General features: G+C 40.4%; 1 protein-coding gene and 1 long non-coding RNA gene across 8 annotated transcripts; one reads left to right on the top strand and one right to left on the bottom strand.

The window, feature by feature from the left end:
- Positions 1 to 2,848: 2,848 nt before the first annotated feature.
- Positions 2,849 to 11,167, bottom strand: LOC137848429 (uncharacterized). The gene is made up of 3 exons (XR_011091347.1): positions 10,898 to 11,167; positions 10,113 to 10,221; positions 2,849 to 4,737 (listed from the first exon to the last, which is right to left on the bottom strand). It is a non-coding gene; the product is annotated as an uncharacterized lncRNA (long non-coding RNA).
- Positions 11,168 to 13,527: 2,360 nt separating this feature from the next.
- Positions 13,528 to 69,901, top strand: PCGF3 (polycomb group ring finger 3). Of its 7 annotated transcripts, none has more exons than XM_068666296.1 (10): positions 13,537 to 13,960; positions 38,908 to 38,950; positions 45,675 to 45,792; positions 48,805 to 48,901; positions 56,478 to 56,533; positions 57,518 to 57,628; positions 58,083 to 58,171; positions 59,427 to 59,564; positions 62,624 to 62,704; positions 64,472 to 69,901. In XM_068666296.1, exons 3-10 carry the CDS (start codon positions 45,684 to 45,686, stop codon positions 64,517 to 64,519), a joined length of 729 nt encoding a protein of 242 aa, XP_068522397.1. In that variant the 5' UTR covers positions 13,537 to 13,960; positions 38,908 to 38,950; positions 45,675 to 45,683; the 3' UTR covers positions 64,520 to 69,901. The 7 variants fall into 7 exon arrangements, with proteins under 7 accessions (XP_068522403.1, XP_068522397.1, XP_068522398.1 ...); XM_068666303.1 differs by lacking the exon at positions 38,908 to 38,950 and adding an exon at positions 14,444 to 14,599 and having other exon boundaries at positions 13,724 to 13,960; XM_068666298.1 differs by lacking the exons at positions 13,537 to 13,960; positions 38,908 to 38,950 and adding exons at positions 24,838 to 24,873; positions 25,466 to 25,624.
- The last annotated feature ends 1,797 nt before the right edge of the window (positions 69,902 to 71,698 follow it).

The following is a 71,698-nucleotide window of genomic DNA, read 5'->3' as shown; positions in this document are numbered from 1 at the left end:
AGGTGAGTGCCGCAGGAGGGCAGGAGGTGCTGCAGGCAGGCAGGCAGCAGCAGTTCCCCTGCGGGCTGTGCAGGGAGAGGCCCCTGGTGGAGCAGGCTGTCCCCCTGCAGCCCATGGGTCCCCCATGGAGCAGATCTCCACGCTGCAGCCCCCCCATGGGTGGAGGAGCCCCCGCTGGAGCAGGTGGATGTGGCCTGGAGGAGGCTGCGGCCCATGGAGAGCCCCCGCAGGAGCAGGCCCAGGGCCGGAGCTGCAGCCCGTGGAGAGGAGCCCACGTGGAGCAGGGAAAAATGCGAGGAGGAGGGAGCTCATCACTGGCATTTCACTTTCCCCAGCTCCACTGTCAGCTGTCCCCAGTCCTGTTTTTTTCCTTCACCGTAGCTGTGCTCCCCACTTTCCTCAGCACTATTCCTTCCCGTGACCCCTGTACTTTCTGCCACTGTACTGCCTGATGGCTGAGTTTCTGTTTGGGCTGTGGCACCTCACCACAGTGCCATTCTAACCACCTGGATACGTCTGTATGTGGACTCTCTCCCACTGTTAGTTCTCTGCCTTAGCACATCCAGGAAACAGCTGCTTTACGAAATACGTTTTGAACTTCACCTTTGCCTCCTCTCTTCCTTTGACACAACAAACTCCCCCTACACTTCCCCTCTCTGCTTACCGTCTACTCCTTGCAATCCCATGTTCACAACTCCTGCTTAACTTGCTCCTGCTCCCCTGGACAGCTTACCGTGCCCAGGGACACTAACAAACGAGCACAAAGGAAAAGGCATCACAGCCTTTTTCCTGGCCACTAGAGGAGGTGGCATATATGGAAAACCCTGGTTGATACTGACTGCTCTGTCTGGAGAAAGTAATTATGGGCAAGCTGACAGCACCCTGGGATGATAGTCTCATTCTGGTCATGACTAGGCTGGATTACCTTAGGGAAAGGGGTGAAACTGTCAATCTTCTGCCTTGTCTATACCACAGATATATTTAATGGTTCTTTAGCATCAGCGAGGTGACCTAGCTCTACGCCAGCCTCTAGGGCAAAGAGTTATCACAGCACATCCACACTACAAACAAGGAAAAACAAATATTCTAGGCAAAAGAAACTTGGTTTTCTCATCCCTGAAAACAAGCTTGTTGCTTTGAACTCCTGTCTTGTGAGTTCTGCACGCGTTCGCTTGGCTAGTCCCTTGGTGCCATTACAGAACACAAGGCAATGCATCAAGGTCTATGCTGAAATGAAACATTGCACCAATTAGCTTGCCTTGCTGGGGAGAGGCAAGACTCCTTACAGCATCTTTCTAGCCAAAATGATTTTGATGCCAGGAAAAGTGGCATGAAGACACTGAGATTCTGTTTTGGAGGAGGAAGGGAAGTTCAATGCAGTAAAAGAGAATTTGGGCATTGCGTCTTGTTTGGTGCAGACCCGATTCCGAGAGCTCACTTGGCCACAGGTGATGAAAAGTTCTTGCTGTGTATTCTGTTCAGTGGTTGCCAAACCCTTGAACATAATGATCTGTGAGTCTTTTCCACAGCCTATCTTCCACCTTGTTAAGCAGATTGAATGTCTGTTCTTAGGCTGTAGTTTATATGCTAGCTTCCAGAACTCCAGTTTCCAGATCTGTTTTTTGAGACAGGGGGATGTCAGCTGAGGCTGTTAGTGGCTCAGAATCCATTTTCAGACAGTTTCTGTTCCCTCTCAACCCTCTGCCTGGTTTGGCAGCGGGCTTTGTGGACTTCAGCCTCCCCGAAAAGCTCCTCATGGGTGTCAGTGGAAACCGATGCTTGTCTGCATAGTCATTAATAAATAATCTGTCACTGAAGCACAAGTCTTGTGGTTGTGCCAGCTTGTCCAGGTTGCCTAGGGTATGCAGTGGATGGGTCTGGATAAATTTCTTCAGCAACTTGAAGGTTTGGAGATACATATATTAACAGGTACACCTCTTGCTGATCAGCCTTGGGTCTCTCCCCTCTCATCTGGGGAAATATTTAGTGTTTTACGTAATGTAATATCTCACAGTTGAGGCATTACAAATTATTTAGATTTCTCTCCATGTCCTAAGGACGATAACCCATCCAGTTCTAAAGGGAAGCCCACCTACAGTCTCCAAGACAGTCCTTTTCTGTTCAGCCAGAACAGCAATTCCATTTGCAGTACTGCAAAGCCTGGTCTGGGGTCTTGAAGCACAAAACCTCACAAAAATGGACCTGCTTGTTCAACCTGAAATGTATTAATTGAAAGAGATCTGTCCCTCAAAGACAATGAAAAAGAACAACTTATGATCTGGTCAGGAATATTTCAGAAAGATTTCATGAAAGATGCCAATAACATATAGCATCTGACTGGTGACCTAACATGTCTGCAAACTATTATGCTCACATTCAAGAGCAGCAAGTGCTGGCTCTGAACTACTGCTTTTAAGCCTGAAGTTGAAGCACACTTGAGGAGCATATATGTCGGATAGAGTACATGTGGGTGCAGTGGTTTGGGAGGCAGGAAAAAAAAAATAATCTTGCAAGGCTGAGAATAGTGGCAGTTTAATGAAAGCGAAAAAGATGAATAAAATAAAATCAACCAACCAACCACACAAACACATGCACAAACACACGCACAAACACACGCACACATCAGATAGATAGATAGAAAGAAAAAGGAAGGAAGGAAGGAAGGAAGGAAGGAAGGAAGGAAGGAAGGAAGGAAGGAAGGAAGGAAGGAAGGAAGGAAGGAAGGAAGGAAGGAAGGAAGGAAGGAAGGAAGGAAGGAAGGAAGGAAGGAAGGAAGGAAGGAAGGAAGGAAGGAAGGAAGGAAGGAAGATTAAAAAAATAAAATATCTGAATTCTCTGAATTCTCCTTTGGGTACCATGACACCACCGAGCTCACTTTTCAAGGCCCGAGATGGCATTTCAGGCAGTTGCATCGTCTACCAGGTATGTTTCCAGCCACATGGTGAAGATTGTACTCACACAGCTTTTTTGACTGCAGCATGTTTTATGTTCATGGATGACCTGTGTCATGGTCTGAACTGTCAGGTCCACTACTTGATCATGAGTTCACCCCTATATTGCATCTCACCCTGGATGTCCTGATGTTCTGTGGGCCTATCAAGCAACAAACACCTCACCCTGACCTTCCCAGGAGAGGCCCACCCGAGCCATTTCAAGTTTTGCATCCTGATCTATCTGCTCATTGGTCTCATGAGAAATGTTTGATATGAGTTTGAAGAAGCTAAGTGTGGTGTTTTTTTCAAGGTGTGTATTACCTAACAGGGTGCTTGGCCTGGTTTATAACATTGCCTTTTTGTGTTCAGCAAGTGCAGGCCACCTGTCCACGACTTCGGTGTGGGAACCTCTACTTCCAGCAGTGCAGACAGAAAATGTACTCAATAATTCATTTAAACATGCTCAATAATTTAAACACAAAACCTGCAAAGATTTTCGTTGCCTTGAGTGGTATCTCTGCAGGGCTGACATGAACAAGCAAACAGCACAGATGGCTCTGCCTAGGGCAAGATTCTGCAAGCGGTGGCAAACGTGTGGGTGTCCGGCCATGGGTGTACGCGGAGGAAATGGTGGCCACCCCCGCCTTCCAGGTGACTGCTGCGCTGCTCTAGCAGAGGTGATTTCCTCCTCAGCTAGGGTGGCCGAGCGAGAAGCCTGCAGTTTCTGACTGTACTAACCTCAAGTAGAAAGCTGTTTAGTAGGTGGGCCATGTGCACTGCTCCCACAAGTTGTGAGTAGGTACCTATGCGTAGTACAGTTGGAGCCCTCTGTTGGGAGAACAACAATTTTTTTAAAAACTTTTGTGTGGTTATGCATAACCTTGAGCCATCCTTGTTTCCTAGATACAGACAGAAATGTTATTTTTCGTTATGTACTTAAATGTTTGAAGTAATACTGTTAAGTAAAGAGTTCAGCGGGTATAAAAAGGAGCTAAAATGGTACCATCTTGAAAATCAGACTACTGTATCTAAAATATATTTTAAAAACAATTCTTAAAAACAACTAACTTTTATTCTCTTTTTATTCTTCGCTTCTGTTTTTTTTTTTTTTTTTTGGTAGATTAGGTAGTAGATGGGATTGTCAATATGTGGTATTCCTTGTGGCAGTCAGCTGTTTTCTGCTTTTCCATGTTTTTCACAGGGAGAAGCACTTTCTGACTTATGAGAAAATTGAAGTCACTTCCTGGTCTGTCAAATGTTAAGCTGGTGCAATTTCTACCTCTTGTCTGAGCTCAGAAAGAAATAATTTTTGATGCTCCTGCCAACCATTCTTCGTCTTAGAGGGGCAATTATTCATGACAATGTTTTGAAGGCATAGCTGGAATCCTGGCTCCCACTTATCTGCCCAACAACCTTGCAAAATCTGAAGAATGGTCAGACACCATGGCCCTTAGTTTTCTAAACTTCGCTGAGTCATAAAAATTGAAGCACCTTCAAAATATTTCCTAGGACAAAAAATGGCGTGCTAGAGAGTGATGCTGATTTGACTGGCAGGGCTCAATGTGGAGGTGGGATATTCTATTTAATGGCAAACCATTTCAGTGCAGTACTCTGCCCCAACAGTCTGCAGCCTTCTCCCTCGTGCTGTTTCACTCATACCTCAGGAAAGCTTGGAAAACTGTGATCAGATCAACATGGACCCCTCAGGCAGGCTGAATGAAGGATCAGTCATTCTTCCTTCCCATGATCTGGCTGGGAGGCAGAGGCACCGAAGAAGCAGTATATCCAGAATGACACAGGAGATCTGTGGAAACATTGAGATTTCAGTTTGGGTGTGCCTTAATTGCTGATCTATTGTTTCTTTCGCTGCCAGAGATTGTCCTCTTCCTGCTGGGTACATGGCAGCTGGACTCTACTTGACTCAGCAACCGCAGGCTCCCAAACATAAGAGCTGTCTCATCTCTGAAGACAAAACAACAAAACAGTGCCGACTTCTCCCTGCTTGTGCTGGGGGTGACGGTTTCCTCTTTCTCCCTGCCTTCCTTGCCAAGTCCCCGAAGCCCATAAATGATTGGGGAAGGCTCAAACTCTGCAGGACCATATGTTGCAAATATGATCATGGGATGACTGGATCCTGTCCTTAATTACCTCCCACTTGTCCCTGTGTTTTCAGTTAATATTTTTCTTAAAGAAAAAGTGAAAAATGCCGTTTCCATCTGCCACACAGTAGCAGATGATGGGGAGGTGGGGGAACCAGGTGAAGACTTGTGACTAGGTTCTGTGGTAACAAAGAGTAGTACGATCCAGACACCCTCAGTGTGAGTATCTACAAGAGATCTTCCTTGCCCTGAGATGTCTAAAATTGCCTTTGACTGTTCTCCTGTAGAAATACTGGCTTCAAAACATCAACATCCGTCAACAAAGAAATAGCCTCTTTGAGGGCTTATATTCACCTTTATATGTATCTGCTTTCATCTGGTCTCCATCTCTCTCTCTTTCTCAGGTAAAACAGTAAGCACAAACTATTCCAATCTAAACACTCCAGAGGCAGGGAGTGCACTTCAGTTTCCCTGTGATATGGGACCACCAAGATAAAACAGACAGAAATTGCCTTGCAACAAGCTGTAGTGCTTTGTCTTCACTGAGGGAAGGCAGAGCTATTTTTCACAGAGGTACATTAGTTAACCTGAGGTAAAACATAAAACATAAAAAAGGTTAAAAGATGCTTGCTAGAAGTGGGTACTTGATAAGTCCAGGTGACTAACAAACTGGTTTTAGACATCCTGTTTTTCCTCCAAATACAGCCTGCTGCTGTAACAGGCTGAGAAATAAGCATGACTGCCACCTCAATATGATGAATTCTTGAGGTCCATTGGTGGTGGCAACTGTCTCTCCTTGAGCTTCCTTTTCTCCCTCTGCGTCTCTGCTGATTCCTAGAACACCATGCTTCGCCTCAAAGACTGCAGCAGCACTTGAAACACTTCCCTTCTTGTACCTCAGCAGAAACTTTTCTGCTATTGACATTAATTCCGATAAGCTTTAGGATGTCATCAGGATGTCCCCACATTCCTTCTGCCACAACAAAGCTGGTCCTAAATCACTTGTTTGCAAATCCTGACTGCATGGCCAGCTCAGCCTGGGTGAGTTATCAGGACAGTTTACTTACTAGGGAGGATGCTTTGAGATTGCATACAGGGCATTGGCTGGATACTTGCAAGACAATAGATAAATCTCTTGTAATACCATCGTGAAAAATACTGCAGGGAAACCTTGCAGAGAAACTGAAAGCTCAGTGAAAGTGTAAGGACGCTCAGCAAAAGCCTAAAAAGGAGCCTTCCAAGGGGCCACTGGAAGCCCCCATCCATGCTGGAGATCACTGCATGAGCTATAGGCATCTTTCCATGGAAGGCAGCATGTGCCCACAAGACAATAGATGATATAAAGCAAGTATTCTCTAGTTAATGTGGAGAAAATTGATTGAAACTTGGGGATACAGACCCTGTGTTAGTGGGACTATTATAGGAAGCAGCAAAAATGTTTTGGGCTGACTGAGCCAATGTAATAAGAGAAAAGCCATTCTGATCTGAAAACTGTACATTAAAAGACTGTATTAAGAAACTGAAACAAGTTTGTCTATATAAATGGAGTACCATCCAGAAGATAAAGAATACAGTAAGAAGGTACAACTGGAATTAGATAATCAGATGAATGCAGAATGAGAGAAAGAAAAACTGTAAAAGAAAAGCAGAGGAGCACTATACATGCTAATCCCTCTACAGTGCAGTGATTCACCCCGGAGCAAGGAAAATTCCAGTGGGACCTGATCACACTAAATATGAAGCTAAAATTAGACACTTGCAAAAGTAAATCAGAATGCAAAAATCAAACATAGCTGCCGCATTTTCAGGAAGAAATGGACTTGATTGGGAGCTTCTAGAGATTATGTCTGTGGTTTACTAAGAAGTATCTGCAGGCTAACTGGTTTGAATGGTTCACTGAAATTATTTTAATTCCAGGAGTGAAGGCTATGGTTACTGTAAAAATATAGCTCCATATGTTTGCTAAACAGTTCCTGTATTGGAAATCTATACAGAAGCAACTGGTGGTTACATGAAGTTCACTTAAGATGAAGTCTTGTTGAAGGCCCTTTTGAATCAGGACAGTTTCTTACAGGATGTGCTGGAAGGTAGTTTCTCGGAAATAAAAGTAAAAAAAAAAAAAGAAAAAAAAAGAAAAATAATAATAATTAAAAAAGAGAGTCAAAGAAATTGCAAGGAGGCTTTCTAGTTGTTTTTGTTGTTGTTGTTGCTGCTGCTGTTTGTTTGTCTTCTTGCTTGGCTGGTTTGCTTGCTTGCTTGTTTGTTTGTTCCTTCCCTCACACCGTGCACCCGTCCAAGACAGATTCAGCTGGATTTATGGATGTGTTTGTTGTGAACCTTCAGTCCCTGGTAGATGCTTGCCTAGCCTCTTCTTAGTCTTCCACGATAGATAATCTGTGGTGATTATATCCCACAGATATATATCCACGTTGGACACTGGAAAAATATCCACCCAAATACCTCAAAACTTTAATCTATTTCTGATGTTTCTCCCTCATTTAGACTAAACTCAAGCTCCCCATGTCATTTTAGGTCCTATTTTCTAGAACTGTTTATTCTCCTGCACTTCCTCTTGTTTCTTTTTTCTAGTATGACACTTGATCAATAGTCTTAACAATGTGGAAAACCTGTAACACCGACTCACAGGTGATACCCCTTTTATACACTGTGAAATGAGTTTTATACTTTTTGTCAGGTCCCAGGGACTTGTGCACCTTCAGGTTCCATAGGTGGTCTCAGACCTGATCTTCTCCTACACTGGCCAGTTCGTCATTCTCCCAGTCCTTGTCGTTGCCTTCTGGTGCCTGGGCTGTAGGGTTAGAGCTCTTGCCAGTGGAGACTGAGGCAAAAAAAGTCACTGAGTACCTCAGCCTTCTCCATATCCCAGGTGACCATGTCTCCCATTTCTTTCTGGAGAGGGCCCACAGTTTCTCTTATCTTCCTTTTATCACCAATGTACCTATAGAACCCTCTCTTGTTGCTCTTGATGTCCCTGGCCAAATGTAATTCTAATAAAGCTTTAGCTTTATTATTTGTTTCCACCCTCTTAGACCTCCTTTTTCTGTTTGAGTTTTGCAGGAGCTCCATGCAGGCCTCCTGGTGTTTTTGCCTGAATTCCTCTTTGCTGGGACGCATTGCTCCTGAGTTTGAATGATGTGATCCTTGAATATTAACCAGCTTTCCCGGGCCCTTCTTCCCACCAGAGCTTTGACACATGGTACTCAACCCCTGAAGAAGACAAAGCAGATCCCTGAAGAGGGCAAAGCCTGCTCTCCCAAAGTCCAGGGTAGGTAGCCTGCCGTGCTCCCTCCCTCCTTGTCGGTGAAAATGAGTTCCAGCACAGCATCTCTTCTTGTTGGCTTCTCTGTCACTTGGAGAAGGAAGCTGTCATCAGTGCATTCCAGGAACCTCCTTTGTTCCAGGAACCAGCCTATGCCCTGCTGTGCTGTCCCTCCTACAGACATCAGGGTGGTTGAAATCCCTCGTGAAGACCAGGGCTTGTGAACATGAGTCTGCTTGTGTCTGTCTATAGAGGGCCTCATCCACTCAGTCTTCTTGGTTGGGTGGCCTGCAGCAGCCCCACACTGTAACCTCACCTGCCTCTGCCTTTAATAAAATAAAATAAAATGATTTTTTTTTTTTTTTTTTAACAAAAGGAGCCCATAAGCTCATCACCCATCCTCAGGCAGAGCTCCATGCACTCCAGCTGCTCACTGGCATAGAGGGCGATGCCTCCCCCTCATCTCCCCTGCCTGTCCTTCCTAAAGAGCCTGTACCCTTCCATTCCAACGCTCCAGTCACAGGAGCCATCCCACCACACCTCTGCAATGCCAGCGAGGTCATAGCCCTGAAGGTGTGCGTACATCTCTAACGCCTCTTGTTTATTCCCCATGCTACCTGCATCAGCACTGAGACATTTCATACAGACTTCAGACAGCCCAGACACTCATTTGCCCTACAGACAGCTCCTGGAGCTCATCAAGGCTCCCGAAGAGAGGCTCAGCCTGAAATGCAAACGGGCAGGATCAACACTCCCAGATGAGTCACCTGTGCGTACACCTGTTCTCCCTTCCTCCCTCCCTCCCTCCCTCTCTTCCTGTCTGATCTTTGTTGGCCAACGATGGTAGGTATTCAATCACTTGGGAAATTCCCATATGACATTCAGACTGATGTACTGCCTTCTCCTGCACTTAGGGTGGTGCATTCCAGCTGAAGAGCGCTGTCTGAACTGTCCTCTCCTGTACATGACCCTACTGAAACACACCATGCACTGCGTGCCTGCTTGCACTATGCCTGATCTCCAAAGGGAAACATGAACAGGATCCCCGATACACCATCCTGGGAAACAAGTGTGCTACAGGGGAGAACCAGGTATCTGAGTGTGTCTCTTGCCTCTCCTACCCTTCTTAGACAATGCAACTCTTTTAGGAACTGATGCCTGAAATTTCAGTCAGGAAACATAGAGGTGTTAAAGATGAGTGAACAAGAAGTGACTGGTGAGAATGCCTGACTTAAATCAGTGGTTTACTATAAAACCCTAAGTGTAAGTACTTTTAGTATAAACATACAGCTTACATGGAACACTTTGTGTAAAGGAACATTTTGTCTATTACAACATGTATACAGCAGGAAAAAAAAAAAATCTTAAAAATATATGAAGGCTGTATGCCTGAGTTGGAAGATAAATGAACCTCCTTCTTTCCTTGGATGGTCTTAGGAAAAAAAATGCAAATATTGGAAATAGGTGAAGCCCTATGCTAGGTTGGTTTTGGTCAGCAGTGGATAGCCAATATATGAGATAGACTCCTGCTTTCTCCGTTTGGCAGAACTAGGGTGAGAACTGATCATATTCAGAAAACGACTTGGGGTAGCAGGTGGACCATGAATTGCACACTGGTCTAAATTCAGTACTGTGACTGGCAACACGTGTGGATGGTTCAAGCTATGTATGGGACAATACAACAGGTCAATTTCAGCAGGGTGGAAACACAGCTGACGCAGAGCTGCATCCCCGTGCAGGTTTATACACTGGTCTCACAGCAAAAGGTTGGAAAAAGAAGTGAGGAGCTCTTGTGGTTACCTGAAGAGATGGGAGCCTGTGGAGGTTTTACTAGGCTGGGCAGCTGAACTCCACGGCAACTGCTCTGTCACTCCCCCTCCAAAGGAAAAGAGGGGGAGAAGAAAGTATGCTGGAAAGAGAAAACAAACAAACAAAACACTTGTTGCGATAAAGATAATTTAAATAGAGGGAAAAGGAAGAGGAAAAAAATAAGTAAAGGCTATGTGGAAGCACAGAGAGTGAGGAAAAAAAAAAAAATATTCTCTACTTGCCATCAGAAAGTGATGTTTGGCCACATCCTGGGAAGCAGGGCTTCAATACACGTAGTGGTTATCTGGGAGGGCAGATGTCTTGATGAGGAGAGCCCTCCCTTCTTCTTCCCCTTTCCCAGCTTTTATTGCTGAGTGTGACACCACACTGTATGGAATATCCCCTTGGTTTGTTTAGGTCAGCTGCCCTGGTGCTGTGCCAGCACTGCTCAGTGATAGACAGCACACTGGTGTGATACCACTGCTGTTCTAGCTACAGGTGCAGAGCACAGCACTGTATGGACCGCTGCAAAGTAAGTTATCTCCATCCCAGCCAGACCCAGCACAGAGCCATCATGCCTTGTGCAGAGGGTTCCTTGGCTAATCAAAGGGAATAGATGGCATTCTGCAAAGTTTCACTGTAATATCATCACACTTTGCATCTCAGCTTCCTATCAAGGCTGCAACTTAGATTAAAAGAAATAAGTCCCCAAGGGAAAGGACATCGTGGTACTGCATTCTAACAGCCTGGAGCCTATATGCTTAAGAAACCCTTACCCCTGCAATTCACAGCAGCAGCAGTTAAGCTCATAATAGAAGAAGTTTTTTCCAAACATCCATGTTCCCCTGTAGCCTGCTTCTCTCTCCAGTATTTACCTCGGATCTTTCCACCTCTGCTTTTGATTTCACGTAGGTTGTCTGGGAATGTACCTGAAACTGAATTGCTGAAATTAAAGTTGTTATACTAGTGGTTTCCACATGTGTAAGTAATCAGGAATCTTACCAGTGTTCTGTATATGTGTAGTCTGGTATGTTAGCAGCCAAATGATAATTGATGGTCATAAAAAAATGCAACCCCTCTGCTGAATTGCACCAGCCAGGGAGGTAACTTAACTAAGGTGAGAGTTGAAGGTCAGCACACTGCCCTGCACAACGCAGATTGTTGCAGAAAGCCTCCCTCTTACTGGGGCAGCTACCGGTGCTACGAGGGGAACAGCCCAGATGCAGAACTCCCAGGAACTGTGCATGACTTGTTGTTGTTGCTGGTTGCTTGTTTGTTTGTTTTTCATCGTAAATTTCCTCATTTAACAGTAGGGATATGGGTAGGTCTTTTTGTATTTAAAGAACAATCCCCTGAAGGGAACTGAGCTATGTTTATGTAGGTAGCTAGACATAGCAGGGAGGCTGGCCTGCATGATGTCCAGAGGTCTCTTCTATCCTCAACCAGTCTGTGAATATCAATAAATGCTCATCACCTGTCCTTTATTGTTAAGAGATTTCTCCAGTCATCAGCAGAAAATTGGAGGTTTTGGGGCTGAAAGCACCCCCAAATTCACCACAAATTCGGTGAGAAATGCCAGTGGTGTCTTCCCAAGTTTTTTAAAAATCATGATTCTATTTCCAAAATATCATGACTGACTTAGTGCTAAAACAGCACTTGTACAATTCTGGTGTTGTTAAAACACTTGAAGTACACTCAGATTTCCTCAGCATTTCTCTAAAGTAAGTTTGTAAAATAACTAGATTTTCTTGCATGTACAAGAACTTGCATCTTGCATCTCCAGGAACAAAACTTGAGTTAAAATGCCTGTCAGCTTTGCAAAAGTCGGTATAAGGAATTTTTTTATACTCTTGATATGCATCTTCAGAGAAGGCTGTGGAGAAGAAACATGATAATATGAGTGGAAAAAGTGTAAAAGAGATGTCAAAATACATTTTACGTATATACATACTATATGTAAAGTCCCATATACATGTGGTATAAATATATATATATGTCAGCCAAGGTGAAAGGCGAAGCATGGAAAAAGCAGCCAACAGCTCGTTGCAAAATTAGTCACCTAGACCAACGTATTCACACATGGTCTAAAAGGCAATGTTGCTCTTCAGCAGATCGAGGAAGTTGCTGTCTTCCCAGGGTGATTTAGCCAACTGAGATACTGTTAATCTGAATTTGCCTGGCCTTTTTTGATTTCTCTGCTTGACAATTAATCCCTGGATTACAGAAACATTCAAGTGGAAAGGGACACCCTGAGGTACAACCTCTACCTTTAAGCAGGGCTTTGTCTAGGCTGATCTTCAACATCTCCTAAAATGCATAGTGTACAGCCTGTCTGGGAAACCTCTTCCAAAGTTTAAATATCCTCAGAGATCTCTTTATTTATTTTTTCCTTTCTGTCCCATCACAATGTCCCCCTACTATGCTGGAGGTGTTTTTGCTGGATTTACACAAGTTTATCAATAACTTTCTCATATCGATACACCCAAAACTGAAGGCTGTATGCCAGGCTTGTTGTAACAAGTGCCAATTTAAAGGAACAATGATGTTCCCCCAGTGCACTGGTCTGGTTGGATCACAAGATTTGGATGTTTTTCATTGCTGCCAGGGCACGCTGGTGGCTCACGTTTAGCCTGTTGTCCCCCAGAACCCACAAAGTGCTTCCAACAGGTTTGCTTTCCAGTCAGTCAGTCAGAGGGGCCGTGAAGCTGGTGAAGGGCCTGGAGCACAAGTCCTGTGAGGGGCGGCTGAGGGAGCTGGGGGTGTTTGGTCTGGAGGAGGCTCAGGGGAGGCCTCATTGCTCTCTGCAGCTGCCTGAAAGGAAGGGGTGGGGAGCTGGGGTCGGCTTCTTCTCATAGATAAAATGGATAGGACTGGAGGGAATGGCCCCAAGTTGTGCCAGGGGAGGCTCAGGCTGGCAATGAGGAGCCATTTCTGCTCAGACAGAGCAGCCAGGCACTGGGACGGGTTGCCCAGGGAGGTGGTGGGGTCACCGTCCCTGGGGGTGTTCAAGGAGAGGTTGGACCTGGTGCTTGGGGACAGGGTTTGGTGGTGACACTGGTGGTAGGGGGTGGTTGTGCCAGGTGATCCTGGAGGGCTTCTCCAACCCTCACGGAGCTGTGCTTTTATTCACACCCCTCCTCGTGAGGCAGAGTGAGCTCCACACACCCCCATTACTTCGCGCAGGACACATTCTCCCCCTTCACATCCTGGTGCAAGCAGCCCTGCCCCACGCAGACCCCCACATTCCTCAACCCCATCCCCAACCCCACTACAAACAACCCCTACCCACGAGACCCCCCCCCCCTCCATCTTCCTTTCCCCCCCCCCCCGCCACGCACGCAGGCGCGGGGCGGCCCCGCTGAGGGGAGAGGGGAGGGGATGGAGAGGGAAGGGGAGGGGGGGGGGCCCCCGAGCGCCGGGCCCTGCCGAGCGCCCCGCGCGCATGCGCGCTGATCGCGGCGCCCCCGCTGGGCTCGGCTGGGCTCGGGCCGCGCTCGGCGATTTCCGCCTCTTTGTTTTAAACTCCGGGCCCAGCCTTTTAATTCACAGCCCGCAACACCCTCCCACGGCCGCTGTTATTATTATTATTATTTTTTTTTTAAATCTTATTTTCTTTTTTTCTTTTCCGTTTGACGGGGGAGGGGACGAGGGGCCGGTTTCCCTCCCCCTCCCCATCTTCCTCCTCCTCCTCCTCCTCCTCCTCCTCGCTCGCTGCCGCGCCCGGGGAAGGTCGGTGGGGCAGGGGGACAGCCGGACAGACAGCCGGACAGACAGACAGACAGCCCTCAGCACCCCCCCCCCCACCCCCGCGCCCACCACCCGGGATCGGACACCGGCAGGTCAGTGGGGACGGGGGGGGGGGGGGAATTCGGGCTGGAGGGGGGTGTGGGGGGGTGGCACCCCCAAAACACACCCAAAATACCCAAAACACACCAAAAACAGCCTCGGCCCCCTTCGCCAGAGGGGTTGGGGGCGGCCTGCGGCCTCCCAGCACCGCTGCGGGGTGGGGAGGGGGCGCCCGTGTCCCTCCCCCCCCCCCCCCCCCACTGTCTGTGTGTGTGGGTTTTGGGGGGCTGCGCATTGAACCCTCCCCCTCTCTTATTTTTTTAGGGTTGATTTTGGCCCCCACCCGCTCCCTGGGGGTCCCTAAAAGGAAAAGAAATGTCCCCCTCAACAAAAAAAATAATAAAAAGATATAAAGAAGCGAGGGGTGCGGGGTGTCCTGGCCGCCCCCCCGCCTGTGTGGTCGGTGGGTGCCCACCTGGGGCGCTTTTTGGAGGTGTCAAAAAAATGTGTGTTGGCCAGTTTCCTTCCTCCTGCAGGAAAATCCATGTGCCCGAGGAGCCAGCCCCCCAGAAACCTTCGCTTCGTTGGCCCCGCGGGTCTGGAAGGTTCCTGCGGGCGCGTTTCGGCTGGGTGTCTGCAGGCAGCCCTCCGTGGCTGTCCTCCAGCGTGGCACCGAGGAGCTCGGCTTGGGGGTGAGGAGGTGGGAATCCAGAAACACAAAGGGTTCGAGGGGAGAAAAGTTGGGCAGCGCCTTAGGGTAGGCTCCTGCCAACTTCTCCGTCCCGTCTGTGGCTCTTCCAGCGTGAGCTGGTCTCCGTGATGGAGCCCGAGCAGTTAGACACAGGCTCCATATGTTGCTGCAGGTCTTCTTGCTGCTGTGTGCTGCGTTTTGTTTTTGTTTTTATTGATTTGTGGTTGTTGTTTGGTAGGATACTCGTGAACTTTAGGTTCTTCCTTCAGCAGCAGGTCAGGTAGGAGTCCATACCGTGACGCATACCGTGCCTTTCTTACAGGCTGCTTTACAATTCCTAAATTTCTCTGGTTGGTGACAAGGTGAATAGAAATAGAAACTCTGTACCCTTCCACTGGCTTTACTATTTCCATTTAAATTGCACTCCTAGGCATCTTACTGTGTGTTTAAGAGAACACAGAACCTGTGCAGAGCTGAAGGTGTTTGTTGAGATCAGGCACAATTAGTTAGAAAAGGGCCAGGCGTTGTTTTTTCTAACAAGATGCGTAGGGGTACTGCAACTGAAAGCTTGTAAAGATTCAGCTTTCAAAGCATTTCGTAAACTTCTGCTTGATGGAAATCTGTTTCGTTTCTTTACGTGGGTTGATCTAGCCAACCTGATCTGGTGGCTCTGCTGTCAGCATAGAAAATCAAGACAGAACATTTTGAAAATGTTTTGCTAAAGTTGACCTAGTTTATAACAGTGCTAGCATAATACTAATGCCTGGAATGGTAGAAATTAACTACCATGCCATGAAAGACCTCTGCCACTGGAAGACTGTAAAGTACAGCTTCTAGCTCCTCCAGTTGCCCAACCTGCTCTTAGGGACTATGTACAAGCATTGGAGGAGGTCACCTTTCAACTCTATGTCTGAGATCTATGTAAACTTTCTTTCAAGAGGAGTTCTATATTTGCTTTAATAGCTTCCATTTCCTTTTTCCCAAATGACTGTAATCTAGGTGGCCTTTTTAGCTTTTCTTTTTTTTTCCTTTTTTTTTTTTTTTATCTTAAAAGGGCAGGTAATGATCTCTCAGGTCTGAAATAATTCCAGAGTAAAACACTGAATTCTCTGTGAAATTCTGTAAGAAGTAGAAGTGTTTCCATTGCAGCTCTAAGCCAGATATGACCCATGAAGTGGATGTGGGCATAATGTTTTGAAAAGTACACACGATGATAGCATTTCACTTTTTAGCTACTCCCTTAATGGATTGTTTATACACATGCACAAGGTCTTACAGTATTGTCCTATGTGTTAGACAGTTTCTGTTTTTTTTTTTTTTGTTTTGTTTGTTTGTTTGTTTGTTTTTTAACTGTTATCCAGTTGGCACACAACTGGAAATGGAGATACTAAATGGAAAATCAAGCTGATAGTGGTGTTCAGAGATGCAGTAAGACTGTCAGGGTTCCTGACTGTTTAGTGGTTTAAACTCAGTTTCTTTGTTCAATGATGGTTTTTACTCCAATTTGCTAGGTTAGGTGTACTGTTGGGTTTAAAGGAAACCTAGAAAAATCCTGCCTGGTTTTACTGGAGTAAGTTTAAAAGCCAGGAAGAAGCTGTCCACACCTTATACTATGTCTCAGCTTATACTAGACTTCTTTTGAAGTCCTGTCTTGAAGGAAGTTTATAGTTTCATATTCCTCACACCTGCCTCTTTGAAATGCAGGCTTTTGGTATTAAACTGTAAGTATGATATGTGGAAGTCATAGGTGTAATAAAAGGGAGGAGACAAAAAGGTTATTCCGCATGAAAGGCAATCCTTGCTATTGTGATAAGTAACAATATGCTTCATGTCTGACTGAAGACATACTGTAAACATTGTTTTGTTTTATAATCTACTTTAAATAGACAAAAAAAAAAAAAAAAACTTGCTACTGTTCTCCAAGTTAGATTTTCTCAGGTTATTTTTACTGAATAGGAGGCTCTATATTTAAATCAACAGACCATGAAAATTAAATAGTGCGATGAGGACTTGTGAGAAGGGAAGTCTTTTTGCTATTGAAAGTTTGATCGAAGCTCGTTACTGCACCGATCTGGAAGTCTTGCAGTCATGTCCTTCCAACATAGGAAGGAAGGAAACAGCAGTGACTTGATTGGTGGCACTGTTCCCCCCACATTTTTTTTTTTTTTTTAATCAGAACAAATACTTAATGCTAAACCCAACAACTGAGGGATCATTTATTCCTTTGCCAAATGTAGGACAAATTATTCAAAATTCAGAGGGTAGTACAGGCCACTCAGAAGTAGAAGGAAAGACAAAGTGTGGTGAGTTTCGTGTTCTTGCTGTTGAAAAGGTGACTACCTGCCATTATGACTGCCTCTTGTTCAAATCTCAGTTAAAAGTTGAGGGACTTGCTAGGGGAAAGTGGTAAGGGTGCATGGAGTGAGGACTGGAGTTTCTTCAGGTATGTCTGCTGGCCATCAGTACAATGCGGGGTAAGACTGTAAGGAAGAAATAGGTAAGTGCAAAGAAAACCATCCTGTTTTGTTCTGCTCCTAGTGGAGGAACTTCTTAAACTATTACTTTCTATATCTCCACAAGGTGACAAGAAACAGATTTATCATTATCCCTATAGTATGTATTGAGGCTGTCATTAACAGATACCTAGTTTGTATTCTGCCCTTGTATGTGACAATGGCTTATAACTTTGTACATGTTAAAAGGACTTGCGTTTTAGTGGCGGAAACTACCTTTGGACACAGAGACATTTGGAAGTCCAAGTTGTGTTCTTGTCTTTTCCCCCTGTCTTAATAATTGGGTTTGGGTTTGCTTACAGTTTTTGTCTAAAACATGGAATATGTTCTAGACACAAGGACTGTGGTCTTGATTTGAGGAGTCAGTAAAGGCAAGAAGCGAGAGAATAGTGGAGGACTTATTCGTGTTAGGACAGAGGTTGAACTAGATGATCTTGGAGGTCTCTTCCAACCTAGCTGATTCTGTGGTTCTGTATGCATTCGTTCAAATAGCTAATCCTGCAAACCACCGAAAATGCACACACCCGTTTTCAAAACTAGCTGTCTATATTCCAGACTCTCACTTCTGTTAAGTGTGTTTCTGTTAAAGATATTTCTAATGCCACCTCCTCATCTCAACAGAACGCAAACACGCTGTACTCAAACCAGCCGCCTTAATCCTTGAGAAGCTTTTCTTTGCATCTCGGAGTTATTCCTTCCACTGGAGGTGTGGACCCCAAGCCGTCAAGCAGCGTTTGCCTGGTCGGTTCTGCCAGCTCTTGGAGAAGCTCCCCAGTCTCACAGCCAGTGATTCCAGTAGTCTGTTTCTCATTATGCTGGTCGATCATTTACCGACTTGCACACCCATTCTCATAGACAGTTTTTTGCGATTGACTGACTCTTTATTTCAGGGAAGCTCAAGCATAATGCTACCGCTTGGTGAAGTGCTCGCTTAGAATTTCGTACCCACAAGTGCATGTTGCTCTGGCCTCATGCAAAAGTCTGTACTCAAGGAAGAGTTCGTTTGTGTTGGTGTGGGAGCAGCGTAGCCAAAAACTGTGCTCTATGAATGAAATCCACCAGGTTTAGAGATAAGCATTTACCCTTTTTAGGAACAGTTGCATGGATGTGTGTTGTTTGTTGAATGGATAACATGATGAAACCACCTTTTCCTGTAACAGTTTCCTAAGACTGATTGCAAAATTGTCCTGTATCATAAACCAGTTTATGCTCTAGGTTCATGCTTTTTGCATTGGGTTGCCACTAGATGATGATTAACTTACAGGTATTTAGTTAAAATCTTAATGAAAGAAAGGTCTTGGTGTTAACGTTTGTACTGTTGGGATGTCGTACTCACTCTTCAGACAACTTGTGAAGAGATGCCCAACTTTTTCCCTTGGAAAACTGACACATACATTTTCCTTCCCAGCTCGCTTTTTCCAATGTGTCTGGGTTTGATAAATTGATATTACTTTATCTGGAATCTGCACTTTTAAGTTCTGATGTTTATTGCTAAAATCCATATCCCTATGAGGGAATACAAAATCTAGCCTATTTGCAATACTGTTGTAATAGCTTATTTTACCAAAAGTTTGGATCAAACTACCATTGAGCTGGAGCAGTTTAATTGAAAGGTGCTTTTTAATAACATTTATCTTGGTTAATAGCGCCATTGTGCTTTGTGGCACCAAATCAAGTATTTCATATGCATACCATTTTATTAATCATGCACTTTCTAATCTTGTTCTTTTATTTCTTGACTGGCTAGATGGAGGTAGATATCACTCCCAAGATCAGGTTATTCCATAATCATTTCACAGAAGACTTATGTTTATATTCATAAAATGCTTCAGTCAAGCTTCTTATCTTGGCCATTGTCTACGAGGAAATGAGCGTAGATCCCTTATTTCTGAGGTAGCATAAATGGTGCCTGACCAGATAAAAAGCTCGTGGCCTGCTGACAAAGCTAATTTTCTTCAGTTTATTTTCCAGCACTTCAAGTTCTCTCAGTTATTGGACAGAAGTCACCAGAACCCGTCTGTGCCTAGTGATTCACATGGTATTAAGTGGTTATTAGCACCTGGAGATCTCATTTGGTGAATATCTTGAATATGTGGGTGTGAAGAGTTCCGTATTGGTTGCAGTCATTTTTAATGTGACTTTTTAGGCACAAAGTTAGATGCTACTACCAGAAATTGTTTATCAGGAACATGTTTCCTCTAACCTGTAACAGTTATTCAAATTCTGTAAGGTTATTGTGGCCAGGTGATAGCTTCTGTGAGAGAAAAAAAGATTACAGATTCCTCTTCTGTAGCCACCATCGTTAGGCCTCCTGTTGTTGTAAAATACATTCAGTGGAGGGGCATATACAAGGGGAAAAATGAGCTTCTTTTATTTCTCCCCCAGACTCCCTAGCCACTTACTGCTTCCCATAATAAGTAACCTTTTTTTCAAGTTAGTCATCCATTATCACCATCTGCAGACATTGACAATTTTCACATGCAAACATGGTGGGGGCAGTCAGCTCGCTCTTCTCCCGCCCTTAATGTAAAGTCAGGGGAATGCACTTTTCAGGGGAATGGTTTTTGCAAACATTCATAATGTACAAAGGGATCCACATGTGGTATATTCCTGAGACTAAAAATGCTCAGGATTTGCTGTGTGGAGATCTGTCCTGAGCATGCTGTGAAGCACTCTCCTTCCTGTCCTTGTCAGCCCAACTTTTAATATTGTGTCTTTCTTGTGAGGTATTTTATTAATCTGTGTTGTAAAGAATGGAGGGAGAGAGTGAAGGTGTCATCTGTTTAAACAACCATGGCATTTTTATTAGCTTCAGTAAGTTATTTTGATTGTCTCTTACGGCATAGTTCAATCTCCAGAAGTAGCTCTTGGTGAATTGCAGAGAGGAGCCAAATTCAAGCCTACAGATACTGCTAGGAGGCTGCGGTAGTTACAGTCTTGCACTGAAATACCACTTCCATTTTTACTGTGCAGGTCACATACCAATCTAGAGTTTGAAACGCATGGTAGGAAGCAATAAGAGGTTATGAAAGTGGTTTTGCCTTTACAAGCTCTTGGAGGAGACTTAAGGTATACCTGGAATGTAATTATGATGATACATAGGAATGATAGTGTTTGCTTATTTGCTTGATTATTCCTTGCGTGGAATGTCAGACCCTGGGTAGACTGAACCTTTTGAGAGGATATTTTCTTCCTGCAGTTTTTGAATAGTTTGTGTCTCGTGTGGCTGCAGACTTCGGTTGCTATCAGCCATCTCTTTGGATGCTAATTAAATATCAATTCTATTGTAATTCTTAAAGTTCAGCAATGTTTTTAATGATGGATACCTTTTCATATAGAATAAGTAAAAAGACTGATGCAAAAAGCTTTAGCTGATGACTTGCCATTGCTTTTTTCGTAACTTGGTGTTGTCTGATGTGCTATTGTGAACTAGAAAGTTTCTGCAGTATATGCACGGTTCGTTCATGTCCGTGTGAAATGCTGTTGTGCACGCCTGGCTCCTGACAGCATAACAGCCTTCTAGTGGTTATTTGTCTGCTTTCATAGTAGTTTTTCACATTTTTCACATTGCTGTCTCTTTTTTTTTTTTTTTTTTTTTTTTTTTTTTTGTAAAACATTGAAGTTGGTCTGCTGTTCCATTCTTCTACTGATTGTGTTTTGTTTTGTTTTGTTTTTAATTTAGTCTCTTATTCCAGCTGGCTATTAATGCTATCTTTGTTCTTAATGCTGTCTTACTTACTGGAAGTTGTAATGAGAGAGCTATCTGCCTAGCTATTGGTTATCTGTGTCAACTTTTTCACTTTCAACAACATTAATTACTTATGTATAAAGTGATCTGTGCCTTCTAAGGTATTCTGATGAATTTTGTGCGATGATCTAAATGTAGAGCATATCTTCAACTCATTTATGAAACAAAACTAAGCTGTCCCATGAGCTACATACAGAGTGCCATTACCATGACTGGGTAAGGAAGAACAAACGAATTCTGTTCAGTGGTTTGTTTTCTGTACTTCTGACTCTAAACGAATCAGGTCTGAGTTCGTGATGAAATGACTGTATGCAGAGCTGGGGAGGGAGACTTCAAGAGACAGTTAATTCTCCTGCTGTCTGGAGCACGTGAAGCTAGTGTGAGTTCCACAGCTGGTGCTGAGTTGGTCGTGGTAAAGGAAACTGGTATTTGTTTTCTTTCTGTGCGATTGGGTTAAGCTGCATTGGGCAATTCAGAGAACATTTCCATGACTACTCTATTGAAGTGTAAATCTTTCTGAACATAAATCAGGAAGGGAAATACAGACTGTTGTCTTTGGAGATACAATACATATGCCAGTGGAGCATCTGGAGGGTAAGAACAGCACCTGGGAATTACAGCTGATGGGCAAATGGGGGGTCTACAGCTCTTTCCACTTGTCTTTTTCCTCAAGAGCTTCCCTTTGCTCTTCTGCTACCTTCAGCCCATACTGTCAGGCACAAAGCTGCCTTCATTGTTGCCTTGTTCCAGTGCTCTGTACTGTTAAAATAAGCACCTGATGTGTAAGGATTTTTTGCCTCAAGGTGTCTTTCTCCAGCAAGGGGTGGACAGCTGCAGCCAGTGACTTCTAAAACAGCAGAAAGGTGGCTGTCAAAGCCCACGCAGATGAAACTAGTCTTCTGGTGAGACAGTCTATTTTGTTGCTGTAACAATTTGGACCTTTCAGATTCTCTTAAAGATCAACTCGCTGCACAGTGGAATTTTTCTGTTTTGAATAACAACAGCAAAAGCCAGTGATCAGGTGGCCACAGCAAAGAATTCATTTTTTTTAAGTGCTGAATCCCCTCTCACGCCACTTGTTAGCACTGGATTTTTCTGTCAGAGTCCAAGTCACTTAAACCACCATCATGTTGTAGTGTTAGGACTGATGGACAAGATGGTGATTTGTAATGGTGTTGCCCTCTTTTTTCTGGGTTTCAGCCTCATTTCATACCTCTTTTTTTTTTTTTTTTTTTTGTGTGTGTGGTGTGTGTGTGTGTGTGTGTGTTAGGGTTTGTGAAACTACCTTTTAATAATCACTTGGATGCAGAGTTTGTAGTGATTGAACAGTAATCTGTATGGTACACAAGATTTTCTTGTAGTGTAACACATTTTTAGATTATGCAGTGAAAACACATTTTTAGATTATGCAGTGAAAAAATGCCTTAAGAGTTAAGTTTCGGAAATCCTTTCTTCCTGCAAGATAGCCAGTGAAACACAAAACCAAAACAATTTGATAATAGTAAATATTTTCTATGAAGTGTTGCTTGTCTGTGGAACATAAAGCTTGTTTCATATCGCTGGACATTGACCTTTTTTCTGTATTCCCACACACATGCAAAACACTGACCTAATGGTGATGTGGAAATGAAAATAAACGCAGTGTGTGATGGCCTTGAAGGAAGAATTCTAACTACAAATGTGAGTTTTCAAACATTGTTATCCTGTAGATAATGTAACAAACATTTTTGAACTGAAAGGCTGAAGAATTCTTCGTGGTCATTCTACGTAGCAAGTTGGAAAATGATGATTGTTTTCTTACAAGAAAACAAAAAAGCAAAGTAGTTTAAAAAAATGCATGGTCAGTTAGATGGGTACTTGTGAATGTGTTGGTTTTTGCACGAAAATGTGGTGCTCGTTTTACATGCGCATGCATAGCAATTTAAGGAAATCTCAAAAAAAATATCAAGGTGAAGTTACTGTAGTGATTTCATTAATGCTGCCAAAAGCTTGTAGTGGAATCTTTACTTGGAGCAATGTGGCTGATCCCAAATACAAGCAACTTGATGGGTCCAGAATATGTGGCCTATGAGAAGCATGACTGATGAAATGTAATTTTAAATATCTTGTATGCATTAGTAAAGGATGCTTTCAAACCTCTGTGCTGCTTGCTAGGTCTAGTTGATACAGGTATCGGACTTAATTGCTGAAAAGCTGTGTCTGTGGAAATGTGTTAAGGTGCCGGGGTCAGAGTATCAGTATCTCAGTGCTGCTTTTTCTGTTCTTGTTTTATTTTAACGCGGTTAAGCCAGAATGGTCAGCATGTCAAAGTCAGATGAAAGCTGAAAAAGCTCAGGCTACTGCGTTGAGTGGAGTAGCACTGGAGGAATGAATGCTTCTTGTGCCTTTTGCATGAATACAGTTTTTTTTTTCCTTGTTCTTATAGTTTATTTCATTTTAGGTGGAAAAGCTTTTTAAAAACACAGCAACCCAGAGGGGATTTCAGTGTTTAACATCCTCTTTTCTTCTGAAGACAAACTTTTATTTTCCTTCCTCCTTCTCTATTTTTTTTCCCAATGCTACTCTCTTCCACTTTTTCTTTCAGTTTCCATGCTGTTTCTCTCCCAGTTCCTCCCAGCTCTTTCCTCTCCCGGTAGGAGCGTACCCGCTGTTGTGTCCTGATGCCAGCCTTTTCCCTCGAGGTGCTGTATCCCACAGCTCTGCTGGAGGCTCACACATGCCCAGCCAGCTCCACTGTGCTGAGCACACATTGCTGTGCCCTTGCTGCCCATCCCTGCCCTCCCCTGTCGGGCTGGCAGGTGCTGGCTCGTTGCCTTTGCTCTGCAGAGGGCAGGTGGCACCGACAGCTTTTTGCCCTGCTGTGTGATGGGGCATTCTTGTGCTTCAGATGCTGCTACCTACTGTCATAACTGTATGGGCCTAAGGATCAATTTTGTTTTTAAAGTAACGCTTAAGTTTCTAAAACTTCATTTAGGCCAGTGATCCTACTCAGCAAACAAGTGAAAATGAGACTACCTGTTTCACTTAATACTTGAAACGTTTGGCTTTAGTCCATGCAGACTGGGACCAATATAAATTGGTCGTTCACTAAAAGCAGTCTAGAGCATTTATTGAAGAAAATGGCAAATGTTGTTTCACAGTCCTCATAAAAGAAAAGACAGATGTTAGCGTCTTCCCCAAATAGCAGGACTGCTGTATTCCTGCTCATTAGAAATAATCAAGCTGTTTGCAGGTAAAATGCTGCTGAATTTGCCTATATGAAGGCGATGTGGTTTGACACTGGTAGGCAGCTACGTTGCCACCCAGCTCCTCTCTCTCTTTCACTCTCCCTCCTCAGCAGGATAAGGAGGAGAAAATGAGACAGAGGGGAAAAAAGCGAGTGGGTTTGAGATAGGAGGAGTTGGATGGAAGGAAAGGAAAGGTCATGGAGGAAACAATTACTCTCTGCTTCCCATCAGCAAGCAGTGCCCAGCACAGCAGTGCTCGGGAAGCAAACAGCTTCATAACGAGAGTCCCCCTGCTCCTTCTTCCCCTTCCCAGCCAGAGAGGGTTTGGGATGCCCTCTGGTCAGGCTGGGTCAGCTGTCCTGGCTGTCTCATTTGGCTTGTACTGCCAGTGTTACCAGTGAGAAGTAAAAGGGTACTGGTGTGTCTCCTTATCACTCGATGAAGTTTTCTGTACTTTGGAGTTTTGGGGCAATCGTATGATTGTATCTTTGCTTAGTTTTGGACGGAGTCAGCTTGACAAATTGGCTGAGTGTGTGGGCAGGCCCGTGTGTTTGTTCATGTAAAGAGGTGGGTGTGCACAGCAGAGAGCGTTGGAAATCCATAAACTAATGAACACAGGTCAAGAAAACTGGCTTCTCCCTGTGGTGTGGTTTGAGGTGAGGAGGTTGTCATAGGTGGTCGTATCAATGCAGATGGTCTGAATATCTTTCCTCTTTTCTTCCCCTATCCTACTTCAGGTCTTAAAGTGTTCAGAAGCAGTTGGAACAGATGTTTCCTGTGAAACTTTGTAAGTGGTCACTGTGATAACAGGTCCTCTGTTTCCCTTAAAGTCTGTTAGAAATACATTTGTTGTATGCCTTGCATAAGAAAGCCTGAGTTCTCTGCTATTTACACATGCTGCACTTTGTATTCTCTGAAGTACTTGCAGAATAGTGACTGCTGTGAAATTAACAGCAGTGTCTGAATTTGATAAAATGCCTAAAACCCATAAGATTTTCATTTTGAAAGTCAGTTGGATTTATGCTAGCGAAACTATAGAAAGCTGATTGTCACTCTTCTTTATGTCTAGCAACTCCTTTATACTGAACAAAGTGAAATGTTCTCAAAGTTAATGAGTGGGGATTGCTTAGATACTTGAAAAATATTCCCCAACAGTGAAGTCAAGTAGTAAATTTTAGATGATGAATCCGGTCCTGTGCAGTACATGTTGACAACAAAATACAAGCTATTGCAGTGAATTTCAGAGGCCACAGGTATTTTTCATGCTCACAGTGGATGATGACTGTACTTCAACTGTTAATGGCATTATTGATGTATTTATATGTTTCCTGATTAAGAAAAAGAAAGGTCTTACTAGCACATTCTCCTGCATTTTTAAGAAGGAGGCATCTTCCAGTCTTTGAAAGTAGCATCTGCAAGCCTCTGTTGGTGTTTATCTATTGCAACACCTGCAAGTCCCATCTCGGATGGTCCTGATTTCCTGAAGTTACTGCCACAGTGTTCTCACTTTAACAGATGTTCTTCTTTTGGATCTTAAGGTAATTACCTTTAGATGTTTTAATTATTTTTTTTTAATGAGGGAAAATCTTTTCAAAAGTGAGGTTTCAAGACCTCAGGGTAAGAACTGAGGTAATCAAGTACTGGGAAATAAAGACAAACATCCAGCTTTTGTGAACAGAAAAAAAAAAAAAAAGCTTTTCTGCTCTGTTGATTAAAATTTTTCTGTGTAACTTAATACTAAACAAACAATGCATTTTCCGTGAAGAAAGCTAACCACCAGGTTCACTTTAACATTTGCTGTCACTTGAAAGGGAATGACCATGTCTGGGTTAAGTGAGCTGCAGCAGCAGGAGTTCAAAGGAGAGCAGCAAACCGTTAAATATTCAGCTCTGTCAGAAATCAGTCGAAGCAACTGCTAGAACAATAGGAGAAGTGAGAGCAGACTACATCTTAAAGTCATCCTGTGGTTTCAAGAACAAAAGCAGAAAGAAGATTCTGCTAGGCTCTCTTTCATTTGAGTGGTGCAGTTCATTGAGTAGCTAACTTCATTTACTGTGTGCACATTTGAATCCAGAAAGAACAGAGAATGCCTATTACCATTTGCAAAGTACAGGGCAGTTCCAGTAACACTTGCTCATCTTCTTTCATAGCTGCTTGGAGAGGGTTGTTGGACAGCTCAGTGAAGTTGAAAGCTTTGCTCACAGATTTTTATGTTTTTTTCCTAACCAAAGGCATGATTTTTTTTTAAAGATTCTTTCAAATCTTTGTTTTGATGGATTGAATTGATTAACTGTCATGTGCTGTAGTCTGCGTTCTGTTAAACTACATGAAGATGTTAAAAAGACAAGCGTTGCTGGTAAAGTGTTCACAGGATTACATTGCAGCACCTTCCTACTTACCTGATGGTAACTTCTGCCTTCTCACCACAGATTTCCATCTTGAAAGTTACTGTACTAGTGGGCTGTTACTGTGTCTAGACTAACATGTGGAAACAGGGGACTGAAAACTTGAATTCCTAAAGGCCTTTTGTTACATACCAAGAGGAATTGTTTTCAGTTCCTATATGAAGATAACTTACCCTCTCTTCCTTAAAAGCTGGCAATATTTGCGTGAGAATGGGAAGCTTCTTTCTGGTAAAGATCTGTGACTGCTCACATAAGAGGTGTAAAATCCCCTCTTCTCAGGTTACCCTGAAGAGGGTTTCTAACTTTTTCCTTTTTCAGTTTAGAAATTAGGGGACATTTCTTCTCAGGAAGAGCAGTCAGGCACTGGGACGGGTTGCCCAGGGAGGTAGTGGAGTCACCGTCCCTGGGGTGTTTAAGGAAAGGTTGGACGTGGTGCTTGGGGACATGGTTTAGTGGGTGACAGTGGTGGAAGGGGGATGGTTGGACCAGGTGATCTTGGTGATCAGGTCTCTTCCAACCTGAATGATTGTATGATTCTACAATTACTCTCTACAGATACACCTTTTCCTCATCTTTGTTAATAAGTGGTTGGTTTAGGGTACTGTAGAAACACGTATGGCATCGTACATGTTTTCATGGTACCTAGGATTAAGATTTCTTTCAACAAAGGAAGTTAAAATGTATGTATATATGGCAAATGAGGAAGGAGAAGATCTTTTAAAACAGTTTCCAAAACTTAAGTGTTTTTTGTTTGTTTGTTTGGTTGGTTAAGGAGTTGGCAACAGAGTCCTTTAAACTTCTGTTTTCACTGTGGTGGACTTGGCAAGCTCTTACTATCATGTATGGAGTTCCAGGGCAATCAGTGCAAATGCACACACATCCATTTAAGTGACAGCTTAAGGTTAATTTGACATTGTGAGTTGCTCATCTGTTCTGCAGAAGACATAGTAATGAAGATTAAGATCTGTTTCAGCTGTGGTTCAGTCATAAATTACCTTCTCTAAAGTGTGTGGACATTGTATGTTCAAAGAAGTGGTGTGGGTTCAGGTCCCTTCTACTACAGCCTCACTAAAGCTCTGGGGTTTGGATCCCTAGGTTTCTGGATTGAAACAAATTGCCTTTTTAATGGTTTGTAGTTTCTGGCTCTAAATTCTCAACGAGGTTGTAGTGATACTCACTAATGAAAGAAGGAAGCTAGCTCCTGAGATAATGTTGTGGTTTTTATAGCGTGGACTCTTTTTTTCTTTTTTTTTTTTTTTTCTTTTTTTATTTTTTGACACTCTTAAGGTTCTTCCCGGTTTTATCAGTGGTTGCAATAGACATTCATCAGAAATGACCTTGTACTCTCAGCACTAAACAAAGGAAATAGAATGTAAAGCGTAATTTGTATGTAATTAAGGTAGTGATTCTTTGTCAGAAATGGAAAACTAGTTTCCCAGAAATCAGATTGGTCAGAGGGTGCTCTTCTCCAGGCTGTCTTGCAGAAAAGTAGCCCTTCTCTTGTCGCGTAGGTACTATTCCGCACCCCACAGTTTGTTAGCCTGTCTGCTCCCTCACAAACATGGTCTGAATGGCTAAGTGTGTTTTAATGGCGAGAGGCTGCTTGAAAGCAGCTTGCTTATGAGTTCCGAAGGCTGTGGTTTCACATGCAGTGGAGCCAAGCTAATGGCTTGCTGCTGCCAAAGGAAGCTCACAGTTATCACTGTGCAGTGCATGCAGCCTCTTCCCTTGAGTATTCTCCAGTTCTTTTTTAACCTTCGTGTGAATAAATGAGTTTATCAGGCCAGCAGAAGACTATCTACAGTGTCATGAGTCATGCCCAGAGTGCTCCTAAGCCTTGAAACAATGCTACCTATATGGAAGGTGCTGTTTTAATAAGACTCCATTAAGTCCTGCTTTGATGCAGCAGTGATGAAATTCTGTAGTTGTGCTAACCAAGACAGCTAGATGGCAGATAAGGCTAAATGTTTACTACTTCAGAATAACAACTTCTTTTAGAGTTTGTGGTTCTTGCAAGAAAATTTGCTGAAGATAGAATTTGTGAGGTTGTAATCTGTAAAAGCTCTTCTAAAGAGAAATTTCATTAACTAAAATTCATTGTAATAGTATGCTTTACTAGACTGAGTGAAAGACTGGACCACGTGCTTGTACAATAAGCCACATACTTAGAGTAGTAAGTCCATCTGATTAAAGAAAGATTCCTCAAAATACAAATAAAAAATAATAGTGTTGCTATTGCAAAGCTTTTGAGACCATTAAATCACCTCTTCTAATGGGATTATACCACAAATGTGAAGAATTATTTAGATTATCTAGTATTAAATGAAACATCTGTTCTGATAACATCATCTTTCCTCATTTTCTCATCTCAGCTTGTGTCTGCCTATGCTGCAGCTGCCAGAGCTTTACCGGAATGAAATGGAAATGGCTTGCATTAGTGAAACACGATTTCAGAGTATCGGTAGATGCTTACTGTTACTCACTATTTGCATACTTTTGCAACTCTCAAAAGCAATGAAAGCAGCGTTGTGGAAATGTTTTCTGTGGAGGGTAAGGTACTGGCTTAGATTAAATACAAACCTGAAGCTCACATGACAGCCAAGTGACTGTTTATATGCTCTGCAGTCACTGTTAAGAGATGAGAATAGAAGTTATGAAAGATGTTTATGGAATATGTTTCTAATACTTCCCCCTCTGCCCCCCTGAAATATCACTGACTCTATTGGGATATATAAAAATTTCAGAAAATTTCATCCTAACTTTCTCTAAATGGGTTTAAAGCACCAAGCTTTAAAAGAGTTTTGACATTTCCAGGGTCATTTTGTCTTGCTTTTTCCCTTTCCACTGCCCTTCTGCTGCTGACTTTTTCTCTGCCCATTACATTACTTGTTCCAGGGGTCAAAAGTGGTTGGGAAGGCTGAGATTGCTGTAGGCAGAAAGAAACCCACAGTTTTAATGCTGTTGCGTTGCAGCCACTTGATTTGCTTTCAGTTCGCAAGTTTCCAGAGGCATGGCCGCTCATTGCAGACATTTTTTCTTCACTCAGGGTGGTGAGGCACTGGCACAGGCTGCCCAGAGAAGCTGTGGATATCCCATCCCTGGAGGTGTCCAAGGCCAGGTTGGATGAGGCCCTGAGCAACCTTATCTAGTGGGTGGCATCCTGCCTATGGCAGGGGGTTGGAGCTGTGGGATCTTTAATGTCCCTTCCAAACTGAGCTGTTCTATGGTTTTTGCAAAGCCACCTTTGCCCTCAGTACATGAAGAACTTTAGTGCTGTCTGGGGAGTTTGGTGGTTGGAGTCTGGTGCTATCTAGTGGCTATTTAATATCTTGCCTCTGAAATTTGATTGCCCAGATTAAATTTGAGTGAAATCAATTTAAATATGATTTCATAGTTACATGAATGCATGATTTTTGTAATAGTCGTTTCTTTCTCTAGGATGAGTGCTTTTACCACGGTCAGCTCATTTTCATGTTTTTTTTTTTTATTACATTTTTCCTTTTTTGTTTTTTAACTTAGTATCAGTTCTTAAGACTAGTTCCAGTGATTTTAAGATGCTACATCATTACACAATGAAATTTGTATTGAAATCTGTAAGCTCAAGGTGGATTACTGTAACTATACTTAAGGTAGCTTTAAGTTAGTACTCTGATTGAAAGAAAACTGAAATCATCTATTAAAAATTCTTATGTATACTTTTCCTTTCATGATCATGTTTTATTTCTGATAGGAGATTGCTGCCATCTGTTGCCACTTGAAAAGCCTCTTCCATAATTACACTTGCATGTGTGTCTTGGGTGGATATGATACATATTTATCTGTTGCCTGACTCTGTAAAAAAAAAAAAAAAAAAAAAGAAGTGTTAAGGCTGTGGAAAGGGTAGAGAAGGGTAGAGATAAGGGGAATAACACACTAGGGCTGAAAGTTTTGATGGTAGGTGGGAAGCAGCAAAGTAGGCCGGGTTGCATTTAGTGTGTATATACATTTTTCCTTACTTCAAAAATCTGCCATTCTCTTACTTTGTGCTCTTATTGCTTCTCTTCCTAAAGAGAACCAAGAGAACCTTTTTTTTTTTTTTTTTTTTTTTAAATGCCAGCACTGATTTAATATTGATGCTTTATGCATATTTGTATGAGGCAATTTTCAATCATTACCAATTGCAGTCAGGAAAACTTGAGTCTTGCATTTCATCGCATATGTTTGCTTTCACTGTCAGAGCTGAAGAGATTTCAAGCCAAAATCTTTTTCCAGCTTTACAGGAGTAGGGAGCTTAATGTCTGCTATTTTGAATCCCTGTTAGTACAATTTAACTGTGCTTTCATTTTCTTTCCATGTATTTATATGGAAAGGTATGTATTACCTGCAAGAACATTATGTAGTGGGCTTCTAAAATAAAGATTTAAAGAGGTCACAGGCACTCTTTATAGGAGTGGATTAATAATGGATGCAGTGTATATGAAAGTGTTGAAGGTATGAAATATGCCAGCTGTAAATCAGCAAGCACAAACTATGGAGGAAAAACACAAATTTATCACCATCATCTTGAGTTTGCTGTGACCGTGCTCTATCAGCAGGCTGAGTCGTGGAGAAACAGTAGTGCATGAAGTATTATTTGGATCATTTAGTTAATCCCTTACTAATGTATCTGCTATTTGCCACTGTCCCATGCTTTCATGGGTTTGGATGGAAGACACTGTATATGGGAGTTTTGTATTTCTAATGTGTGGTGACTGTTGCTTCATATGTATTATACAAATAGTAAAATTCAACATTTACAGAAAATGAAGTGCAAGTGCAGGGATGATGCTTGTCTTCTTCACGGTGTTCAGTCACTCTAACAGGTAGGAAAAGGTGTAGATGAGTTATAATGTACAGTATAATATCACATATTACAACTCTCTAATCTTTTGTCAGTGTTTTATTAAGGGTAGAATTGTTAATGATTTTTCTTGATTTTTTCAGTGACATCTTTAATTTGGACTTAGAAGGGTTTTATAAGCATGTGTTGTCAACTGACATGTTAAACAAAAAAACTAACTTCCTATATCACTACAATTCAGCTATTTGCATATTTCTGGCTGTAGACACTTTTAGAAATGTGCTATCTGATTTTTCTTTGGTAAAAATTTAGCCAGTAGGTAGTAATTGTTTAACTCTTCAGGATTCCAGTACAGTCAATTTTAATGAGGACTGCCAAAATTCCAAATCTAAGCAAACTTTAAAGGAGAATATTTAAACAGAATTATACTAAAATCTCTTTGTATTCAGCACTGGTATTAAGCATGTGTCCAGTAATTTTGAGTTGTTTTTTTTTTTTTTTTTTTTTTTTTTTTTTATGATCAGATGCCAAACAGAGATTGAATGGCTCTGTTTTTCTGTAATATTCAATATTTTTATAGTAGTTACTCTTTTGTAAATTTTCGAAAAATTACTGCGGAAGTTGGGAAAGGATTGTGTTTGTAGAGAGGAATAAGGAACATATAAGTGAAATGAAGGAAAATGAATTGTTAAAGCTTGCGCGAAGGGGCATAGGATGCATTTGGAGTCACTTGTCCTCAGATGAGTTGCTATTTCTTTTGCCTTGCTGAAGTTCCTTTTTTCCCTCATTATATGTTATACTAGTAGTGTGGAAGGCAGAAAACTGAACAGTCATCTTTGCTGTGTTGACAACTCACTTCAGAGCATAATTTTGTACAGTCAGACACAGGTGTTCTATAAAAAAAAAAAAAAAATTGCTCTCATTGTACCATAAAAGGTAAGTATGAGGCATGAGTAAAGATCAAATGATTCTATATTTAGATAGATTTAAGATAAATTTAATCCTACTATGTCCTGATTATTATTTTACTTCATCTTAAACATTTTTCTACATGTAATTTATTAATTTTTTCAATTAAATTATTCAATTTTTATTCAGTTTATTCGTTTTCTACATGTAATTTACAAAGAGTGGTGTCTTGCTTTTGCATTGCATTATCTTGCATTGAAATGAATGAAACAAACACGTAAAAAACAAACATGTTTCACCTAGGGCTGTACAGTTCTTTAGACACCTTACTGCCAGTACTAGTAATGGCGTGACTACACCCCAAGTGGTTTCCCTTTAACCTGTTAGTCAAGTATCCTCAAAAGAAGACCAAAGTGCAGTCTGTTCTCGAGCATAGTAGATCAAAGTAACAAATAGAACATGGTCATTTTAAAGGATGCTTTCCTAAAAGTGATGTGATATTAGTTTCTCTGTCTCCCTTTTAATTACCTGATGGCTGACATTACCATTGTAGTCTGTCTTGTTATTTTAGAAAATTTTAATCGTGATTATTTCAGGTAAGTTGGCTAAAGATCACATTATTCATACTTTGTCTTGTCACCTGCTACTCTTTGATACTTGACTATGTCTTAATCACTAAAAACTTAAGAGTAATGTGAAACGACTAATGAATAGTGAGAATTTCTGTCTTTAAAATGTGACAACTTAAAACCTAGCACTAAAATATTGGGAGGAATATTGAAGAACAAGTTATGCTTATTAGGCACAGGCAATTTTACCACAGAAATATTCCGGCACAGCTTGTTTCTGTTGCCAGGTGGTTGCAGGGAGGGAGAGAAAAAACATTGCACTAGCTTGTCAATTATGGAACCAAGAGTACGGATTTAAACAAAACAAAATAAAAACCTTTTAAATGACCAACTCAAACAGCCAGTTTAAAGCAGGGCTTGTAGGGTTTACTGTTTTTAAAATTTTCTTCAGTATTTTTGTAAAGCTATTGATGATATATTAATTGAAATTTTCTAGCTATCTGTCTTGAAGGAGCTTTTACTTGCTGTCCACGAAATAAGTTTTCTTTGTTACTGTTCTTTTTTTTTTTTTTGCTTGTTCTTCATAACAGCGCTGAAAGCAGTCCTATGCTTGGGGATTATTACAGAATGAAAAAAAAAAATTAGTGGGCTAGAGACTCGCACCATTTCAGTCATCCTCTTTACATTTTCTTTTCTACTTAGTTATATGACCTTCTTACACAACATGTTATGAAACTGTATCTCTGACACAAAAGTCTGATAATTCTAGATACTGGGAAGAAATCAGGAACTTGCAGTTTCTAAAGTTACACCTTCTAGGGAGGCATCCCATTCATTAGGGAGCAATGAAATGTCTCAGAAAAAAACACCAACCACCAAAAAAAAACCTGAAAACCAAAGCATTGAAATGTGTAAAACCAAAAGTACGTATTGACATTCGCTTGTGGTAAGAAAGGTAGCTCAATGGCTTTTCAGTCCCTTCATGAAAAGTAATACATTCTCTGAACATTTTTACAGAGCTTGTAATAGGTCACTTTTTATCTGTAGTGAAATTAACATAACCCTCTGTTTTGGAATGGTCATTATGAAGGAATGAGATTTGGTTGTAAATGGCTGCAAACTGAAATAGTGGAGAATGTTATGCTGATTGTAGGAGTCAAGCTGTCATCCTACGCTTTAGTTATGGTGGGCTGGCAAGTCCCTGTAAGAAACAGGGAGGAAGTGGCCTATCTGATAATTATGTGCACTCTGTGCTGTATAATTGGAATAGTTAGCTGATTTAACCTCATTTTTCTTCTCTTTTCTGAACCACAGCTGAAGTATTTATCTAATTGCCAGCACTTTACTCTGTTTTAGCATTCGTATGCTTCATAAACCTAGCTGTGAGAGACTGAGGAGGGATAAGTATTTTTAAGTGCTCAGTGGAATGTACTGCAATGATTTTGTACAAAGAAAATGTTTCTTGCTCACAAAAACCCTCAGCCACCTGAGAAATAACCTCCTGGAAGAAGACCTTTCTTTGGTGAGGATCCATCCTGTGTTCTGTGCCCTCAGCTTCAGTATTACCCTTTGGCAGGGCTGAAAAACAGCTTGTATTACCTTGGTTCTATACATACATCTAGAAAGGCCTGATAAGTTCCACGATAAAGCTCATTTGCACACCCGCAAGACTTGGAGGGGGAAGATGGGGAACTGTACATGGTGTTACTACTGCCAGGCCCATCACAGGAGCCGTCAGCCTGTCAACAGCCCATCTCCACAAACCCAGAGGATCACAGGGACTTAGTGGCAGGTGAGGAACACAAAATAAGGACTCAGTGTAGGGCACACACTATCAGGGATGTCACCTAACCAGGGCTGTCCCTGGAAAGCCATCAGCCACATCAGATGGACACTTGCCAGCCTGAGTGGATGCTGGAGCACCTTTTGGTCTGAGGGGCCTGCAAGACTGCTGCACAGGGATGTGGGGAAACAGCATTTGGGGAGGGCATGAGATTTACAGGATGCTTTGGGGATGAGCCAAAGGCAGGGGAAGGGAGGCATATGGGTGATTTAGGGAGGAACAAATGTGGAAAAACAGAGGCAAAAGGGGATTAAGTGGGCTGGTCCCATGTAGCTGGCTGGTCAGTATGTCTGCCAGGCAGTACCCTGTGCCTGATCAGCACAGCCTGTCTTTCATTTTTCTCTGGGTAGAAGGTTCCCAATTCTGCATGCAGGGATGATCTGACAGCCAGGAACAGCATGTAAAACCTCTGCTCAGAAGGCTTTTGAGGTGCCTACAACCAGGGAGTTGCCGTAAGTGAGGTGTGGGGGCTCCCAGGGTCACAGGGGCCCTTGTGTCCATGGTGTGCCTCTAAGGCTGTGAGCCCATGGTGGAGGGTGGCCTCTGGGGGAGCAGAGGAGTCCTGGGGAGCTGTGCGTTGGGGTGTGCACACAACTGAGAGGGTCTGTGCCAGCAGTGGCAGGCTGCAGCCTCGGGGCTCAATTGCATACCAGTTTTTAGTAGCATTTAGCAGTGCAGCAGTGAGGCACATACACAGATAAGTGAAACATAGCGTACTGTTCTTGGAGGCTGCCTATGTCTTCAGGATGCTGAAAAATGAATTCTTAAACTTCCAGTGGAACTGGAGGAACCTGACTTGTCAGCTGCTTTGTAAGTGCCCTCAGCAGGTTGCTCAGCATGCCTGTGGGGTGGGCCCAGAACTGAAGTTGCTGTGTTCCACTGGACAGAAGGTAAACTTACAACAACAAAAAGCCCTGACCAAGAAACACCAGAAAGCACGCTGCCTGCAGTGTTAAGGTGGCCACACAGGTTTCTCAGTAACGTCAAAGTACTATGAACTGATTGAAATAAACTATATGCTTAGTGGATTTTTGTTTTATGAAGGTGGAAACAACAGATGTGTAAGGTTTGGTGGGTTTTGTTTGCATGCTTTGTTTATTTACTCTTTCTGCCTTCAATATAGCAATGCATAGACCTGTTCCATGTGGTTAGGGCACTAGTGCCATCTGCTGGTACTAATCCATTCCTAAAAATGGGTAAAATTACTTGTCAGGCGTGATACTGAGACATGAGGATTTGCTGGCGTGATACTGAAAAGAGTACATGTATACATTTGGTGCCTTAACATAATTAAGTGGATGAAGTAAGACATGCAAAGGCAACATATCAGCTGTTTATCTTAACTTGACTTGCTAAAGCAAATGCAGGTCTTGAGCCATATTTCATCCTGCTCAACAAAGATTTGTGTCTAATAGGTTCTTTAAAAAGGGCTTTACAAACAAAACACACAGACTTCTGCTGAAGTTTACACTATTTTAAAACTCAACTTGGAGAAACAGAAGAAAATATTTTTCCATGTTGCTAAACCCAGCACGATGTTCTCATTCCAGTTTATTTGAAATTACTGTTCTAAGTGGCTGAGGCGCTGTTTGATGTTTGAGTATTCAACAGTAGTAATCTTGGCAACAGTTGAAACAAATGCCTTTTCTATCTGAAGTCATAGGATCTGTGAATATTCTCTTTATGTTGTCCTTTCTTCCCTCAAAAAAAAAAAAAAAAAAAGTATCCCGCATCTGAAGTTGTTTACTTGAGGTGATATTCCTACCATTTTCCAGAGGACTGAATAAGCTGTTTGAGCCGATACAAGGAAAGTAGGGCTAGGACTACTCTTGTTGTCCTGAAATAAATATCTGACTTGTAAGAGATCTTGTCCTGTGACGGAAAGATTTGCAGAAGTGTAAGGTACTTTATATTGAACTGGTGGGTTTTGTTGGTGGTTGTTTTTTTTTTTTTTTAAATGAAACACTTAGCCATATTTTTTTTTTTTCCATTTGCTGCACGACTGTATTCTAGTAAGCTACTTTTAAGTAATTTACCTTGTGAAACAGAGGCTTCTTTGTTCGGGTATTAATAACTTCCATATTTCTAATACAATTGATTACAGTGGCAGGCTGTTTTTGTGACTTAATCCAGATAGCTGAAGAGGTGCAAATTTTATGCTTGTATTTCTCCATATATTTGACCTCATGAGTGTGCAACGCTGCTTGAGTTGTATCATGCTTAGAGTGTGAATTTGTGTATTTTTTTTTCTGCAGTTTAATTCAACTTGTTGTTTGTCTACTGGGTACCATCTGTATGCAGATACTAACAAATGTATTGCAGGCTGATATCTTAATTTGAAAATTTTCTTTCCAGTAGTAAGTTTTGGGTCTGTGCAAAGTTTCTTCATTGTAATGTTTTGCTCTTAGGGCTGTGACTTTCACTTCAATACCGCTACGCTTGTGAATTGAGGTATACCTGCTGTTGTTTTCATTCTGCTTCCAGTGCTCTATAACTTCAGTACCTCTCAGTAATTATGCAGCAGAATTACTAGCATCTCCCACACATAGCTGTTTTTCCTTAGGGTCTGCACTGTGAGCACTATTTTTAATGCTTTTTAATGAAGCAACATTATATTTCAGCAGAAGGAAAAAAAAAGTGTACTTATCCTTTTAGAACAGAATGAGGTTGAAATTGTTTTGTAAACCCTTCAGGTGTCCGCTTCACTTCTGGATTTATACCTGTTCAGAGCATCTTCCCGTTTTGCCTTACCGAGCTGAGTGGTACAGACAAGAATTACAGTTTGATAACATGCCATGTTATCAAGAGCAGTTTGAACAGTCCTTTAAATAAAATCATTTTGGAATAGGAGTACTGTCTTCTATCCTGTCAGTGTGCAGGATCAGTAGATCGATCCTCTTGCCCAGTTCTCAAGAACTATCTAAGTGAACTGAATTTCCCCGTGTTAAGCTTTTATAGTGCATCGTGGTCTGCCTGCAACCAGAACATGAAGCATATGGTGGTGATTTAGGACCAACTTGGCTGTTGGCATATCTCTCGCAACTTAAGCACTACTTTCTCCTTCCAGCTCAAGTGAAGTGTGACCATGTCCTCTCCCAGCAGCAGTGAGGAATATGCATAACCAGCCCTTTTGGAAGACTTTGTTACTCACAGGTTTATATTGTGATATGTTCTCAGGCTGGTGATAAACCTCTGACTCTGTCTTCAAAGTGGCTGCTCCGTTCTCCCCTTTGTGCTGCAGAAGTACATCTTGTGGCAGGTGCCGCTTTGTTTCTTCTCCCATTCTTATGAGTGGTTTTACATCCTGTGAAGATTTTTTTGTGGGTTCCAGTCAAAGAGCATCTGATGCAACTTTGCATCGCTTAGAGCTAACAGTGGAATTCTCTCTGAATGCAGTAAAAGTATTTGACAGTAGAATTGCAAAGATATTTTTTATTTATTTTGTATTGACGTTCTTGCCTAGTACTACCATAAATATTTTGTGTTATGGTATTTGTAATTCCCTTAGCGAAGTAACAGTAAAATCAGTAACTACAGGCCATGCTTTGATTTGTGGAGCAGGAAGATGGGAGCAGTAGTACTGATTACCTGTCTCTGTAACATCTGAGTATTCCACATGTGAATAAATTTAACAGGAGAAATTGCCTTCTTTTGTCAGGCTGAGATATTTGTATGAGGTTATCCTCTTATCTAGAAAGTGATGCAAAGGTTTTATGTGTATATAGATATATATAAAACACCTTTATTTTGGAAACTATCTAGAGATTCTGGAAATAAAAATTGTTTCCTTGACAGTATTTTTGGATCTTACAGATTACTTGTAAATATAGCTTCACAACTGAGAATAATAATCACCTGTCTGTGGATCTCCATTTTTTTTAACAACAACAAAAAAGCATTGACTGGCCACTATCTAAATAATTCATAAATTGTGGTTATCTCATTTCTGTCATTTTTGGACATAATCTAGTTTTCTTATTTTTTCCATCATGTAGTGACAGATCTGGCTGGATTTTAGAGTTTTCTGTGGTAACTCTATCCTTCCATTAGAGGCTATATTGCATCTTTTTCTTTTGAATTTCCTTTTCAGTCTTTCTAGTTCAGACAGTCTTTCTTTTACATAATCGGATACAAATTGTATGCCTCCACCCTGCTGTTATCTTAAATTAATGTAGAAACTTCTAGGTGAGTTTGGTGAGCTAAGTATTTCTAAGTGGCAGCAGGAATTTGAGGAATTTTGGATGTTAACTTTCAGACTATTTTTCTGTCTTTTCAGGTCTCTGGATGGCAGACTCTGAAAAGAAATGCTGTTTTAAGAGGTATGCCTCAAGTAGGCCAAAATATTCCTGACTCATTTATATATTAATGATAAGGCCATACTTTGAAAGAGACTCTGCTTATCCTCTCTGTGAGCTTACATTAATCATATCTTTTGGAGAGATTTCAGTCCCCAAAACTAAAACTTTGTACGTGAGCATTCAGCCTTGTCTTGGTGGTGCGGCTTTACTGCAGAGATCTGTAATAAACTGCCACGTTTTTGCTTGATAGTGGAAAGCTGCCTTAGTAGATGAAATAATGGGATGAACAACACCAGTTGACTGACATGCACGTGTCTGCATCTCCTGACTCTGTGTGTGTGCGTTTATTTATTTATTCGAATTAGGAATGTAGTCCAGATGCCTTTATAATCGTCTTCACGCATTGCCTCGCGTATGATGTAATCCCAGACAGTCAGAGGCTGATGGCGTTCCCTTCCAGCAGCGTGGTTATAAACCAATATCAACTGGAACCAAGATGAAGAAACATAAATCTTTGTCCAAGTGATCGTTTTGGCATATTACTAGGATGTTTGGAACTTTCTGCTTGTGTGCTGTCCATATTCCATCACTTAAGGATTGCCTCTTCTCTTTCCATTGTAGATAGGCTGTTTCTGAATAATTAGTTGTTTTACAGCCGTTAGGAAAGCAGTCTCTTCAAGATTGAATTGGATAGCTCTTCCATTATCTTTCTCATCCATTTCAGAATTCTTTACTAGCAGAGTTCAGGAAAGTAGGCTTTGTTAGTTATCCTCAATGACAAAGATTGATCTAGCCCAGTCTTTTCAGGGCTTTCTTTTTAAAATTTCTCAAACAGGACTTCTTCATTCTTTCAAGGGTTGATTCAGGTCTCTGAAACTAGGTGGTTTCCTGTTTCTTTAAAGCAGTAAGTACACTGTTGATTTGTTTTGGTATGACTCTAAAATAATTCCCAGTGGAAAATACTGATGGCATGCGTAAAAAGTGGCTCTTCAGCTATTGTCTGAGATACTCGTATTCTCAGGAAGTTGAGTTGGTAAATTGAGTAAGGCCACTGAGTGCAAAGCGGGATTAGAACCTTTTGGAAGTTACTTCCAAACTACACGAACCTGTGAATCTTCGTAACCTGCTGAGTGTTAACTTCTTTGCATTTTACAATTCCTGTAAAAGCAGGTGAGATTCAGGTTGATTACTAAGAAGCATCTGTTGCTGAGAAATTTTTTTGTGATTCTAGAACTGATAAATGAAACTTTCTCATTCCAACAACAAGGTCTTGAGGGAAAGAAAATCATGTTTTGACTCTTAACATTCACTTGTTTGCTAGATGAGGAGTGAGAAGCTTTAAAATATTTACTGTTCAGTCAGCAAATTGAGAGTCTTATAAAGTTATCTACACTTCCTTCAGTTTATTTGAGACAACCTGCTGTAATAGGCTATAATTTAAGCAGGTAACTGTGTAGGAGAAAAAATGAAGGCCTATATCTTATAGATTTTCTTTGGTTGACTTTGACTTTTTTAAACATGCATTTAAGAAAGATATTTGTAGTCTTCTAACTGCTACAGGGGACTAAGGTTTGCAGTGTTCAACTGTGAAAAAGATTCTGTTTGGTTCTGAAAAATGTTGTTATAAATTTTCAGATCCTGGTCTGTCCTCTGAAGTTGCATGTTTGCTGTGTGGGTTGTTTTGTGTATTACGCTTTTTGTTTGTTTTTTAATACAAGACACCAGACTAGGTGGTGCTTTGGAAAAGTAGACATCTTCTCCTATTATTACTTCAGGATAGCGCTTGTGACTAAACATCGACCTAATTCTTCCACTTTTCTTTTAAAAGCAGAAGTTTTAAATGGGATTGTGCTAACTTCATTGAGTTTAAATCTGTGTGATTATAACCAGACACCAGTTCCTTGAAATACCCAAATGAACATCTTGAGTGTAGCCAAAATAGCAAGAAAATAAGTATACCTATCACATGGGTAGACTAAGGTAGTGTAATAGGGTAGTAAATTCATGGGATAATAGGGTAGCTCAGGTTGGAAGAGATACCAGATCATCTAATCCAAATGCTCAAGGCAGGGTAAACTATGAGGTCATACCAGGTTGCTTGGGGCTTTATCCAGTTGTCTGAACACTATTACGTTCTGAAGTTACAGACTTGCTTGGGAACATGTATTCAGAGATGCTTTTTTATTATTATTATTTTTAGATTACTTGTTTTGGAATTTCCTGAATTCACATTTATCTCTCTTTTTAAAAAATAGTGCTTTCTGGTTGAGGGATGAGAAGATAGATTTGTGCAAGATACTACCTGAATGAAGTTCAGATCTGGAGAAATTCATTCCGTTTTTCAAAGGGAAGGTGTTAAAGGGAAAGCTTGGTTCTCTCCAGAAAATAGGCTTGCTACTGGCTAATCTTGGTGGTTCTTAGTCTTTGTGTTTTGGACATTGCATGCTGCTTAGTGACAGTTTTTACTTGCAATGTATGATATAACTAATATGGATTAGCTGTCTGTGCAGAAAGTGTAAGAAGTCTGTGTAGAAGGATGTTACTTCTGTTGGAAAAGCTCAGAAATCCAGCAGCCAGTAAATGTGCTTTTCCCGCTTTCCTTTATATTACTACATGTTATTATGGTAGAAGAAGCTCTTTGAGATTACTGTATAAATAGTCAAGGCAAATGCCGAGACTTCTGAAGAATACTGCGATTCTCAATGTACATATTATGTTGCTTTCATGGAAGCCCACTATTTAAAAAAAAAAAAAAAAAAAAAAAAAAAGCCTAACTAGTTTTTTTCAGTAGCTTGGTCTGGTAAACTCAGTAAATGAGCTGAGATTTGCTAGCTGTAATGATGTGTTGTAAGACCATACACTTTTAACAAATAGATTGTAGCTCATTACTGTGCTTGTCACATTGAAATAACTGGGAGATTCTGTAATAATTAAGGTGGAGTTAAGATGACTTAGAAATAAGATTTGGGTTTTTATGTATGGTATTCTTTGCAATTCTTGCAATTGTTATCTTTTCTGTTTGCTCCTAATCCTTGTTTTCTCTACAGAAGTGAACTTCCATGTATATATGGTTATTCCATGTATACATGATTACTCAAAGAGTGTGTGTGTATCTGTATATGTATTCGGTGAGAACTTGTGATCTTACATGATGAAAGTGGCTAAGTTTTTTCAGCAGTGTGCTGTAGCAACATGGGAATATTGGAGTTCCTCAAGGGCAGATGTGTACTTTAAATAGACTAGTACCCCCTGTAAATTGATAGCTGTTAACATATGTCATCCTATGCTCTACCTCTATTCACATAGTCACAGAATCATAGAATGGCTTGAGTTGGAAGGGACCTTAAAAATCATCTAGTTCCACCTGCCCTGCCCAGGACAGGGGTGTCACCCACTGGATCAGGCTGCCCAAAGCCCCATCCAGCCTGGTCTTGAGCACCTCCAGGGATGGAGCATCCACAACCTCTCTGGGAAACCTGTTCAGTGCCTCACCACCCTCTGAGTGAAGAATTTCTTCCTAACATCTAATGTAAATTTCCCCTCTTTTAGTTTAAAACCATTCCACCTTGTCCTGTTATTATATGCCCTCACAAGGGCAGAGCAGAGGGGTACAATCACCTCCCCTGGTGATTTGGAAGAAACATGAAGAGTTTCTTCCAAAATGTGAATGGTAGTTTAGGTTTGTATTTCGAAGTACAAAATTTATCCTGTTTATCCTGCACAAATGATAATAATTAAAAATATAAAAAAAAAGTTGATGGTGTAATTTGAAGTTACGCTATTTACTTTCCTTTGAAGCAATACAGAACAGATATTTGATGAATCTGGAATCACTCTGAATTTTTAATTTTTGCTGTTATTAATGAGTTTAATTTCTTACATGAGGCTGTAGCTTTAGACCTTCTATCCTTTCATTTCTTCTAATCTATGTCATTAGTTTGGCTTAATTATTTTTTCTCTTTCCCTCAGGGAAGGAATCTGAGTTGTCTTCAAAGTCTAAGTCTCTAGAAATGTAGTCTAACTAAACTGACATTTTTGTGATGCACCATTTTGCTGCTAGTTCCTCCTTTTAACACTGTATAAGTCCTCCTGCTGTTACAGATTTGAAAAACAAACTGTTTTGAAAAATAAATAAGCATTTTTTTTCCTGACACTAGAGGGCACGAGATACTGGTTAAAGTGAAGTCTGATCCTGACAGCTTGCTTAAAGGTATTTAAAAAAGTTGCATTGCTTATCAGCTACACTGAAGATTCTGTGGCTGTCTACGCAGCGGATGCTTCCTTCTCTTGTTTTAGTTGCTGTATGGCAGCAGTGTGGGCCAGGCCTTCTGGAGAAATCTCCTACTGCAGTTTTTAATCTTGCTTTGAAACTAAGGTAGCTAATGCATTGGAAAAAACTTGCTACCATTCCGTCACTTCTGGCAATAGCTTCCTGTTTCGGTTCTTAATCATCTGTTGAGCTTCTGAGAGCCATTCTAGAAAGGTATATGAAACTTTCACAGGTTTGGTTTGCCAGGTAGGCCTTCTCAGGATATTCTGTTGGACATGTATTTTCTCAGTGGCTAGGAAGTGCATGATTTTAATTCTCATTCGGTCAGTGGAGTGTGCTTTTTCCTTCTTCTGCTAAACATGGCTTTACTACTTCTTTGTAGTATATTTACCTTCTTTTGTGTGTTCTTTGTTCATCGTTCTCATAATATTATGTCACATCTAAATTCGTTTTCATTTGCTGCGCTTTTTTTTTCCTAGTGCCATATCATGTGATGCCTGTTACGGCAATGCAGTGGGGAAAAATTGTCAAAGTCTTTCAAGAAAAGTAATAACTTCTTTGCTTCAGTTTTCACTGTAGTATCTTTGGCACTTATGCTTCATTAAAGGTTAGATTTAATCTTTCAGTCCTGAACACCTATTTCTGAATTCCTGACTAGGCAAGTAACTAGCATTGTACTAATATGGCCTCTTCTGAGTATTCCTGTAGCTTGGTTTCTCTTCTGCCTTTCATGAATTTTGTTTTCCAAGGTGCTGCCTACATTAATAGAAGTTCCAAGCTGTTTCCTGAATGCTTCTTATGAGTGGTTAAACATATCTTTTTCCTTAAATTTAATTCATGCAGTAGATTCTTTAACTGGATATCTTATGTGCTAACTTGAAAATGTTTAATGTGTATGTGTTTTTCAGATGGTTGGAAGCAAACTTGTAAAATTAGGTTTAGAAAAGTAATTCAGTTTCCTAGCACTGATTTTGACCTATCTTTGCAACTGGGCACTAGGGTTTGTACTTCCATTATTCTGTAACAGCTAGTCACTGGCTTAATTAAGAAATCTGGATGCTATAAAACAAGTTTGATGTCTGTGTTGTCTTAGACGTGAGAAGTAGAAGTCTTCGTAGTCCTTTTTTGTATAGGACAATGCAATCCTGCGTGCACTTGTGGTGGATGTGCTTTTCCATAACTTAATATTGAAATATAAAGTATTAATTTATCGCTGGTATACTTCTGATTCTTATGAAAGTTTGCCTTGTGATAGTTCTTTTTGCTTAATTAATTTGTCATGTTCTGTTCCTTTGTTTAAGTTAAGGTGGTACGACCTTGTTACGACATTTTTGTGAAATTTGGGGAAAATGTGTTGCCAAACAAACTCTGAAATTTATCCCAAAGTAAACTAGATGAGAACTAGTATTTGTGAGCCAGGGACAGTCAAGTCATTTTAGTAGAGAACAGTGTAATCAGGTGACATCTGCACTGCAGAAGCCCGATGTGATAAGTTATGAACAGCCTAAAATGGCTCATGTAATTAATGCTGTCAACTTGTGGTAACAGTACAATTTTCTTGTCAATACATTTTGAAAAAGAAAATGCAGATACATTTTAAAAGTATCAATGTGCTTCTTGAGGCACAAGTTTTGTTTTCTGTTTTCTGAAGTAACTGGAGTTGCTGCAAAAGAAGTTAAATGAGTGGTTTCACTTCTAACTTTTGAGTATTTATTTATTTTATTTTTCCATCTAATGATGGTTATGCCATCCTTTGCTCTGAAGAACGGTAAACTTTCTAGTTCACATTTCTTAGTATGGCAAACTGCAGTTCTGCCGGTGAGACAATTTTGGTTTGTAACTTGCTCTTCTATTAGCTTGAGTATAAATAAAATGAGATTTCATAAGGTTTAATTTTCAGCTCCGTTAATTGAGATGGCTTCAAAATTGTGCTTTAACCATAGTGACACAAGGCAGATGCATAATTGTGGTTAAGCATACTATGTCAAGCCAGCCCCAGTTCTTTTGACTTCTGAATTTTAAAAATGCAAAAATGCTTTCAAATTGTTCTGAGAACTTTTACTCCTTTTTTTTTTTTTTTTTTTTCCCCATGGATTTTTTCCTATGACTAAACCAAATGCGATTACTTAGATCAACAGAATGGTAGGATTTTATCTCATATCCAAGTCCCATGGGCAGCAAGGGGCTTATCAATAGATAATTAGACTGTTTTGACTGTAGTGAAACTTTAACTTGTAATACAGTGAAACCTTGACTTGTAAAAACTTCTTGTTTTCACCTTTAATTTCTGAGAAGTTCTTTCAAAGTTAGTGCTACCATTGTGTGCACACGCACATGTGTATATATATACGGTGTATGAGAGCCTTTAGCTGTGTAAACATATCTTTTAGGTGAATTCTAGTTAATCATTTATGCCCAAACAACTTTTACCTCATCATTACAGCTATGTTACTGTATAATATCTCTTTTCTGCAGACACCAAAGATGCTAACAAGAAAGATTAAGCTTTGGGACATCAATGCCCACATAACCTGTCGCCTGTGCAATGGATACCTGATTGATGCTACCACTGTTACAGAATGCTTACATACGTGTGAGTATAATTAAATATTTTTTTTATTTGATGTGCAATGTGATGTAACCATTTTTAGTTGAAATTCAAACATCTATTATGCATCTATAATGCATGATTTGCTAGACACTGTCTTTTAACAAAATGATGTTTTTAACAAAGCAAGTGAAGAGAACACTAAAGCTTTACTGCCCAAACTTGAAGCCGTAGATAAGTGGTAACATATGTATTCAGAAATGCAGTTAATTTTCCTGCTAAAAGAATGTGGTATGCCTAGTTATTTCTTCTGTGACAGTTGACCCAGCATATGTGCTCCACCTGGAGCCTGCCAGATGTCTCTTGCTCTCTTGTCTTTATGCAGAAAGCAACCATATTTGATAAAGAATAAGTATATTTTATTGTACCCTAACAGTAAGCATTTGTTCCAGAATATTTTGAGGTATTTGTTATGTTGCTCTGTGAATTTCCAGTTTCAGATCAAGGAATTATGCCCTTGAAACTCACAAAGCCTTAGACTTCAATAAAACAATAACTACAAAACCACCTTCACTTGAAGTTATAAATTCTTCTCAGTACATTTTTTGCTAGTATCACAGTATGTAAGGATGATAGGGTTTGAAATATCGTGATGGAAACTGGCATATGAGCAGAGTTCCAACTAGAGGTCTGAAAAGAATCAATAAAAATCAGTCCTCCTGAGGAAGAGCCATGGGACTCACTTAGTCCGAAGTGCCAATTCAAGAATTGTTCTGTCTTAAATCAGTTCTGATTCTTAGCTTCCTTTGCCAAGGTAGGTGTCAGCTGAGGAATTAATCTTCAATCCAGAAGACCCGTGCTAGTGGCATTCAGTATCTTCTGTAGTAGCTACAATCATGGCTTTACTTTACATGACAGGGTTTTACCAAAAGTATTTTTTCTCGCTGTGTCTTCAGAATTCCTGCAGGTTACCAACATGTTCTTGTAAGCTGGGCCCTTCTGTTTGTCCAATTTTATTGGGACTGATTTTCTGCTTGTCCAATTTTATTGGGAGCTGAGAACATCATTTGTTTTGTTTATGTTTACCTGCATTAATCTATTAAAGAGTACTTGCTATGCAACTCCTTACATCCCGTGCATTTTACAATGCTTCTGTCACCATATTTTAGTCTGATAAAACTAGTATGTTGTTCAAATAGCTTCATCACCTATAGCCTCATTGCTTTCTCAGAAGGGAATTACTTGATCGCAATGGCTTTGTCTCCACAAAATGAAAATTTTTATTTCGGTTGACTTATATGCCACTTAAAATTCCATACAAAGGAGAAATAAGATACTCATGACTTGTCTAATATTATTTTTTCCATTGCACTTCTTTTCTAAGTTCTGCTCATCAGTTTTAATGAGTCTGCTATTCTTGTCACGCTTCCATGCCATTTTGGTTATTCTTCTGTCCCTTCAGTTCGTGTTTCACATCTTTATTTCTATAGTGCGCATTCTGGAGAGTAGGGGAGACAACTGGATCCTTAAGCTAGACTTTTCTGTAATTTTTGTCCTGAAGTCTTCACTTCACATCAACAAGACATTACATATAAAAACAACATTTTGACAAGTCATTTGTCTAACTTAGAGGTAGAGGGTAATATTTCGTCATTCTTCTAATAGTACAAAAAACAAGCTCTCCAGTCTGTTCACACCAGCCTTACCATTTCTTACGTTCACTTATGAAGTAAGTTTTTATTAATACACAGTGTTTTCTTCAAAAGCCAGGGAATGCTTGTTGCTTGTTCCTACTGTGTTTTTTTTGTTGTTGTTTTTGTTTTTTTTCTTTTTTTCTTTCCCCATTTGTGGCTTGTCCCTGGTTCTGCTTTCACTGACTTGGTAAGATCAGGGTATAGCTTCACTCTTGCGAATGGAGTTACTGCTGTGGCATTCCACTGCAACAGACGGCCATGCATGCAAGATCTCTGCTTTGTGCACAAAGCTACAGGACTTGTCCCAACCATAATCTCTACCAACAACAGTACTATTGCTGGTACCACGGAAGTACCATGTGGAGTACAGTCAGGATGCTTGCTTTGCTGCTGAATAATTTCCCTGATATTAACAGATGTTTTTTTATTTTCAAATGTACCATCATCCTGTCTGAGAGGTAGATGGCACTGTAGTTAAAGGAATTCTTTCATTTTGTGTGATAAGAATGAACGCATTAGTACCAAAATGAACTGCTGCTGTTTGAGGAAGAAAAACATCACTTTTTTTCCTCTACAGTTTTTAATTTGAGATTATTTAGAACTTCAGATGAAATCATGTAGTGATGTGTATTATCTGTACTGTTTCTTAAGAAATAAATAAATAGTTGATTTTGAATCAGATGTGAATACATGTGTATATGCAGCTGGAAAATGTTCCAAAAAGTGTACAGCTATATAACGTATGACTGCTTTAGCAGGTTTTGCTAGCACTTCTTACAAATACTGAATATCTGTCCCTATGGAATTATTTTTTCTGATGGAAGTTTAACTGTCAAGTACCCTGTGAAAATTAGAGGTGAAATATCGCCTGGATATCCAGTTTTGGAACATTTTCTGTTTTAAAAAATAATAGATATACGAATGATTTCTTTGTCCTAGGTTCATTTCCACGGTACACTTCTCTATGTGGCCATGGTTAAAGCAGCTTGGCGTAGTACCTTAGTATGGTATATAATGCGTATAGTATCATCCGTGCAAGCTGGATGCTGGAAAGCGGTGTGCTCGAAACTGTAGTTCTAGTAAATTCCAAAATGGGATAGTGTGTTGTATGCTATGTTAGGCAGACTCTGGCTATGTACAGGTGCCTTATTTCTAGTGCATCGCTTTTCTGTATCAGGAGCACTTGTGAAAAATGTTGGAAACTCTGTTGCGTGTGGTTAGATATGCTTGCACAATGTAAAAAATTACTCTTGTGTATATTTCAGTAACAAGCATTTCTGTAACCATATGAAAATAAGCTTTTATTATTATTATTATTATGTTTATTTTATTTCTTTTTAATTATGGATGTCCTTGTTACCAGTCTGTAGAAGCTGCCTAGTGAAATATTTGGAAGAAAACAACACCTGTCCGACTTGTAGAATTGTTATACATCAGAGCCACCCATTGCAGTATATTGGGTAGGTATGAAAGCAAAAATGCAACTAATTGCACTCTTGACTGTTTTAACCTCTTTAATACAGCACAGCTTTTTCCTAAATTTTCTTAATTGCTGATCAGAATGCTACGCATTTAAAAGGAAGGTTGTACATGATTATGTGAGGAGATAACAGGATCAAACTTTGCTATGAATTTGCAATTTCTTAACATCTGTTAGTATTTTTAAATCTTAATATGCAAAGTATGCACTTTACTGTTTAAATTTTGAGAAGTTATAATGACTCATTAAAGTTACATAAATGAAACATTTGTAGAAATTATTCTTTTACTAAATCATCAAAACCGTAAGTCCCTGTCGAATCGTGCTTTGAAGGATGAAGTGAGTACCGATAGGCAGGAAGGAACAAGTAACACTCAAGACAGCAGTTCTGTCTACTGTAAAGCTACAGGAATATACCAGTGCCTTGATTCAGAAGATTGTTTTCCATGTCAAAAAGAGACAGGAAGCAGAGCATCAAATTGAGAACAGCTAGAAAGGAATTCAGCAGTTGGCTTTTAGTCATTGAATGCACTTCAAAGGAAGTATCTTCACTGCAATAACTATAAAATACTGCCCCTTCAAGATTAAAACAGTCTTTGCTTTGCCTTCTTTTGGTTTACTTGTTTATTTATGGTAGTCAGGAGTTTCACAATACATGTTAGAATATAGACTCGAATGCCTGTTCATCCCTCTGTCTGGGGAACACATAAACCAAACATCATCTATTTAACAAATCTGAATGATGTTAAATTCTCACCTTTGATCACATAGTAATGGCAGATTTACTCATTTACGTTGAAATATTTTTGGAGATATTCCTGTAAATCCATATGTGACGGTTGAAAATTGGGTTGCTATTGCTTGACATGAATTTTAGAATTCATGATATTTTGGTTCTTCATGTGGTGCTATTTCAAGAGGTTTCTAATCATACATAATAGTCTTTGAATTGTTGCCATTTCTGTAATTGTTCTCTGGTCTCCACTGCTGTGAAGTGCACAAGTCAGGTGATGAGAAACCTGAGAATACCTGTTATTTAACCTGCAAACCTGTTATTTAAGTCAGATCCTGGATTTCGTACTCCAGGCTCTACTGAAGGAATGACCTTGCAGCAGCTGAGACATATTTAGTTTCTGTTTCTGACTTTATTTATGGATTGGTGTTGTGGTTTAACCTGGCCAGCAGCTAAACACCACACAGCCATTTGATCACCCTCCCCCAATCCCTCTCTTGGGATGGGGGAGAGAAACGGGAAAGTGAAGACAGTTTATCAAGACAGGAAAATAATAATAACAATAATAATAATAACAATAATAATAATAACAATAATGACAACAACAATGATGATGATAATAGTACTGCTACTAATAATGTGTATGAAACAAGTGATGCACAATGCAATTGCTCACCACCCGCTGACCAGCCTAACCCCGAGCAGTCTGGCCCTCCCACCCCGGCTAGACACCCCTATATAGTGCTCAGCATGACCCCATACGGTACGGAATGCCTCTTTGGCCAGTTTGGGTCAGCTGTCCTGGGTCTGTCCCCTCCCACCTCTTGCTGCACCCCCAGCCTGCCCGCTGGCAGGACAGAGTGAAAAGCTGAGATGTCCTTGGCTTGGTGTAAGCACTGCTCTGCAACAATTAAAACATCAGCATGTTATCAGCCAAACCGTAGCACCTTACCACCTACTAGGAAGAAAATCAACTCTGTCCTAATTGACACCAGGACATCTATCCACCCCTTATTCCATACCATTTGTGTCATGCTCAGGTTACAATCTTTCCAATACATTCTAATTAATCACCATTCTCATCTATGGTATATAGCAATCATGGTAGTGATGACATAGAGTATTATAGAATAATTAACATGATACAATTCAACTCATGGGCTATTCTCACCCACCCTTGAGGTACACACCGGACCTTCCTATTCTTTTGCATTACCCACCAAGCGCATCTAGGTCCCTGAGCAAAAGCAATTCCATGAATGGGTTTGCCTTTTCCTGAGGCAGGAGTAGCCAAGACTGTTTTGCCCAGTGTATTTCTTACGTACACCACAGGAACTTTATCCCCATCTACAGTACGTAATAGGTTTGATTGGGCAGGTCCAGCTTGGTTGGCAGATCCCCTAGTATTGACTAACCAGGTGGCCTTTGCCAAATGCGTATCCCAATTTTTGAATGTCCCAGCGCCCATTGCTTTCAGTGTAGTCTTTAACAGGCCATTGTATCGTTCAGCTTTCCCGGAGGCTGGTGCATGATAGGGGATGTGATACACCCACTCAATACCATGCTCTTTAGCCCAAGTGTCTATAAGGTTGTTTTGGAAATGAGTCCCATTGTCTGATTCTATTCTTTCTGGGGTACCATGTCGCCATAGGACTTGCTTTTCAAGGCCCAGGATAGTGTTTCGGGCGGTGACATGAGGCACCGGATATGTTTCCAGCCATCCGGTGGTTGCTTCCACCATTGTAAGTACGTGGCGCTTGCCATTGCGAGTTTGAGGGAGTGTGATGTAATCAATCTGCCAGGCCTCTCCATATTTATATTTCAGCCATCCTCCTCCATACCAAAGAGGCTTTGACCGTTTGGCTTGCTTGATTGCAGCACATGTTTCACAGTCATGAATAACCTGTGCTACAGCGTCCATGGTCAGGTCCACCCCTCGATCACGAGCCCATCTGTATGCTGCATCTCTACCTTGATGGCCTGAGGTGTCATGGGCCCATCGGGCTATAAATAATCCACCTTTATGCTGCCAATCCAGGTCCACCTGAGCCACTTCAATCTTGGCAGCCTGATCCACCTGCTGGTTGTTTTGATGTTCTTCAGTAGCCCGATTCTTGGGCACATGAGCATCTACGTGGCGTACTTTCACAGCCAGGTTCTCTACCCGAGCAGCAATATCTTGCCACAATGCAGCAGCCCAGATGGGTTTGCCCCTACGCTGCCAGTTGTTCTGCTTACATTGCTGTAACCACCCCCACAGGGCATTTGCCACCATCCATGAATCAGTGTAGAGACAGAGAACTGGCCATTTTTCTCGTTCAGCAATGTCTAAAGCCAGCTGAATGGCCTTCGCTTCTGCAAACTGACTCGATTCACCTTCTCGATCAGCAGCTTCTGCAACTCGTCGCGTAGGACTCCATACAGCAGCCTTCCATCTCTGATGTTCCAAGATTCCTGGGTGACTGGGGTTACCTATCTGAGCCCGCTGAGTAATCAGTGCAACCCACTTGCTCCATGTAGCATCAGTTGCATGATGTGTAGAGGGGACCATTCCTTTGAACATCCAGCCTAGTACTGGCAGTCGGGGTGCCAGAAGGAGCTGTGCTTCAGTACCAACCATTTCTGAAGCAGGTTGAACTCCTTCATATGCTGCCAATATTTCTTTTTTGGTTGGAGTGCAGTAGGCCTCAGATCCTCTGTATCCCCGACTCCAAAACCCCAGGGGCCGACCTCGAGTTTCCCCAGGTTCTTTCTGCCAGAGGCTCCACGTGGGGCCGTTCTCCCCGGCTGCAGTGTAGAGCACATTGTTTACATCTGGTCCTGTTCGAACTGGCCCAAGGGCTACTGCATGGACTATTTCCTGCTTGATTTGTTCAAAGGCTTGTCGTTGTTCAGGGCCCCATTCAAACTCATTCTTCTTACGGGTTACTTGGTAGAGCGGGTTTACAATCAGACTGTAATTTGGGATGTGCATTCTCCAAAACCCCACAACACCTAGGAAGGTCTGTGTTTCTTTTTTGCTAGCTGGGGGAGACATAGCTGTTATTTTGTTGATCACATCCACTGGGATTTGACGGCCTCCGTTTTTCCCACTCATTCCCAGTCACACTCACTTCAGCCTCCAATACAGTCAACTGCTGAGATCCCCCGGTCACCCCGTAAATACAGATGGGCTCTGGCCCTTCATAGCTCGATGGCATTACAGTACATTGTGCACCAGTGTCTACTAAAGCCTTATACTTTTGTGCATCTGATGTGCCAGGCCATCGAATCCACACAGCCCAATAAACTCGATTGTCCCTTTCCTCCCCCTGACTCGAGGCAGGGCCCCCCTAATCCTGGTCAGAATCTTCTTCATTTCTGTGTTTGAAGGACTGTCTGCTGGAAGTTGGAGCAGCAAACTTTTCAGAGAATCCCTTTTTCCTGATTGTTTTCTTTTGCAACTCACGTACCCGTGCCTCTAGGGTCGCGGTAGATTTTCTATCCGATTTTCTCATGTCCTCTCCATGGTCTCATAAGTAAAACCACAGGGTGGCACGGGGTGAGTACCCACCATATCGTCTTCCTTGCATGGATGAACACCTACCCCTGATAGCTGAGACACTGCTTTGTACAGGTGCGGAGGAGAAGAATCTCTCTTCAAGTTGGTGAAACTTTTCAGAAAGTTTCTCCCAAGTGTTCTCTTTTGGTCAGTGGACACTGGTTTGTTAGGTGGGGAGGAAGATAGATTCTCCTTAAGTTGGTGGAACTCTTCAGAAAGTTTCTCCACAGCTGAGACGCAGGCCTGTAAGGAAGAGGAGAGACTTTCTTCATACTGCCAAAGTTGTTTAGCCACTTCATCCACTGTGGGTTCCTCATCCTCTTTCCAGGCCATTATTGCCAATGAGCTGGCATATGATGATGGTGCACTCCGTACAAACTTCCGCCACATGGGTCGTGTACACCTGACTTCATCTGGATCTTTGGATGTTTGTCTGAGGTCTGGATCCTCATAAATCACTTCCCGTACGGCTAATTCCCTCAGGTACTGGATTCCCTTCTCCATAGTGGTCCACTTGCCTGGTAGACATAAAAGTTCTTCCTTGAAGGGATACCTTTCCCTCACAGCTGAGAGGAGACGCCTCCAGAGGCTGTGAGATTGTGCTCCATCTGCAATTGCTTTGTCAATGCTGGTGTCTCTAGCAAGGGATCCCAGCCGCTTGGCTTCTCTGCCGTCTAATTCCACACAATTGGCTCCAGAGTCCCAGCACCGGAGCAGCCAGGTGACAAGCTGCTCACCTATACAGCGACTAAAATCTTTTTGCACATCTCGTACCTCACGCTCGTATAGGTTTTGGGTAGTTACTGTTGATTTTTCGGCATCCTCATCTTCCTCCTCCTGAATCCCTGATGGCCCAGCATCGTCGTCTCTATACCTAGCAGACCTAGCAGAAGACTCTCTGGGTTCTAAATGACCTGAATTTTTTCACCTTGTCTTGTACAGGGACAGATTGCACTGCTACAGCTTGTTTCTCTGACCCAGCCACAGGAGCTGGAGCAGCTGCAGGGTCCACTGTAGGGGTCGCAGCGGCCATTGGGCCTGTCACAGGACTTGGAGTGGCCGCAGGGTCTGTCACTAAGTTGACAGTAGTATCAATAGCAGCTTGATAGGCATGAGCCAGGCCCCAGCATGCTACAGTGATCTGTGTCACTTTGGAACTGCCAGAGTCATGACACCCTTTTTTCAAGCGTTCTACCAGTTTTTAGGATTTTGCAGTTGTTGAGGGGTGAATTTCCAAAACACTGGGGGTGCCCACTGCTCTAGAAACCAGCCCATATCCTCCCACACTCCCTGCCACTCACAACTATCCTGCCTCAGCACAGATCTCTGGATGAGACTCCTAAGTAGTTGTTTAACCTTAAACAAAACCTGAAGCACATTCAGGAGACATAACAACAAGAACATGCAGGTCTGAGTATCCCAAGGATATTCGAAATCTTGGAGGACTATCATAACAAGCTCGGAGGATAAGAGGGTGGTGAAGGAGAAGGGGAGAGTGAACAAATAGGAAAAAATTTCTTCCCCTTTCCCCTCTAAAGATTGGGTCCCTGACAAAAAAAAGGCAATAGGTGTAATTGTTAATAATTTCCGAGATCTGGTTTCCAAAGTATGGAGTTGATGACAGTGCTGAGTACAAATACCATTTTAGAGTCATGACCAGAAATTTCATCGTATCATAAGCCACTGTTACACCGCACAGTACCATAATGATCTTAAACCAGGGCCCGGAAAGGATAAACAGCATGACTGGGAGCACATACAGAAGGTAACGTGTTACAAAACTCAATTTAGAAAACAGGCACAGCAGATTTGAGATTAAAGGAATAAACATTGTGACTAGCAACTATTAAGCAGGTCTAATACTAATTTTAGTTCAACACGCTCTGGTCAGATCTGTCATTACCTCAAACCTTCGTGCCCCATGTTGGGCGCCAATATATGTCCTTGTTTCAGTTAGGACAGAGTTAGTTTTCCTTCTAGTAGCTGGTAGGGTGCTATGTTTTGGCTTAGGATGAGAAGAGTGCTGATAACACCCCAGTGTTTTAATTGTTGCAGAGCAGTGCTTACACCAAGCCAAGGACATCTCAGCTTCTCACTCTGTCCTGCCGGTGGGTAGGCTGGGGGTGCAGCAGGAGCTGGGAGGGGACAGACCCAGGACAGCTGACCCAAACTGGCCAAAGAGGCATTCCGTACCGTATGGGGTCATGCTGAGCAATATATAGGGGTGGCTAGCCGGGGTGGGGGACTGGCTGCTCGGGGATAGGCTGGGCGTCAGTCAGCAGGTGGTGAGCAATTGCAGTGTGCATCACTTGTTTGTACGCATTATTGTTATTAGTACTATTATCATCATTATTGTTATTATTATTATTGTTATTTTCCTGTCTTAACAAACTGTCTTCATCTCAACTCACAGGCTTCACTTTCCCATTTCTCTCCCCCATCCCAGCAAGGGAGGGGGGAGGGTGAGCAAATTGCTGTGTGGTGTTTAGCTGCTGGCTGGGTTAAACCACAGCAATTGGAATTTAGGATAATATTATATTTCTTTTAGACAGTAACTTACTGTAGAATAATCTAGAAATTGCAGGCAAACTGTAGATAAAGTTTGGTTTAAAACAGAGCTTTGTTGTTGTGATATGGGAATTACAATTTAGAAATTTAAATAATCCTGCTGCCCTTCCAGTTCTGCCATGTGTGGGTTCATTGTGCTTCTTTCGTTTGGGGCACATTACCTTATATAGGCTTCTGAGCTACATAATGTTGCTCATAAAAAAAATGTTGGCTTAAGAGTAAACTCAAATTTCTTTATGTTCTTGGGTGTTGTTTTTTTGTGTGTGTTTGCTGCTTTTTTTTTTTTTTAATATGTATATATATTTGCTGTAACAGGGAAAAGTCCTGTACAGCTAACTAAATAACTGAGGAATGTGAGAGATTAATCTGTAGAGATGATAAACACACTAGCTTCTGTTCTTTCGCAGTAACAAGGTTTTTACCTCAAAGTTGTCAAGGCATTTTGAGATTATTAGTGACAACATGAGCCTTGTTGCAGGAGGGGAAGAACCCACTTCTTCCCCTAATTTCCTTTTTCTTTTTTTCTTAGTCTATATTTTATCCTAATTCCTCTCTAGGTACTGTCCTCTCTATTTTGATATAAATATCGGCTTTAGAAATTAAACAAATTTAGAGCATTTAGATCAATTTTGTACTGGAACTTGTGTAACAGGTATCTTTTGAATCAATGCTTTGAATGTTTTGATTCTTTTTTTTCCTTTTTTTCCTTGATAGTCATGACAGAACAATGCAAGATATTGTTTACAAACTTGTGCCAGGCCTCCAAGAAGGTAAGTTGTGGTATGATCTTTTCTTACATGTAGTCTTGCACATAATTCTTTACTCCTTTAACAGTTTAAAAAAACAACACACACATTTTCAAGTGATGAAAATACAGAAGGGGGGTGAGGGAGAATTTGAGGAAAAATACAGCAAAGAACTGTATTATTTCATTTGTTCTATCTCTAGTGATAGACTTAGGTTCATATCTTTACAATCAGTCATTTTTTTGAGGGGGAAAAAAAGGCAAGATGGGATATTTCACCAAAAAGTAGTATTAACAGAATAGTAGTTCAGCTTTTGCATGTTTGTATGCTGCAGCTTTCATTTGTTCTTCTTAAATTGTGTGCTTAGACCTGTTGTGCCAGCTTTCCAGAATATTTAGAGGTAGCATGTAATGCAGAGGAGCTTTTAGATTCATGGAAGTTTTCCTCTACTGTAAAAGTCCTTTCTTAATTTGCACTTTCATAGTCCTCTTTGAGACTGGATCTGTACAACTAAACAAGTACTTTATAGTAACTGTTCTGTATTTTGTTGTTGTTGTTGATGTTGCATGTGATTTTCATTTAAATAGAATATCTTAATCTATTTAAGCTGAAAAGAATGAATTTCTTAGATGTCGATAAGCAAGCTTAAATAGATTTTATAAAATCAATTCTATCATAGTGAAATCAGAACTATAAACAAAAATTCAAAAACAGTGGTTTGACTGAAATACTGTGGGAGGGATTCAGAATAAGGCATAGTATTTAAAATCATCTCATTTCAATAGAAATGTTATAATCGTAGCCGTGTGGATGACTTTGTAGTATTCTAAGTCTGAAAGATAAGATTGGGCACGACTTGATGCAATAACAAAGATGTGGAATTAAGTGCTGACAATACCACTCCTTGATGGCAAGCCTGTTCCACTTACAAAAGAAGGGATTTGAAATAATTTCAGAAATGCTGCATTAGAACTTTATTACAGGATTTAATATTTCAATTTTTAACAGCGGAAATGAAGAAACAAAGGGAGTTTTATCACAAACTTGGCATGGAAGTTCCAGGGGATATCAAAGGGGAGACATGTTCTGCAAAACAGCATCTAGATTCCCATCGGAATGGTAAACAGTCTTTTATTTATTACATCTTAGGTGGGGGACTGCTCATAATTGTCAAGCAGATAGGTTAGAAGTGTGTGTCTCAGTTTATAACAATCAGAATTGTTTCATAGTGGTGTACAATAGGCATGCAGGATTGTTTTGTCCCTTATTTGTTCGCATAATCTTTCTTTTTAGCATAAGCACTCTTGGGGAAGGAAATCTCGGTAGTAGTGCTCACAAGGGGACTCTGTGAAACCACTCAGCTTCTCCACTGCTAGGAGTTCAGCAGAAGCTGTGCTGTATGCTTGTTCCTTTCTTTCATGTGTGGGGTTGACAGCAGCCCGTGCCGAAGCAAGTTTGCATTGCTGGGAAGTTTATTCTGTATAGCAGTCCTGAACCCTGCTCTTTGAATCATATTGTCATTGAAAGGTGCTTCTGTAGAGTGATATCCTACATATCTGCTTTCTTATCTAAGGTGAAACTAAAACAGATGAAAATTCAAACAAAGAAACTTCTGAGGAAAAACAGGAAGAGGATAATGACTACCACCGAAGTGATGAACAGGTGGGATCACAGGGCATGTTTTTATTTTTATCTGGTATTTTACTGCTTTACTGCTTCAAGTTATCAAAAAAGCCCTGACTTTTAAGCTATTTTTTCTGTTATCTGCTTTAAAAAAATGCATTGTTGCAAGATGCTTTTGTGTAACCCTAAATTAATCCTTGGGTTTTGGCAGGAATGGAGAATATTTTAAAGATGCTTTCATAAAATGTGATATTCCTGTCTTTCTTGAGTTTCAAACTATTTATTGGCTTTTGGCTTAACATAGATTTAGGTTATTTGGGTCCTGTTCTGAATGGGTGTATCCAAAGGTTATTCTGGTACATTGAACTGAATGTATTTCAATAGTTACAAATAAAAGCTCATGCACTTTCACTTAATACTTATTTCTTTTTAAATCTCCCATGTTTTAGACAGTGTTAGCACTATGTCATAAAAATAGTATGAAAGCCAGAAAATCCACCATTAATTTTTAAATACAACACATGTTTGAAAGGGAAATGTCCTGCTGGGATAAACACTCCTTCCCTTTTATGTTCTCCTATTATGTATGTCTAGATTAAATTTAACCTGGATTAATTTTGTTTTGAATTATAAAGCATGAGTACTTTCAAAGGGATTGTTCCTAGTTCTAGATCCTCTTATTGCATAAAGGGAATCATTGCAAAGAGTTTAGACAAAGTAACATGTAGCTGGATGAGAAAAGAAGTGAAATTGAAACATAGAAACTGAAGAGACTCTTTTTTTTTTTTTTGCAGCTAATCTTCAGAATTTTAAGTCTGTTAGATCCATTATACGTATTCTTTTTTTAAACATTATATTCACTTTTCAACATGCATTACTTTTTTATTTTTTTTAAACTGGGTTTAGCAGTCACATTAAAAGCAAGGCGTTACAGTAGAAGACATTATTAATAATTGGCAATAGTTCTCTTATTTCATACTATATTGTGATGTACAGTCCTTGCCAACTAGAGGTGGTTTGGGAGTTTGAACTGGAGCATCCTTTTTTCAACATAAAAGTTCTTCCTAGAACTTTTTTCTTTGAGATCCCTTTTTGGTTGGAGCAGTATTTATTACTAAATTGATGAAATTTTAGAAAATGTGTTCATCAATTGGACTGTATGCATTTCAGTTTAAGGAATATTAGTACTCCAATTTTTCACCTTGTTGCATTAATATAAACTGCATATGGAATACATAATGAGAACTGCAGAAAATTGATCTACCCTGCCCTGACTGCTTCCTTTTTACTGAAGGTAAGCATCTGCTTGGAATGCAATAGCAGCAAATTGCGTGGATTGAAACGAAAATGGATTCGCTGTTCAGCGCAAGCAACAGTCCTGCATCTAAAGAAGTTCATTGCCAAAAAACTTAATCTTTCTTCTTTTAATGAGGTAATATTTTAATTTCTAAAAATGATTTTGCAGATAAAAGTCCTATGGAAAGTGTGGGGTCATTCTTTTGCAAAGCAATGTCAGATTTTATTTTCAGAAAATAAACACATTCACCATTTCTTAAATTATATGTTATGTAGCCATTTTCCTGTCCTTTGTAAGCTAAGGAAATTAATGTAAACAATTACATTATTTTTCTTCAAATTAATTTTTTCTTTCCACTTTCAATTTACAATTTATAGTCTTTTTTCACTTAAGTTTTCCTTCTTCCTCTTTCAGCTTGTAATGTTACAATTGAATGTAGCTATTATATTTTCTTGGGCTTATACAGCACTTGTATATTTTTGTTTTTTTAACCTACTGGATGGCTAACCTCTACCACAACCGCCCTCTCACTCTCTCCTCAAAGGAAAAGGGGGAGAAAATATAATGGAAAGGGCTCAGGGGTGGAGATAAGGACGAGGAGATCACTTAACAGGTTATCATCACAGGCAAAACAGAATCAACATAGGGAGACTAATATAATTCATTACCTATTACTAACAGAATACGACAATGAGTACTAAATGCAAACTAGAAACACCTTCTCCCCATCCACCCTCTTCTGCGTTCTCTCTCTGAGGGGCACAGAGGAACAAGGAATGGGGGTTGTGGTCAGTCTGTAGCGCTTCAGCCCCGCTGCTCCCTCAGGGTCCCTCTCTGCCCCTGCTCCCCGTGGGGTCCCTCCCATGGATGCCGTCCTTCCCCAACTGAGCCTGCGGGGGCTGCCCACAGGCAGCAGCTCTTCAAGCACTGCTCCCACGCGGCTCTGTCCCAAGGGGTCCATCCATCCCCCAGGAGCAAACTGCTCCAGCACGGGTCCCCCACGGGTGGGGGCAGCTCCCCCCAGACCCCCTGCTCCTGCGGGGGCTCCTCTCCACGGGCTGCAGCTCCGGCCCGGGGCCTGCTCCTGCGGGGGCTCTCCATGGGCCGCAGCCTCCTCCAGGCCACATCCACCTGCTCCAGCGGGGGCTCCTCCACCCATGGGGGGGCTGCAGCGTGGAGATCTGCTCCATGGGGGACCCATGGGCTGCAGGGGGACAGCCTGCTCCACCAGGGGCCTCTCCCTGCACAGCCCGCAGGGGAACTGCTGCTGCCTGCCTGCCTGCAGCACCTCCTGCCCTCCTGCGGCACTCACCCGGGGTTTTGCAGGGCTGTTCCTCCTATACTTTTTTTCCTCTATGCTGTCAGTGAAGTTCATCCTGAAGTCTTGCTGCCTATCACAAGCAGTGTTATGATATACCTACTTTACCTTTCCTTTGCAGACAGTACTTGGAATCATGGGAAGAACTTATGGTGAAAGGTACAGAAAGAAAGACAACTTTTCACAGTTCTCCCATTTCATATTCTAAATTACACTTAAGGCAAACATAGGAATGCAGTCTCTATTTACTACTTTTTTGTGTCTTGTTCACAGTGTCTTTGCACATCAAGCATCTGCTTTCTAGTCCAAAATGTCAACAACTTTGTGCTCAAACCTCAAGATCTGGTTTGCATCTCTGTCATTCTTCCTTCCTAGCTTCTCTGTACTTCAAAGTACTCTGTCTTTAGGTTGGAGTACATCCCCAAACTCAGCTAAGCTTCCTGAAACAAAACTGTAACATCTGGTGCCTCGACCTCTTCTGTTGACTTCTGGCTGTAGACCAACAGCGGCATATGTACCATCATTGATCAAAAGTGTTTTCTTTTTCTTTAAATGAGACATTTTTTTTTGCAGGTGCATCTTTGCTTTTGTGTTCAAGCCCTCTGTTCCATTCCACCAGTCTGATTTAGTAACTTACTATCCTTCCTACCAACTTCAAAGAGTACCTTTTTATTATTTAGCTATCCCTCCCACTTTCTTAAAGGGTACATAAATTGTGGTGCAATCACTTTTGCACCATCACTTTTTCAGCTATTGCAGTTGAGTTGGTTATTAGTTATATTGTTGTCCTTTGAAAAAGGGCTGTGTCTGTGCCCAGTGAATTGGAGCTGATAAGCACACCGAGTCAAGGTCTGCTGATCAACCTTTATTTCAAATCTGACAGAGTTGGGGGCCAGGCAATAATTCACAAAGCAAGCACACCCAGAGTTGAGTGCCAGGCCTTTTATACAATTTAAAAGGTACGGATAGAGTCACTCATTGGTTGCTTTTGGTTCCATAACTTGCTCAGTAATGTGTGTGGTTGAGTTCTGTGCCAGCTTTTTAACCTAAGGCGGGTTGCTCATTATCATGTCAGATTGCCACCCAGGGGTGTGCGTTTTATTATGCTAATGAAGCATAGGTTACCTAGAACATTCCTGACTCTTCTTTTGTGCTTACATTAGCACATACTTATGATTATACAGTTATGAGTCTTTGTCCTTGCGTTGTTTCAAAGTAACTTTTTGTGCTGGGCTGACTACAATATGATCTCATGTTTTTATGTTTATATCCTTACTGTTTCTAGTGTCAAGACCTTTCAATGCTGAGGCGGACAAGTAAAAACAACTTATTTTAACAACATTATAAACAACTGAGGATCTGCAAAAGTAAAAAAAAAAAAAAAAAAAGACAAAACAAACAAAAAACCTACCAACAAAAAAACGTAAATACAGTGTATGAGAGAGTGGCAGACAGTTTTTAAAAAATACAGCCTTGTTGCAGAAAGGCACCTGTCTGGTGTTCATGTAATTTTTTTCATAATGTGGTAAATAATAAAGCTCTCCTTGGACTTGTGGATTCTGTCTTCATCATTTAATCAGTCTTTCTCAAAATCATATAAAGCTTTTAGGAGACGGCTTTAGTGCTGCTTGGGAAGCTAAATCAAATAATTAAGTCTAGCTCATGCAAGATATTCGAGATAGGTACATTCTTGCTTCTCTTTATATTGAGAAAAGACAGTTCCCTTACACAATTTTTGTTTGCAGAAAAATTACAAGATGAATGGTTCCACTGTCTTTGGAGACAAAATTAATGCCTAATGTTTGTAGTATTGCCAGAAATGTTTTGTTTCATGTACGGTGTCCTAACAAATTAACTGTCTTTTTTGTTTTGCCAGCTGGACATATTATGCAATGAAGAGATTCTTGGCAAGGACCACACACTCAAGTTTGTAGTTGTTACTAGATGGAGATTTAAGGTATGACACAGTGGTTCCAAGTAAATCATGGAGTGGCTAGATAAAAAAAAAGTTATAAAGTGTGTCATTTGGAACTATACTGCAGTAACTATAAACTCAATAAAAAGATACTTCAATAGATACCTAATACAACATTCTTAAACAGTAATTATTAATTTTGTTTCAAAGAAAATGAAGCCAAAAGGAATTAAATGTACATTGCAAGAAGAAAGGGTATATTCTGTCAACTGTCAAATTGTGATCAACTTAGGGAAAGGAAGTTGAAGCCACAAGAAAGTATTATTTTTAGCTATATCAGGTAAAAACTGGTTTTACTCTGTATAAGTGGGAAAATAGATTGTGATGCAGGCAAGGCAGAAATTTTCAACACACTTCTCTTCTCTAGCTCAAGAAGGCTGATGTACTTCTCAAGGAGAGGGAGTAATTGCAGTGTTTGTCTGCATTAGTTAAGGAGAATTCCAGCAGTATTTAGTAGGCATAAACATGGCTTGTTAAGTGAGTACATCTTTGACTTACTGATTGTGGTTTCTCTTAACAACTCCCTCGCAGCTGAATAATAAAGTGGAACATTTATTCTGAGTGTAAGTTACCACAATAATGGCAGCTCAAGTGAAACAAGTATAAGAATGAATTGCAAGGGTGAACACTTAGGAGTCGAGGCACACCTCCAGAATCAGTGTATGTGTATTTGAAGCTATTTGAATGAGGAGTTGGTATTCATAATGGACAAACAACAACACATAAACCTGTAGTGTACACTGAGATAAGTGCTAGGAACTTTGGTTGCATATCTGGAAGAGGTGCAAGTGAGAGTACAGAATTGTTTTTCTGTCTTTGTGCAGAAAAACAATTGATTTGCATATGCAGAATAGAAGTCAGTGGTCAGTCTTTGAAACATGGAGAGGTCACAATTAGAATCCTACTAGAATCCCTTCCTGAATGACCAGGAAGGGTCTGATTAATGCAATAACAGCTCAATTACAATGCTGTTGTTATTTGGGATAGTGAAGACAGATTGATCAGAAAGGATTGAAGCAAACCTTTACAGTTCTCGGTGACTGGAGATTAATAAGCAACTTAAGTTCAGTGTAGGTAAATGTAAAAATACATGTTGGGGATAGCAGTGGGCTCAACTTCATATATAAAATGATGGATTGTAAGCTGGCTGAATTTTCAAGGCTTTGAAACCAGATGGAAGAAGAAAAAAAGCAAATGCTAGGAATTTTATGGAAAAATGAAGAATTGAAAAAGAGCACTAATTTATATGCATCTGTAGAAGTCTTGTATTTAACTTTATTATGTAAATCTGTGGAATTTTGAGTCACATGGAAAAGGCAACCATAAATTGCCATCTCAAGTGAAAGAGGCGGAGGGCATAAAATGAAAACTCACAGGTGGGAGCTACAGAACAAACAAATGGAAGCAATTCTTTACAGGATACACAGCTCCTTGATGCAGGATGTTATGAATGTTGTAAGTTTACCTATACTTCAAAATGCAATGGATACGTTCACAGAAGAAGAATTGAGTAAGACCTGTTAAGTATGAAGTGCCATGTGCTTTTACACTATTACAGTTAATAAGTACTGCATGCTTTTGCACAGAACAGCTATTCTGATAGTTTGTTTAAGCTTTGTTTTATAAAACATGTACTGAAAAGTTTAATTTTGTACTTTTGTGTACTGAAATTTACTTTTGCAACTTTATGCACTGAAAAGTTTAATTTTGGTTTTGTTTCTTAACTTAGCTTATATTTCTGTCTTGCAGAAAGCACCTCTACTGCTACATTACAGACCCAAAATGGACTTGCTGTAAGAGAACTTTATTGTCCTTCTGGACAGAGTTTTTTGCAGAGACTATCATCTGGCACCTTCTTAGTGCATCACTAATCACATGACACAAACCAGCCGAATAATTTTGGAAGACTGTAGTGCTTTCATAGCGGACTGTCCTTCTGAATATTTCTCCTAGGGATGTGTTACCTAGATTTCCGGACAGAAAATATTTATACTTATTTTGTACGAAAGAAAGAAATTGCAACTCAACAAGACACTACCAGCACTAAGTTTACAGATACTGAAAACACTTCACAGTTCCATGTAGCTCAGCCTGATTCATCTCTTACAGTTACACAGAAATAAGTTAGAATGTTGTGGGGTGGTTTTAAAATGTTGCTTTTGACACCAAGTTGCATTTAGTTACTTCTCACATTCTGAATATTTAAAAACTATATTTTTGCAAAGTGTTCTTGTGTTATATAGTATGCCTGATTGCATTGGCTTTAATCAAGTTGTTCTGTAGATCATTGAAAATAACTAATGATATAGTGACTGGTGATATTTATTATGCTGCATTGAAAACTTCTGAAAATCTGGGAAACCAATGAGTTTGTTAATTTTGCCCAATTGTTGCTTTCCCCCACTTTCTGTTTTGGTAAAGTCTTGATGCCCCTTTTGCATGTTGATTTGGTAAGATTAACAACAGTCACTGCAGTTGATTTTTAGTGTGCCCTGATATTTTGCCATGGCATCACATCATGACAAGTACTCAAAAGTGCTAGATTTGTGAATTTTAACAAATATATATAAATACATATTTCTTATTTAGCTATGGCTTGCAGAAATCAGTTTTTACTTTAGAGAGAATTTGTTGTCACTGACTGTTGAAACCCTGGCTCTTGAACAACATTGGGTGATATTGCACAATTTTTAGTGATTAAAAGTTACTTAGGTAATTAAGAGCAGCTTTATATTTTATGAACAGCTTTATATTTCCTTCACCTGTTTTCTTATGAAACCATACCTTTTTCTTCAGGACAATTACTAGATGTTATGGGGGTCAGACAAGATTATTTTTGCACCTTCTGGCCTTAACTCGTAATTTTACTTGCATCAGCCCTAGTGGATGCAAGGTGACATATATGCTGTGTATGTGTGTACATATCTATACACATATAAACCTACATGTATGTTATGGAGCGCACCCTCAATAGCACTTAGCAGAGTTCACTGCACTGTTTGTAAGGCTTTTTGTAATTGTCAGCTTTTTAAAAACAGTTGTTGAAACTGATTTCTGCAAGATGTGTACTGTATAGCATGTATAGTACAGATGTGAGAGCATTTGTGTGCCAGGGTGTAAGTTACTTAGAACTCCCGATATACAGTTTGCATCTGGAAATAGCTAACCTTCTAACTTTCAGAAGCATTTTCCAGTCAGCTGAAAATGCTAGCTGCTATACCTATTATTATTATTACTATTTTTTTTTTTTGATAAACTGCCTTTGGATAAGAAAGTAAGCCTGCTTGTAGCTGCCCTGCTTTCTCTATCTGTGCTCCTTCCCCTCTTCTGCAACGAAGTATTACTTTTTACCGATAACAGGAAGCTGATATCACAAGAGCTTTATTAAGTATTTTCAGTCATCTTCCTCTTGAGTTTTCAAAGCACCACATTCCTCAGCATATCTCCTGCATTTTCATTCTTCGGAGTCTTCAGCTCTCCTTTCTTAGATCTGCTGCTGCAGAAGGGATGTTCCAGTTTTTGTTTATCTTTGAAAACAGGATTTTTCATTTTTATGTATAGTCACAGATGTGAATGGAAGGGAAATCAAAAGTTATGCAAGCAGAAAAAGAAAGGAAGCCTACCGAAAGATGGAGATGGGACCCAAATGAAGGCTAAAAAGAGATGCTGTCCCTGCAAACAAGGGCACAAAGTAGCTAGATCTGAACGTCTGGTCCACATCCAGGCCTTGTGTGTGGGTGTGTGCATGCACACAGAGCGATGCAATTGGAATGTGGCTCTGGTTTTGTCTTACTGTCTCCATACTCATATATGTATTTCAGCTTTCACCTGTATTTAACATTTATTGAATTGGTAGAACAAATGAGATCCTGAGTCTACCTTTTTATGAAAACACTGAATGCAGGTGGTGTGAATGCATATGCAAACTGGCATACTGGGCCTTTCTCGAGCTGTTCATGTGGTTGTTACTGTCCTAGTGTAAATGAGGGACTGGCTATAGCCAGTGAAGCACTGAGAATACTAACACGACTATAAACTGCCACCTTCTGTACACCCCGAATGTACAGATACTGGCTGTACCTGACGTAGACATAGAATTAAATCCCCTAGACAGCATCCTGGTTAAGATAGTTTTTGTGTGTTTATGTGTGTGCACAAACGTGCACACACACACACACACACACGTGCATGAGATCTGTCTACCTCAGAATGAGTGTACTGCAGAAGTATTTTGTACATCCAGACATTGATGCAGTGCTGTTAAAGTATGTTAGGATTTTAGCACTTTCCACTGTGTAGTTGTACAGCTGAGGACTCAGTAGCAAACAAGCAAATTCATAAGCCTTTCCAATCTATCGTTTTCTGTAAAAAAACAAAAACAAAAATCTGTAGTGCAGAACATATATTTGGAAGTTGTTAGCCCTCTTTAGAATCACTTGAATTTATTATGGTGCTATCAGTATGTTGAAAACTCTGTTGATACCTATATAGACAGGTAAATTCAAGACAGTATTAATATCTATAAATGTTTGGGAGTTTTTTTCCTCAGATTTGTGTGCAACTGCTTTTGCAATGTGTTTAGTCTGATAAAACCTCATCAGTGAAAAGAAAAGAAAAGAAAAAGAAAGAAACCCCTGTTATTTTTCTAAATCATATGTCATAGTGTCTTTGGTATAGTAACTCTTTCCCTCAGGAGGGGTGTGATTGTGTCTGGACCATATATTTATTTACTCTAGCCTTACTAAAAGACTACAATGCAATTGAATTGAACTGAGAGGGAGGCCTCCTTTGGGTCAGAGCTCTGTTTCACTTCTGTGAAGCCTAGGAGACAGTTAATTTATATCAAGATTATATTGGGTAAAATGACCCTGATTCTGTTCAAAGTTGAACTGAAAGTTGGACTCAGCATAGATATCTCTGTCGTAGCGAGATCCTGTTCAGTTTATTTTGGATTTCTTTGAAGATGGCATTACTGTGAAGTAGTTTTCACAATTGCTTATGCTGGTAAATAATTACAGTAAAGAAGTATCTTGTTACATTATCCTCAGCAGCAATGAGACTGATGAATCACCCAGGATCAGAGTCTCATTAAATATAGTTTCATTAAAAACAGAGAATTCAGATAGAATATATAATATTGAATTTAAATAAGATTTGGGGTTTTAAAAATTAACTTTATAAAATTATTTATTCTATTTTAAACCTTCTGTCTTATTTTACCATCCAAGTATTTTTGGTTTCAATGGTCCAACTTTATTTACGGGCATATAAAATGAAATTGTAAGATGTTTTTACAAGCTTCTTCCTTTTACATTGAGTTTAAGTAGCTTTTATTTGTATGTTTTTGTTTTATATGGATAAAGAGCATTACTTATGTTTTTGTGCAATAGGTTTGAAACATGCATTTATTAGGCATATGTTTAAATTGTAAATGTAGCATCTACTTACCGTTAAACTTAAAAAGGACTGTAGATGGCATTTTTGATTTGTTCAAATGGGGTTTTATTTGGGGCTGTTACTTGGGGATGTTGGTTTTGATTATTCTTTATTTTAAGAGTGGAGTGTGGGATATAAATTTGTGTAAGTACAAGAACTATCTGTCAGCAATATTCTGAAATAAATGATCTTGCAAGAAACCTTAATGTGAATTGTGGAAGCAATCGGCAAGACTTGCAGCCTATCTGAAAATGTTTTGTGCCATTGTTATGTCTGGTATCTTTGTATACCATCAAACCTGGGAATATTTATTTTTATTGGTTGTGCAATAGTGTTTACAACACTATCACCTCTGGGGATATGGGACCATAAAAAATATCAGACTACAACTATGATGGTGCTATTTTTTCCAATAGGCTATGAGCCTTTGAAAGCTTATCTGGCTCTATTGTCTTCATAACAGCATTAATAGTCCTAGGGGATTCGTTTAATTTTTTTTTTTTCCTACAGGATGGTAAAAGTAACCATACAATGAGCCAATTTTACAACATTATGCATCTTACCATTGAGATAAATGTAATAGGAAAAAGCCAACCAGTCTGTACATCAGCAGATGAATCTTAGTAAGTTATATTCTCAACAAGATTTAAGATACATTTTGTACAGAAGGCTGGGCTGTACAGAAGAATCTAGTTTCTCTCTTTCCTCAGGTAATCACTTCGGTTTGGATGTTTCACTGGAGATGCTAATACAACCTACAATTCAGTTCCTTTGTGTAACATTGATAACAGGACAAAAAATTGTTCTATACACTAGAATCTCTGCATAAGATATAATTAACTGTAACTGAGAAGTTTTGACATCTGTTGCTGAAGTTAAAAGCTGTAGAGAGAACAACATTAAGGAACATGGGAACAATACTTCAGTCTCTGCTTTCATCTAAACTTGCAATCAGTACAAACACTTTCTATGAACTTGCTTTAACTTGCTTTTTGCAGCAAGCTAACGATGTTTTACCATTGAGTTACAATTTATTTATATACAAACTAAAGCTCCAGTCTTGCTGTTTGATCTGTGTTTGATCCATCCATAGGGCTTCTAGGAAATCTTTCATTTAGGATATCTTTCAAGGTCACAACGACGCACCCAGATGAGAGTGGTAGGGTAGGAACCAAGTGTCCTGTGAGCACTGCCATTGGTAACTTTGCAAATAACCTGGATGGTTCCACAGGAACACCCAGGCTCATTCATGCGAAGTCAGGTGTAGCTGAAGGATGGAGTCCTGATTTTTAAAGGCTGGGCTGATGTTTGTTTGACTTTTTGTTTGTTTTTCCCCAATTTTTATTTGAAAATCAAAGCATTGGTTTACTGGAATCATGAATTCAAGTTCAGTCATCCAAACAAAAGGAGAGTTTCTTTCCTTCTGCAACAAGATTATTTCACAGTTAAGGGACAATAAGCCAGTGCAACCACTAAGCCTTTATCCTCATATATGGCATAATAAAGATATTGAAACTGTCACAGTGTAAAACCATATTTTTGGCTTAGCTTCATTTGAAAGTTTACAATTTTTTATGCTTTGTGTTGCTGTGTATTTTTGTACTATTGGTGGCTAGTTTTGTCTGAATAAGCCTTTTTGGATTATTGCTTAATGTTTTGATTTTATGATAGTGAAGCTTGTATCCAGTGTTTTGCCAATTAATATTATATGCTTGTTAATAAAAGCAGAGAAACTAACTGAAATCCTGTCAGGCTGGAAGTTCTTGTCCCATTTTTTTTTTCTCAAGAACATAAGGACCTAGTCAGCATAACATAATAGCACTGAACAAACCCAGTGTGACTGAAACAACATTACATGGTTGTCATCAATATGTCTATAACCCATCCTACTCAAATAAAACACTAGCAATGCCTGAAGCATTGCCCCACTGCCCAGGTGGAGATATGCATGTGACAAGTGAATGGCGTGCAGTTGCTGGCTAGGAAATGGAATGGCTTCAGCTGCATGGAATTAAAACATAGTTGCCCTTTTATATTAATTTATCTGTGGGTAGAATTGTACTTGCTGGAACTATGTGTTGCTTTCAGTCTCACTTTTACCTGGTCATGCTGATGCACAGGGGCAGATTGCACCACTCTGGACCACAAATGTGTGCTTTAACACGTCAAATTGCAGAGCATAACCATGCATATTCTGATTTTATTTGGGGGACTGAGACACCTTTATTTTTTTCCCCTTTGTTTATTTTTTTTTTTTATCTGAACTGCTAAGAAAAAAGGGCTCTTGCTTATTGGAACATTTAATGAATTTGTTTTGCCTTTCAAAAATTAGTGTCTTGTGGTATTTGGCTAGCATTGGTGCTTGCTCACTTGTTAAAATTGAGAACTTGTCTTTTTATTCAAGATCCTTGAGAATGGTTTTAAATCCCGAACACCAGAGGTGTAAGGGGATTTTTAGCTGAAATTAATTGAAATACCTAGTACAGATACTACAGTAAACTCGAAAACACATGCTACAGTAATTGATTTCCTTGCATTATTTATATGCGGTAATATAAATTTATAGCTTGTATATAGCTTGTGTTCTCTACATACTCAGAGAACTGGAAGGACTTTTTTTTTTTTTTTTTTCCTCCTTCTTTTTCTGCTACTGGCTTGTTAGGAATTGCCAACAGCCGTGGGCTGGTTTGAAGTTAGAGGCTCTTACACACAGCTCTTACTTGCACTGACAGTACCAATATATAACTGTCCTGCGGAAATCAGGCATTTGCCACTGATTAGCTTAATTTAAATACCAGCATGAGACACTTACCATAGGAGGGTCCCTTTGCCTATATGTAGTCACATTAAAGTAATAAATACTAGCGCTAATTCTTCCTGAGCAAGCACTATTTCTTTTAAATCTGTGCTCTCATTATTGGTGGTTTTAACAGTTCCCTGTACTTTGTACTGTTGGTTGCTCTCATCTGCCACTGAGCAAATCCATGATGGTCCTGGTTCAGACTGCTTCTTCCCTTCTTGTATTTTCAGCAAAAAAAAATCCAGGAGTGCAGAGCTGATGTGCTAGAACAGAGGGCTTCTACTTCATGCCAGTGTGATTGCAGATTTGTTGACTTGTGTAAATGCTATAGTAGTTAGGAGAAGAAAACCTCTGCTGTCTCTTACACAAGCAGAAGTTCATAGTGACATAACACCATGCAAGTTGTGCTGTCTTTAATTGGCATATATGTCATGGAGAAATTACTCAGGTATGCAGGGGGATTGATTTAATATGTATACCTCACTTAAGGAATGGTTAAAGCACTGCTGTCAGCATCTGTTGTGAATGTGACTTTTGAAATACTTGTTGCAAAAATTGTTTTGGAAGTCGATGTTTCGTATTGTACCATGTAAAATATACTTGTAGTAATTCAGAATGTTCTCTGCCTTTGATTTGGACAGAAAAAAAAAATAAATTATTTGACTTTCTATCTCTCTTACCACTACTTTATGTTAGTTTGAAATGAGGTGTCAAAAAAAATAAATAAATAAATAAATAAA

The sequence above is a fragment of the Anas acuta genome, chromosome Z, assembly GCF_963932015.1.
Source record: "Anas acuta chromosome Z, bAnaAcu1.1, whole genome shotgun sequence".
NCBI lineage: Eukaryota > Metazoa > Chordata > Aves > Anseriformes > Anatidae > Anas > Anas acuta.
Note: the sequence above shows the minus strand (reverse complement) of the source record. Positions and strands in the feature narration are given on the sequence as shown.

What these genes read in the sequence shown, in the direction of transcription:
- PCGF3 (XM_068666297.1), top strand. Translation starts at nt 45,684, where the DNA reads ATGCTAACAAGAAAGATTAAGCTTTGGGACATCAATGCCCACATAACC. An exon ending in ACCACCGAAGTGATGAACAG is followed by an intron (nt 58,172 to 59,426) that starts GTGGGATCACAG and finishes TTTTTACTGAAG; the next exon opens with GTAAGCATCTGCTTGGAATG. An exon ending in ATCTTTCTTCTTTTAATGAG is followed by an intron (nt 59,565 to 62,623) that starts GTAATATTTTAA and finishes TTGTTTTGCCAG; the next exon opens with CTGGACATATTATGCAATGA.